This window comes from Ipomoea nil, unplaced genomic scaffold (genome assembly GCF_001879475.1).
Source record: "Ipomoea nil cultivar Tokyo-kokei standard unplaced genomic scaffold, Asagao_1.1 scaffold2537, whole genome shotgun sequence".
In the NCBI taxonomy this organism is placed as follows: domain Eukaryota; kingdom Viridiplantae; phylum Streptophyta; class Magnoliopsida; order Solanales; family Convolvulaceae; genus Ipomoea; species Ipomoea nil.
This window is the reverse complement of record NW_017618965.1, coordinates 802,606-858,449: the sequence shown is the minus strand read 5'-3', so window position 1 is coordinate 858,449 and position 55,844 is coordinate 802,606. Positions and strand designations below refer to the sequence as shown.

General features: G+C 36.6%; 3 protein-coding genes and 1 pseudogene across 5 annotated transcripts; 3 read left to right on the top strand and 1 right to left on the bottom strand.

Moving 5' to 3' along the window:
• Positions 1–7,994: 7,994 nt before the first annotated feature.
• On the bottom strand, positions 7,995–18,290 carry LOC109153791 (annotated as a pseudogene). The gene is made up of 7 exons (XR_002049600.1): positions 17,836–18,290; positions 14,768–15,844; positions 12,861–12,958; positions 11,683–11,859; positions 9,759–10,680; positions 8,571–9,589; positions 7,995–8,206 (listed from the first exon to the last, which is right to left on the bottom strand). The product of XR_002049600.1 is annotated as a mediator of RNA polymerase II transcription subunit 14-like (transcript).
• A 539-nt stretch (positions 18,291–18,829) lies between these two features.
• On the top strand, positions 18,830–20,690 carry LOC109153768. Its single transcript, XM_019301633.1, has 2 exons — positions 18,830–19,935; positions 20,387–20,690. The coding sequence occupies exons 1-2, from the start codon at positions 18,830–18,832 to the stop codon at positions 20,688–20,690; spliced, it is 1,410 nt and encodes a 469-aa protein (XP_019157178.1).
• Positions 20,691–24,161: 3,471 nt separating this feature from the next.
• On the top strand, positions 24,162–26,716 carry LOC109153767. The gene is made up of 3 exons (XM_019301632.1): positions 24,162–24,879; positions 25,728–26,186; positions 26,544–26,716. The coding sequence occupies exons 1-3, from the start codon at positions 24,162–24,164 to the stop codon at positions 26,714–26,716; spliced, it is 1,350 nt and encodes a 449-aa protein (XP_019157177.1).
• A 10,950-nt stretch (positions 26,717–37,666) lies between these two features.
• On the top strand, positions 37,667–44,040 carry LOC109153790 (light-inducible protein CPRF2-like). Of its 2 annotated transcripts, none has more exons than XM_019301651.1 (6): positions 37,667–38,434; positions 39,388–39,484; positions 41,053–41,236; positions 42,142–42,202; positions 42,293–42,418; positions 43,481–44,040. In XM_019301651.1, the coding sequence occupies exons 1-6, from the start codon at positions 37,991–37,993 to the stop codon at positions 43,859–43,861; spliced, it is 1,293 nt and encodes a 430-aa protein (XP_019157196.1). In that variant the 5' UTR covers positions 37,667–37,990; the 3' UTR covers positions 43,862–44,040. The 2 variants fall into 2 exon arrangements, with proteins under 2 accessions (XP_019157196.1, XP_019157195.1); XM_019301650.1 differs by having other exon boundaries at positions 42,127–42,202.
• The last annotated feature ends 11,804 nt before the right edge of the window (positions 44,041–55,844 follow it).

Below are 55,844 nucleotides of genomic sequence, written 5' to 3'. Positions count from 1 at the left end.
CTTGTCCCTTAAAATGATTGATCCTGTGAGTTTTCTCATTATGTTAATTGGTGTGTGAATTGTGATAAAATGATGCTGACTCAAAAACTGAAAGATAATATGTACTTTGTATATTTATATCAATAGTATTACAATGAATACCCGCATGGGCACCTCAACTGGTCATAGAGGTGAAAGTTGGAAAGAATGACCGGAGATCGAGTCTCACCAGCAGCAGTGTGAGAACAACCTCTCAAAGTGAGGGGGCTCCTCGTGCACAGTCAGCAAAGTTCTAGCCTTTGTGGCGACCTTGTTAGACAGGGGTGTGGTTTTCTAGCCTTTGTGGTTCATGTTCAGTACATCGTCCTAGATGCTTTGTCGGACAGGGGTGTGGCTGGCCCTTAGAGATAATTATAATTGATCGTTTTAGCTTGGATTGGCTTCCTTATCTTTCTAAACCCAACCAAACAATGAAATCTATATTCAGAGTAATTTCTTTTTCCATCAACCAAACAATGGAATCAATTTTTCCAAAATTTATTTTCCATGGAATTTCAATTCCATTTCTCTTCAAATATTTTCCACGGAACCAAACAGAATTTTATTAAAAGAAAATTTATTTAAAACTATATTATTTTTTGTCTACATCAGACAAACCATATTAATAAAGAGTACAAATAAAACACAAAATAGGAGTACGAGTAATATTACATTTTCTTTTTACAAATTCATCTAGTGCATTTCTTTAAAAACAATTAATTCCATTTAATATAGGGAAGGGTCAAATAAGCTTATGTACTAACATTGATTGTTCATCTAGCACTATGAATTAAAATATGGTTCATTTAGACTATTATACTCCCTTCCAAAAAAGACTATTATACTCCCAATTATTTTTTATCTAGCATTTTTAACAAGTTTCTAACAAGTAACCCATCCAATTTACTTACATAGAAAAATAAAATAAAAACAAAATGCTGATATATTATTTTTTTCATCTAACTTGCTATTTTAATCACTTTTTTTTTTACAGAAAAGTTTATTTTTGTTTACGTATTTACGGATTATGTTGATTTCTTCTATGAATTTTCTAGAAAACAGTGAATCTATTTTCCATCGGCTGTGAAATAAGTATGTTACCGCTTTTGTGGGTTTTTAACCCATTTATTGGCATTGGCATTGGTTTTTATTTTGGTTTTGGATGTTGAGTTTATGAGATTCTTCGGTACATACTTGAGATTGAGGAGCTTGAAAAAGAGCTGGTTAATACACTAAGGGACAATGATGATCTGTATATTGCTTTTCATTTGAGGTATAATAACTAACATGACTTTTGATTTAGTGTTTGAGATGTAACTTAATTAACCGACTTCCATTGAGTGTAGATACGAAAAGGGCATGCTTGCATTTACTGGCTGCAAGCCTGCAGCCACAATCTGACTGAAGTAGAAGCTAATAAGGAACTTTGCATTGTGAGATATAATGTGCAGCACTCGAAAGAGAAAGAGATAAACAACGAAGAAAGGAGACTGTCATATGTCCTCGAGGGAAGCGGCCATGTTTCTGAAGGCAATACCCCTCCACGACAAAAATATACATTTTGCAGGGCAAATTTATGGTAACAACAGCATGGATGCATTCCGCTTAGATTACCTCTACGTGTTTTCATTCAACACTCGCAACAGCAGCAGGAGTTGGAATCTTTCAAGTCATATCAGAAATCAACATAATCAAGAAATACGTAAAAAAAAATTTAAATTTTTCTGCAGAAAAACAAAGTGACAAAAATAACAAGTTAGATGAAAAAATAACATGTCAACATTTTATTTTTATTTTATTTTTCCATGTAAGCAAATTAGATGGGTTACTTGTAGGGGTGGAAATAGGTCGAGCCGAGCCGAGTTTTAGAAAATTAGGTCTGGGCCTGTTACGAAAATTTAAGGCCTGAGCCTGTATGTAAGCTTTTTGTTAAGCTCAAGCCTGAGCCTACAATTAGCCTGGCCTCGCATAAAGCCTTTTTTAAAAGCATGTTTAATATGTAGGCCGGCCATTAAAAAAGCTTCAAAGTAAGTTCTTCTTTGAACCTATTTAAAACTTATATATTAAGTCTTTTTAAAAACTTTAATAAGTATTTCTAAATGATTTAAGAAATATACCTAGCTAATACAAAATTAATATATAACTATATAAGTATATCGTCATAACGCAAACATAATAGTATTAAAACATATATAAAATAAAATAAAACAAGTGACAACTTCAACATGCTTGGTAACTTGTTTAGGAATGAATTCAATTGTATTACTGATTGACATCCTATATAATCTCATAAATAGTTAACAATCAACTCACATAATTAAGTTGTGACACTTCATTAAATATTTAATAGTAAGAACCATTAAACACTAAGAATACTTATAATAGGATTAACAACAATGTTTATATTTGAATCAGAATTTAGAATGCGATTTTGGGGGTGGAGGGTTAGGATTTGATAATTATATATACTTGGAATTATATTCTAAATATAAAAATATATTAAGTATAAAATAGAATATATACTAACTTAATATTACAAATAAATTATATATGTGTGTATAAATAAGCTAGGTTTGTAGGCCTGAAGGCCGAGCTTCGTATAAATAGGTCTGGCTTGTTTAGTTTAATAGGTTTCAAAATGGGTCCAAGCTTGACCTATTTACTAAACAAGTCAGGCCTATGTAGGCCTTAAATAAGCCGGGCCTTAAGCCCCTATGAAGGGGCCTGGCCTATTCCAACCCCTAGCAGACGTTATGCCATGGAACCGTGTTCACCATTCATGGTGAACACGGTTCTAACGGTGTTAGTACACCGTTATCTTTTTTTTTTTTTTTAATTAATTGCGTGACTTTTCTTCTTTATTTTCACATTTTGCGGTTTCACTTTAATTTGAGGTGAACAAAGATTTCGGACATTCATAAATTATGAATTCATGCCTGCACATTCACTTTGGAACCATGCCTACACATTCCCGTCCGAAATCACGGACATTCATAAATTATGAATCCATGGCTGCACATTCACTTTGGAACCATGCCTACACATTCACTTTGGAACCATGAGATTATGAATTTTCTGTTATAAGATTATGAATTTTCTGTTATGAGATTATGAATTTTTAGTTATGAGATTATGAATTTTCTGTTATGCGATTATGAATTTTCTGTTATGAGATTATGAATTTTCATTACATTCATAATTTCGGACATTCATAAATTATGAATTCATGCCTGCACATTCACTTTGGAACCATGCCTACATATTCCCGTCCGAAATCACGGACATTCATAAATTATGAATCCATGCCTGCACATTCACTTTGGAACCATGCCTACACATTCACTTTGGAACCATGAGATTATGCATTTTCTGTTATAAGATTATGAATTTTCTGTTATGAGATTATGAATTTTCTGTTATGAGATTATGAATTTTCATAAAATTCATAATCTCATAACAGAAAATTCATAATTTGATCAAACGCGCGCCGTTAACTCCACATCCGCGAAATTTTTTTTTTTGACCTAAAAACAACGTCGTTTTGCCTTGTGTTCACCATTCTCAGTGAACACGATTCCATGGCATAATTTGCGAACCCCTAGTTACTTGTTAGTACATAGACTTATCTGACCCTTCTGCCTTTAATATAAAAACTTTTATTGATGGGCCGGGGCAAATACGCTGGTGTGCATAATTTTTTTTTATTCATTTTATGGGGTCCACTTTTGAGTGGTATTCGGTTGCACTTTTATATATATATATATATATATATATATATATATATATATATATATATATATATATATATATATATATATATATTTTTTTTTTTAATTTCTAACATAAACCTAATAAAAACCCACACAAATAGAAATTCTCTAACAGGGGTTTGGTTGGAGGGAATTTAAATTCCCTTCCCACTTAATTCCCACCTAATTCCAAATGTCATAAAATTCCTTAGTTTGGTTGGAAGGAATTGAATTGCAATTCCCCCATTTTCATGGAATTAAAATCCCATGTCCCTCCTCTGGGATTTTAATTCCAGGGATTTTATGAAGAAAAAAAGCTTGTGATGAGACAAAATTACCCTTCTTTTTAATGTAAAATTAATACCACAACAACAATGGGCATTTTGGATTTTATATGTACCACTTATTCCCTTTCAATTCCCATGTATACCAAACATTGGAATTGAAATTTCCAGTAATTCTATTCCTGTAAACCAAACACTAGAATTTAAATTCTCACTTTATTCTCAATAATTCATCTCCCATTGAATTGCAATTCCTTTCCCACGTAATTCCCCCCTCCAACCAAACGCCCATGTAAGAGTCATATCTCGGTATTTTAGTGGCAACCAAGGCAATAAGTCCACTCTTTCGTACCAGCATAATTGCATTGTTCATTGGTTTATTGCTTAGTCATTTAATTTGAAACTAATATTTTGTCACCTATAATTCATAAACCTTTACAGGGTCTTTGGTTGGAGAGAATTAGAATTCAATTCATTTAATCTTTACCTAATTCCGAAAACAACTAAATTTCTTAGTTTGGTTGAAGAAAATTGTAATTCCACAGAATTGAAATTCCCTCATTTTCATTGAATTAAAATTTAAAATCCCATGTAGGAAAAATTAACAAGTCGATTTTATCACAAAAAGAAATTTATATATATAAAAATACACACACCACACACACACACACACACACACACACACACACACACACACACACACACACACACACACACACACACACACATATATATATATATATATATATATATATATATATATATATATACTATTTTTTACGCGCTTTGCGCGAATGGGATAATGCCCAATGATTATTTTTAAATAAGTATTTCAAAATATATCAATGCAATATTATATATGAGATGTTTATGCATAGGTAAATAAATGTTCAATTTGTTTATTTAAATCGGTAATTTAAAGTATATAAATTCAAGATAATATATGAAAGATTGATTATAATTGTCGCTAAAATAAATGTTTGCAACTTTGTAATAATGGTAGTCTAAATACTTAGTCTTAAATCGATAGTCTAAATAAATACGTACTACTTTTGGTTTAAATTTCTCTAATTATTCTTAATTCTCTTTTGGGTAGCATTGTCATTGTTTTCATCTTCAGTGCATGTTTTTTTTTTTTATTGGTAGTGTGTTATGTGCAATTAGGTTACTGGTGACTGCATAGAGGGATTCATCATGCAATGAGATTATGGTGTAAGAAGCTTTAGATTTGCCTTGCTATGTATATGACTGCGATTTTAGTTAGAATATGAACTCTTTATCTTACAAATACCTATTGATATTTAATACGGGTAGTTTTTCCCCTACATGTTTCATGTGTTATGAAATATGTATCATAGGTTATCATGTGAAAGTATTGAACAAAATATTAATATTTATTATATTTGTATAAAATAATTGGTAAATAAATGTATATAACATGTTTTGTATTATAACTTTGATTTAATTAGAAGATAATGTAAAAAGAAGACAATGGATAATGTAGTGAATATAATAAATTAATAAATTTGAAGGTAAGGAATCTTTTAATTGTAGAAAATAAAGATAATATAACTAATGAAATTATATTTCTTTTAAATTTGTTAATAATGAATAATTTTTTTAAAATAAAGCATTATAGACATCTAATTCTAAATTAATTACATGTATATGTATTTTTTTTTGTTGTAACTACTTATTTATTTAATTTAATAAAAGTAATAAAGTGTCGTACATACTTTTCATCAACAATAATGAAATCAATGATTTAAAAAAAAAAAAAAAATCATTCCTTGTTGAGACAAATTGTTTTGAGAGTTTGTCAATGACAATTGCTATAATTGCTGTCAATAGAGGATGATCATAAATAATTCAAAATATGTGATTACAATAAATATTGTTATAATGATATAGTAAAAATTAACTTACAAATTTCTTTAGAAATTTTCATGCATTTGATAAAATTCTGATGTGTAAACTTGTTCAATTGAAGCTAGTAGGATGTTAACATTTTCAATTATTTGGAAAATGGTCCTACCGTTTTAGAGTCCATGTGTAATTGTATTTATGATCAACAACTTTGTAGTTAGGCCGCGCAGATCTGACAATGATGTAAGAACAATTTTGTCCAATAAAAGTTTATTCTAACGAAATTTAGGGTTATTTAAGAGAAGAAAATAATAGAATAGAGGGTAAATAAGGAAAATCATTAAAGAATACTAAAATCAAAATAATATGAACCATTCATTTTAAGAAACAACTACTACCGATATGTATTATTTTATATTTTTCGAAATATATATATACCAATATATATAAATCAGATCACAAGGAATTTATAATCTTCTAGATTATAATTCCAACCAGCAACTATATACAAATATATAGAACAGGGATTTCTTGTTTGAAACATAATCCCACTACATGATAACGAAGGATCAAGGATGAGCCTCCAAGCACAGGGACAGAAGGATATGTGTGTAGGTGGTTAGTAAGAGTCGAGCGAAACACACTTTCCTTAAAACTTTATTTGCCCCCTCCCAAAAGTGTCAGGAGCGTTGCGACATAGGTTTCCTATGATAAAACGTACTACGGTTCTAAGTTAGAAGCACTCTAACATAGAACCCGGCAAACGAGAGCGTGGACAAAACACAGATGGCATGAAAAGAGTAGGAGCAAAGTTTTTGAGAGAAGAAAACTGATTTTTATTGTGTTGTTTGTTGTGTCTCAAACCTGCTGTCCTACAGCGAACTTATATAGGAGATTGAATGTTAAATAGAATTGAACTGGCATTAACACTGATATTAAATCAGTTAAAAAACAGTTGTAACTGCTGACCATTAATTGTGCCAGAGGAAACCCAGAAACAAAATGGCAAACGGCGAATCCGCAATTCATGCTGTTACCCAGCCCAACGGCCTCCCACATACACGAGTCAAGGCTGTCAAGGCTTTTCAAGCTCATTTCAATTTGTATTCCCCTTGCGCGCGAAAGATAGCCTCTATGCTATACAATTCAATAAGCTTTAGAAAGACTCTTATATAAATAGTGGTACAAACCCACTTCCTAAATCAATGTGGGACAAAAGCTACTTCTTTTTCCCTTCATTTTTCCAACTCAAATGAGTCTACTTTAATAATCAATTTCTCATTCACCCATTATCCACTTTGAGTGTACAATATATCAATCTCTTCGTATCACTACGAAGAACCCGGATTCACTTTGACCCAACCCAAATCAGAAGTGGACCCATTAACAATTGTACCACAAAATAGCCACTTAAAATGCCATTTCTATGCTATTTTTCCAACATCCCATGCCCCCCTCCCCCTCCCCGGGATTTTAATTCCATGGATTTTAGGACGGAAAAAAAAAAAAAAAAAAAAAAAAAAAGAAGAAGAAAATCCTGAGACAAAATTACTCTCCATTTTTTAACCTAAAATTGATATCTGACCTTCCTTTCTAGATGATAGCGTGATTCTTCTTCGACTAGTGTCAATACAGAACGCCATTCCTAAGTAATAATTATTTTATGCCAACCTCAATCAAGTATGTTTTCTCAAAACTCTTAAGTATTTAAATTTGATGTGTATATATAGTTATTTGCCTAAAATTTGAAGAACAAAATTTTCATTCTGTGCACCGATGAGTGGTATTTGAATTTAATATGTTACATTTTTTGGTGTTTGAATATGCAAATGTGTCCAAGAAATACTTGTCATTTAAGATTAATAATAATAATAATAATAACAACAACAATGGGCATTTTGGACTTTACACTACTTATTCCCCCCTCAATTCTCATGTATACCAAACATTGGAATTGAAATTTCCAGTAATTTTATTCCTACAAACCAAACACTGGAATTTAAACTCTCACATTATTCTTTTCCCATAGAATGTACAATTACGGAATTATGAATGTACAATTATGGAAGTATGAATGTACAGTTATGGAATTATGAACACAGAGCTCTGACATTATGAACTTACAATTATGAACATAGGAGCAGGTGCTACAATACCAGTAACCCCAGACACAGGAGCAGCTCGTGCAGGTCGTGTTGCACCAGCAAGAGCATGCAAAGGTCCGGCTGTGAGGCGGATGCAATCTAAGAGTGATGAAACCTCAGCTCCATCTATGAAATCTTCGAGAAACTGTCGGTTGAAGAATTACAACAAATTAATTCATTAGGGAAATGGGCGCAATGAAGTATTTAAAAACAACAATACAATGAAAAAGGAATCACTTGACAGAAGTCATCATTGACCAAGAAGCCAATATCATTTAGCTAAAAACAGATTCTTAAAGTAAGGTTTACTCCTATCATTACTGAAATAAATTCCCGGTGAAAAGATAAGACTTATTTTCTAAGTTTACAGCTGTTTCACAATGTAATAAACAGAAGACTGCAAGTTACAGCTAAAGAAAGGACTCAAGTACACTGTTAGTCTTTAGTGAAATCAATGATGAGCAATAGGTTATGGAATATCTTATCCATTTTAAGGATGGAAAACAAACCTTGGTATGTGGCCAAAGTTGGTCAGGTGAAACATGCATTGTGCAGCCTTCTTTACCCGATTCCCATTCAACAACAAAACGAGCAAGAACCCCTTGACCAAAACTAAACCACAGACTCATAAGTCCAACAGCCTCAATTCTAAATGCTCTCCTCATTTGGTCTGAAATCCTATCAACCGAGTCACCAGCACTTTTTAGTCCAGATTGTACTTTACCATCCACATTTGGACTGCTTTCTTCCAACTTTTCATCTGTCCTTGCACCAAGTAACTTCCGCATTCCAAGTGCAAATGCACGAGCATTAGAGAGCCTTTGGATATCAGCCACTAATTTACGGATACTATCAGCCTCAACAGAATGGTAGCTCAAAACAACACCCTCTGAATCATAACGGATATGAGAATCTGCATCAGATGTATTTGCAATTCGAACACCAGAACCCCATGGAGTACTACTGCCACCTTTTTGAAGCTCCCACAGGTCCTGAAAGTGTTGGTCAATGATTTTGACATCCCAATACATGCTTCCAGGCCTCCCAAGCCGCAAGCATATATGTTGCCATGTGTCATCTCTAGCAAAAGGAAGTCGGAACCACAGTTTTGAGGATGCACTTCTAAGACCCACCTCTTCAACATACGGGATTTCAAGTGCATCCATCTGACTAGTAAGTCGGGCATGCTTGATACAAAGTGAGCAATGCCTGATAACGTGAAGAAGGGCAGAAACATATACAGTAGAAGGTGCATTGCCTTTATGAGTTTCATTTAAGAGATCAGCATAACTGTAGCCATCAGTTTTACCAGATATCTCCAAAGAAACTAGCATTTGTGACTGAAGATGATGAGTGCTAGCAGACTCCACAACCTTTCTTCTCTTGTAAGATCCTTCACTGGATTCTTTTCCTTGAAGTGATGGAAGTGAATTTAATAAATCTGAAACTGTACGCTTTCTAGGCATTTTATTTTGTCTAGAAGCTGCATCATGACTTGAATTTGCACATGTAGCAGAAGTGACTTGGGCTGAAACAGCAGGAAGGAAACTTAAGAGTGATTACAAAACACAACAAACAAATAAATATTCATATTCATATTCATATACAAACCAACTTTATCAGAAAAATGAGAAATGGACAAGGTGCAGACATTTATAAGTTATAACAAGTTATATTTGCAAGAAGAAATATCTTACATAGGGGACTTGTAACTAATGAGTTAGATCCAGAAGCCCTAAGGCTTGCAGATACTGTGCCCCCTGGAGAGCTCTTTGGGGCATTAGATGTTCCAATTGATGCAGGAGTTGGAAGGCTATTTCGGTTTGGTGGAGATAGAAGTTGAGCTGACCGAGGCAGCTGATCTTCATCCATTGATGTGTAAGATTCAATTCCAACAGAATGTGGTGACCTTAGAGACACCAAATCTTGCTCAGACCTGGAAGCTGTCAATTTCTTCATAGTTTGACTTCTTCCAGGAAATGGGGATAACGAACTGGTGGATCCCGACTGTACTATCCCCTTGTAAATTGAAACATTATTTTGCAATATCTGCACTCCCCCTTCCCATTTAGGAGATGATGTTCCAACTTTTGAACTATGCAAATTTGTAGACCCCGGAACAAAATGTGAAGCAGGAGAACTGGCAAATCTATAAGGGGGATTTGCACCAGTCATAGAAGGAAGAGCTTTCTCTAGTTCAAACACTTCATCAACAATGGATGAGAAATTAGAAGAAACACAAGAAATAGACATAGAACCTTCCAAGCTAAATTTATTAAGATTACTGCTTTCAATTTGTTGGGTAGTATTATCACGTAAAGATGACAACAATTTCCTGTAGTCAAGAAGACTCAAATTCAGTACATCCTCATAAATCTGCATCTGACCAACATCAACACTTTTGGAACGGACAAAGTTGGTTAAATCACCAAATGATTGAGCTTTTCCTGAAGAATCTGACTGAATTTCTAGTAACTTGAAAAGTGGTTTGAAATCCTTGTCAAGTTGCATTAGCAAATAATAACAGCTACCACATTCCGGGAATCTCATAAGCAACAAGTTTGAACCACTGGCAATATTCTTTGGCAGCTTCAATGATGCTAAACCATGTTCAAAAACCTGCAGGAGTATACATTATATACTTAGTCAGCCATCTATCAAGAAGAGAATGACAAGCATTGCTACACTATTGGTAAAAATTACAAGCTCAGTTAAATCGTCTAAGGATAACAACTAACAATGAGGCTAGGTCAGACAGTCAGTGACTGACTGGCCTATGACCTCTAATATTAAAAAGTACTAGTATTTAGTATACACCCAATCAGAGATCAATCAGGAAATTAAGTTGAGTAGAATCACTAGGAAGGATAAATCCTGTCAGACAGAACAAAAAGACCTTTTAATTTCTCTACAATCACCCACAAAATGCATATAGTAGGTATGATAACCATTAAAACACAGTAAGCAGGAGATGATGATTTAACAAAAAGCATATAAATAATAACAATAATTATCCTAATTCAGCATGAAATACCAAGATTTATTGCTACAAAAATTAGAAATGGATTAATGAAACCATTAAAACTTCATTCAGCTTTAGAAAAAGAATTTTCTTAATGCACTTAGTATAACTTCAAAAAGAGTAAATGCATATGGAAATGGTGTCTGACACTTACAAAATAACAACAGCACCCCTTCTGGTCTTAATACATTTAGATAAGGATCCATTTTTCAAACAACTGTAAAAAAAATATTATTAAAACAAAAAAGAAGAAGACTTTTTTCCTGAACAGCATAGCTTGTTTATTACTATATCTGTCAGGTCTAAGATGCACTTGAACAGTAAAAAACCAAGAAATTAATCATCCATGAACCAATCAGAAGAGTCATTCTACATCTACACAAGAAAAATCCCCACTGCTTTGTCCCCATTGACCCAAAGCTGATTAAGGAAGAAATGTTTTGCCAGGAAAGTGAATTAACATGCCACTTGCAATTGGTTCAGTGAATATGAGTTGACTCAATTTGTTTGCAAGTCATTCTAACATTAATTAATTAATTGTTTATGACTTGTTTACAAGTCATTTTTAACATGAATGGTGAAAATTTGTACATATATACCTCAAGGCCTAAGAACCTTCCAACACAAGCAAACAAGTGTAATAAGCTTTTGCTTCTCAGGCTTATAAAAGCATCAGCTGCAGTCATAGTCCCCCCTGGTTTAGGGCATCTTCATGCTCAATTAGTGTTGATGATGATATAATATTCTTGGATGACTGAAGAATGAAGCGTCCAATCCTAAATGCCAAAGGAAAAAACATATGTTAAGTCTCTGAAACACAAAGTAAGAAATCAAGCTTTAGGTGAACCCCTATAGAAAGGTGCAGAACAACTTGCTACATTAAGTTTTGGGTGCAGCCTCATAGTAAAGTGCAGAGGCCAGAGAGACATTTGCTTGCAAGCCATTGCATGCATTGCTACATTTATCTCAAAAATATATTTTAGCTTACACCAATCTTATGCAGTTTGTCAGAAATACATAATTTCTTGCGACTAAACTTGACTAAGACCCAATCCCAATAAACTGGAGTTGGTTATATCAACTACATTTCTCCAACTTCAACATTAATGCTCCTACACTAGCATGACTTTCTAAACAAGAGTTATTCTCATAAGTTTTGCGCATTTTTTTCTACCCCTTTCTTGCCATCTACTACTACAGTAATATTTCTAATGATTGGGGAGTCCATAAGCCTATATAGAGCATGTTGGAACCATCTTAATCTATTCTTTGTCAATTCATCTTAAACCAGTGCCACTTGCACAATTTCCAATATGATCCTTTCTAGCATTTCCCACACATTTATTTTAGCAATCTTAGCATTCTCATGTCTGCTATGGGCCATTGACCCTTTTGTGGGCATTTTGCTTTGAAGTCAAGCACACTCATTTATTGGCCAATATTTCTATCAATCTTCAAGATCTTTATGGTCACATCAAATTCTAGTCAGAATACACCATTCACCAACTAACCATTCTATGATTTGCAAAAATTCTCCCTTTGTTTCTACATTTTCCCTTACCCATTGAAGTAGTAATGTATCATAATAATACAGAATAGGCTCAAACCACATGGTTTGAAGTATCCTTGAACCGAAGAGGCTCATGCCAGCATTCAAGCATAAGAAGGGCAATACTTGTCAAATCACTTAGCATTCACATAATGATTAATTTCACATGACGAGCGACATATTTAAGAATAACATAAATTTGAAAGAATAAAAATTAAATTGGAAAACCTTATATTTATTCCAAGGGTGAAGAACGAAGAGCCATAGGCACGTACAAGCAAGACTACTTGACCTTCATCTTTTCCAAGGTCAAGCTTGTTATCCCTCTGCAAACAAGAAACAGTTAAGCAAAAAAGCATATGAGACAATTAGATTACTAGTAAACTGTCAGACCAAAGAAACTATTGATGTTATGTCAATAGCAAGAGTTCTGTAAATGAAACATCACACTATTCTGTAATTTTTAATTCAAAATGAATTTGAAGCTCAAGTGCTTGAGAATTGTTGTGGAGATTCACTAGAGAAGAGGGGATGCTTTGGGGAAGGTTGATTGTGGCAAAATATGGCAATGATGAAGGTGAACATTAAAGACTTCCCCTCAGGCATATTCAGTTTGAATTTGAAATGTGCGAAGGTTTAAGATTCTGGCACAATACTTGGTGCTCCCACCTACTGCTTAAACTATCTTTCACTAATCTCTACACAATTGCCAATGACAGAAGAAAAACTGAGTTCCCAATTCATTAATTCGAAAGGAGATATGTTCTGGAACATTCAATTTTTATAGATTCAAAGAATTAGAAAATGGGAACTTTTGCTAATGTCACATCCTTTGCAATACATATACTAACAGTGGGGGTTTTGACAAGTCACTTTGGACTTGAACCAAAGATAAGATCTTCTCAGACATCATTCTATCATCATGCTCTGAACTAAACTGCACCAAAGGATTTCCCTAGGAACAAGATTAGGAAAGCTAACTGTTCTACTAAAGTTTCTTTTGTCAAATGGGAAGGCCTCAAAGATGAAGAAACTTTGAACCGTCTGCACATTCATTGTGAATGGACAACAACATTCTAGAACACAATCATATCTTTACAGAAAATTCACTAGGTCATGCCCTCAAGCATCCATGAGTTGCTAAAGGACATTGCTACAAAGAACGAAGAATGAAACAGAAATTTTACAACTTCAATGAAAAGAAAAATACCAAACCATAGATCAGTTACAATAAAAGTACAGAGAATTTTTCTATTAAATGAAAAATGATTTATGAACATTGTAAGAGTTTTGAAAGGTTCCAAATTGTTTCAAAAGTCAAACAAAAAAAAAACTATACAATTGTCCTATGGTATACTTAAATTAACAAAGGAATTAACTTCAAAACACATGAGCAGTTTTCAAGAACTTTTAGCAAATAATTGGAATTCTAAAAATCACAAAGTACTAAGCCTTTACAGGCATGTAATTCAATTTGTATTTTCAACTTTTAAGGCGTCCATAGGGTCATAGACTAGAGACATATTGAAATTAGTCAAATGTAAAATAAGAAAAGACCGAATACCAGCCATAAGATACCAATAGGCTATAGAGTTCACACAATCTTTTCTAAGCTGAACATTTTTTTATTTAAAATAAAATGATGCAGAATGCTTTTTGAAAAAAATAAAAAAAAAATAAAAAAAATAAAAACAAAAAACACACACTAGGGTGTGCAGGAATACAGTCAATACACTGACAATTCTATGTGAAGTAGCTCAAACAACCATGCACTCCTCAAAATATAGAATAAGATGTTATTAGATCTTTAAATGGCCTTCTTGTGCACTGTATCAAGAGGACTTTTCTAGGTCAAACCCTAGAAGTCTAGAACTTTTGCAAAGTTGAAGGAAAACCTAAGCTTCTCACCCTTTTTAATCACAGACAATTGAAGCAGTTCAGATAGTTCTCAAGTCACAACCCAAAGAAGTATACCCCTCCCAACATTTCCCATACTTCCCCAAGAGAGTCCTAATACCCTGGCATATGGTTGACAAGTTCACTTAAATATTCAGTCAAATAATAGTTCAAAGCCTCAAAGGGCAAGACTTAAGCTTGGAGTTTATTCCAATAAAGTATAATATGAAATTACTAACCATTTTGTATTCAGCTTGAGTTTCACCCTGGCAATTAAGTTGAACATCTCCTGGAGCTCGACAGACCTGAGTATTTTTCTCCAGTTCTTTATAAATTTCAAGTAAGCGAGTATATCTGTTACAGCAGATTGCTCTGAGTAGCAACTTCTCAACGTCGATGCAACTTTGATCAAGGAAAAATTCTGCTTCCTTTCCAGTCATCGGATCAATTACAAATGAGGTATGGAGACACTTTATTTGCAGGTCTGGACCTGGTTCAATTTTTATATATGGGCAAGATCCCATGTCAGATGTACTGGAGCTTTTATCTAACTCCAGCCAATACAAAATTTTTAAGCCAGGAGTACGTAAACCAGTGAAATCAGTTTCTCCGTCTTGATTCATTTGCATGGAGCCAGCACTCCCTCCTTGTCCGACAGTACCATCAGATATGAGCTCAAATCGAATTGCATCTTTCCATCTCCCTTGCCTAAGTGTTTGTACCTGCCTTATAACTGTGTCCATAACAAGTGCAACACACAGTTCATGCAGAATAGAGTACAACGTCATGAATGGATGCTCTGCAGTGGTCATTCTCCGTTCAAGATCATCTCCAAGAGCATGTCTACGCGATTCTTCAAGCTTCATCATACCACTTCTCTCACCAACAAGAAGCTCTAGATGCAATATCCTCCACATTGACAAGTGTCCTCTATAACCAAGAGTAACTAGAACCTTAAATTCCCCATCCACACGGAGCAAAACAGTACCATCAGAAACCTTTACTTCTGTAATTTCCTTGGGAAGTGAAACTTCAAGGAGTTTAGACCTAACAAGTGCATCTAGCTTCTTTAGAGCTGATTTTTGCTGATCATCATTTAATGTGCTTTGCATGCCCACATCTTCTATACATTTTGGCAAACGTAGGTAAGATCCAGTAAGAAGAATTTCAATAGCAGAAGGAACATCATAGATGGGAGCACGAGCTTGTTGTAGCCCTTCATGCATGAAAAACAATGAATCTGCAGCTTGAGTGAAACATGTATCATGACTTGATAATGTTGATGCAAGTTGTTGACAGTACTGAATCAAGGGGACCTGCACAATAAACAAAAGGAATTTGAAGAAGAAATTCATTAGAATCCTAAAAGTGGCTAAAACTAAGACCTGCTTATTCAAACGAACCATGAAGTATGAGCCAAAATCAAAATATTTCAACTACAACAAATGAGTTAATAAAAACTGAATTGCCTTTCTACAACTCCTATTCTCAGAAATGTTTCTTTGGTGTGGGAAAGTGGAGTGTAAAATGTATTCAAAAAATAAATAAAAATTACAGATTATATTCCTATTTTCCATTTGTATTATGCATTTTGTGTTACTCTCCAGCCTCCTAAATCATCCAGGAATACAGTATAAAATTCTCAGATCTTGACCAACTGATACACACTTCACTCACATGTTTACAACCCCAACTAATAATAAATCACCTAACAAATTTTCCTGTTCTCATAAGCATTAATTAGATGATCAAGTAGAAGGTGTGTTAAGGCAGAATTAAGTTTATACATCTTGTAGCCAGTACTGCACAAGGTTTATTGCAGATAATTACCCTGAACAATTATCTGCGGTTAAGGGTTCTAAAGTTACTCCCTCTGCTTAATTGGTCTGCTTTTTTTTTTGAAACGCTTAATTGGTCTGCTAAACAACTCGCAGTGAACATAGCCTTTCAAGGCAAAAAAGAAAGGAAGGAAGTGGAAAAAACGCCAAACAGACAAGGAACTCCATCTAGAATTTCAAAAAAAAAAAAAAAAAAAAAACACAAATCTGAAGAACAAAACCCAATAATTCAGTTTGAAATCATTCTTCCTGTACAATAAAAACTACATAGATTTATATAACATTATAACATATAAAAACAAATTTGTAAGGCATCCCAAATTCCTTAACTGGAACTAATTTTTTTCATGCAACTTCAATATCACCATTTCACATACAGAGGTCCAAGCCCTTAAACTTTCTGCCTCAAACAATTCCAAAATTAACTTCCTACATTTTTCACATGCTCTAAATTCTCTGAGAATAGATTTTGCAGACTTATAGTTTTCTAGACATAAAAGTAACAGGTATACGCAATAACTAGAACCCACTAAACAACAATGTTATAAGTTAGGGTCTTATTTATGCAAGTTGGAGGGGCAGAAAATTAAATATAAAGATGTATGCAATACACGCTTTTAAAATTGAATTGGGCTCAATTGATGGACTCATGCATATTATGGATTTATTTCAAATATTTTCTATTTTTGTCCTTTTAGTCATTCCAGTTTCCTTCCAATTTTAGTTGTTCAATCTTTGTTTTTCTACATCTGCTGACATTAGTGTGTTCTAAGCATTTCTCTCTCATCATGTATATGTTATTGCTCTTGCATTTTGTGATGTTTATCCAGAAGAATGATACCCGTTTCAATCCATTGAAGCTTCTTCTTCAGCGTGTTTCTAGATATCTACATGAAACCCAGCTCACCCTATCTTTCTATTATCAATATTCCAAATCAATTCATTCATATTCAATTCCCTCTATTTTCACTGTAATCAAATCATTCAAATACTGATTTGAAAATGAAACCGAAAAGGGAAAAGAAGGGGTAATTGAAAACCAATCTTACGAGAGCAACACCACAACCACCTATCAAAATAACCTGACCTTTCTAAACTCAGTTCACCACCTTTCAATCAATATCCTGCTTCTCCACCACCAATATTCCTTATCAAACCATTTTGTATTCAATTCTCTCCATTTTAACTGTAATCAAACAATTCAAAAGCTGATTTGAAAATGAAAGAGAATGGAAAAGAATAAGCAAATGAAAACCAGTCCTACAAGTACAATTCCACAATTGCCTATCAAAATGACTAAATGACCCAAACTTTCTAAACTCAGTTAACCTCCTTTCAATCAATATCCTAGTTTCACACGCTTCTTCATTGGCAAGTTATTTCTTGAATCTTGACTCTATCTCATAGTCAACAAAACCGCAGAAGATTCGCAAAATACGAGCATCAACGATACCGAGAGTAACACTAACCTGTTGACACCACTTGGCGAGGACATTGAGGCAAAGCATGCGCTGTTGGGTCTTGACGAGGTACTGGAGAATCCCAATCTTCTTGTCTGAATCGGAGAGGTCAGCGGACCTGGACTTCTCCACCAGCTCCTTGAGCGAGACGTACGACTCCTCCGACGCCCGGCTCACCAGCGTGGAGAACTCCACCGTCTTTTGCCCTAATTCCGCCGCCATTATTCAATAATCCCTCCGCTCCCCACAAACCCAATTCTTCCTCGCCGCTCGCTCGATCTAGCTACTCGGTCGAATCACAGAGGTTAGGGCTTCGAGATTCCGCAACCGGAGAAAAGCAGATACTCCGGTGCAGTGTATTGCAGTAGTATTAGCTGAAGAATCTTCGGTTATGGCTGCTGCGTCGAAACTCCCAAGTCTCGAACGAATTTGTCAAAAGAGAGAAAGAGGAGGGAGAGAGGGTTAAATATATACCCGGGTAACTTTACCGGAGTAATGTTTGTTGACATAAGACAAATTGTTAAATTCTAGACAAATAAGGAATACTAAATTAAACAAGTCTTATGAATTATATTTCTAATCTAAATAGGAATAGCAATCCTATTCCTATCTATACTTCATCTCTTTGACCTATAAAAGAAGCTGCTCCATAACTCTTCAAGTTACGCTTTCAACATCTAATTATGAGCACGAGAGTCATTGAGAATAGATACCCAAATCCCCTTGAAAAGTAGTACAAGTGTTTAGGTCACAATAGTTTGATAGGATCTCATATTGTGTAATCCCGTTCCCTAAACTAAGTGTACTCTAAATATTAAGCTTTTAGTGGATTTAGGCAAATTCTCAATTTGAGGAGTGCCTCGCAGATTAAGGTTGCTTGCCCGAAACTGCGTTATAAATTAAGTGTGTCACAACACCTATTTCAACACTACCAAACACAACGCTCATAATTATTTTCAATTGGTATCAGAGCGGGTCTGCTCAAGTTATTAGCAGGATCCAAATGGAATTCCCAAGAGAAGGTCTTTCAGACAATAGACCACCAGCCCTACTTGGCACAAACTTCTCCTATTGGAAGGCTCGAATGCAGATATACATCTTAGCACAAGGTGAAGGTGTCTGGAATGCGATAGAAAATGAATGGAAAACTCCAGTCGATGACAAAGGTAATCCAAAACCTAGAATTGACTGGAGTGAAGAAGAGAAAACTGAATATGACTTCAACTCAAAAGCTATGAATGCCATATATGGAGCAGTAAGCGAAGACACATTCAAACTAATTGCCTCTACCCGCATAGCCAAAACCGCGTGGGGTATATTGTGCAATCATCATGAAGGAAACACATCAGTAAGACAATCTAAACTACAGATGATACAAACGGAATTTGAAAATCTAAAGATGCAAGAAGAAGAAAATATCACCCAATTTAGTGACAGGGTTTTGAGTATCTCCGGAGATGCATTTAACCTAGGCGAACCTATACCCGAACATAGGATCGTCAAAAAGGTACTACGCTCACTGCCTGGAAGATTCCTAATAAAGGTCACTGCCATTCAAGAGAACAGGGATTTGAATACGTACAAGCTTAGCGATCTAATAGGAAATCTTCAAACCTATGAGCTTGAAATGCTGCAAAATCAGAAAAACAATGGCAAAGGAATAGCACTACAATCCAAACAAGAAGAGAACTCAGAAACTGATTCAGAAACTATGGAACAGTCAATTGCACTATTGACAAAGAATTTTAATCGAGTCCTTAAAAAATTCAACAAGTTTAGGAATAAAAATTCCTCAAACAACCAAGGAAATTCCATAGCCAATCAAAAACCATCAAATCCAAAACGAAGAGACAATACAATTACGGAAGGAATACAATGCTATGAATGCAAAGGGTATGGACACATTCAATCAGAATGTGCCACATATTTGAAAAGAAAGAACAAAACATATATAACAACCCTGAGCGATGACTCAGATAGTGAAGATGATGACACCAACACAAATTTTGTGGCGTTCACTGCCAGCCATAAAAGCAACACTAACGATGACATGCAAGAATTACTAGAGGCATACACTCAATTAAATGCCAAGTGGGATAGATTATCAAGGTAAATTTAGAACTCATGGAAGAAAATCATTATTTGAAAGATGAAAAGAGTCGACTGGAAAACCAATTCAAAGAAGCTCAGAACGAACTACTAGACTTCAAAAACAGAGAAGCTAAACTGCTACAAGAAATTAAGGAGCTTACCGAAAGACCCAAGACTCCAAGCACAGAAATGAGTGAGAATCATCAAACTGAGACACAGGAAGTGCACAACAACACTTTCAACACCGAAGAAGAATAAGGTGTTACTATTGCCATAAACTAGGACATATCAAAGCACACTGCTACAAAAGACAGAATGATCTATACTACAGACAAAACAACAGAATATGGTCAACCCACAACAAAAATAATAGCAAGAAAATTTGGGTAAGAAAAGACCAAAATGTCGCATACACCTCCAAAACAAACAAGGAGCAAGATATATGGTATTTTGACAGCGGATGCTCCAGGCATATGACTGGAAATCCAGAAAATTTAGAGAACATACAATATAAAAATGAAGGATATGTTACCTTTGGAGATGGAGGAAAAGGAAAAATCGTTGCAAATGGAACCCTAAATGTACAAGGACTGCCAAAATTGACAAAAGTCTTCTTAGTACAAGGGTTAAAAGCAAACTTGATCAGTATAAGTCAGCTATGTGAAGATGAACTTAAAGTGGAATTCAAGACTCCAGGCACAAACATGAGTGAGAATCATCAAACTGAGACACAGGAAGTGCACAACAACACTTCCGACATCGAAGAAGAATAAGGTGCTACTATTGCCATAAACTAGGACACATCAAAGCACACTGCTACAAAAGACAGAATGATCTATACTACAGACAAAACAACAGAATATGGTCAACCCACAACAAAAATAATAGCAAGAAAATTTGGGTAAGAAAAGACCAAAATGTCGCATACACCTCCAAAACAAACAAGGAGCAAGATATATGGTATTTTGATAGCGGATGCTCCAGGCATATGACTGAAAATCCAGAAAATTTAGAGAACATACAATATAAAAATGAAGGATATGTTACCTTTGGAGATGGAGGAAAAGGAAAAATCGTTGCAAATGGAACCCTAAATGTACAAGGACTGCCAAAATTGACAAAAGTCTTCTTAGTACAGGGTTAAAAGCAAACTTGATCAGTATAAGTCAGCTATGTGAAGATGAACTTAAAGTGGAATTCTCAAAGGACTGTTGCAATGTCCTCAATCAGAATCATGAATGTGTTATGATCGGAAGAAAATCCACAAATAAATGCTACACATGGGACGGTGATCTAACTTGCCTACAGACAACCGTTAATCAAACACAGTTATGGCATCAATGGATGGGGCACATAAATTTTCAAGACATGAAGAAAGGTTTAAAGAAGGGAGCATACCGAGGAGTTCCAACACTCGTCATAGATGAAAACAAGAAATGTGATGCATGCCTTGAAAACAAAATAACACGAACAGTCCACAAGAAAACCTCAGGAATACATACTTCCAAAATTCTAGAATTGCTTCACATGGATCTATTTGGACCAACTCAGACTGAAAGCATAGGAGGAAAGAGATATGTCTATGTAACAGTTGATGATTACTCACGATTTACATGGGTAAACTTTCTCAGAGAAAAATCCGAAGCATTCACAATATTCAAAACTCTCATTATCAAAATCCAGAATGAAAAGGACAGAAGAATAGGGAAGATCATACGTCTAAGAAGTGATCATGGAAGAGAATTTGAGAACTCAAAATTCAAGGAATATTGCACAGAAAATGGGATTCACCATGAATTCTCCGCACCAAAAACACCTCAACAAAATGGAATAGTCGAACGAAAGAATCGAACTATCCAAGAAATGGCAAGGGTTCTCCTAAAACACAAGAGACTTCCTTCAAAGTTTTGGGTAGAAGCAGTCAATACAGCATGCTACTTGATAAATCGAGTATTCATACGGAAAGAAACCAACATGACACCATATCAAATCTGGAAAGGAAAAACACCAAATCTAAAACACACACATGTGTTTGGCAGCAAATGTTATATACTAAAAGATAGAGAACCATTGGGAAAATTTGACATCAAAGGAGATGAAGGGATCTTTCTGGGATACTCCTCAAACAGTAGGGCATATCGAGTCTTTAACCTTAGAACAGACACTGTCATGGAATCTATAAATGTTGTGGTCAATGATACAACATCAGAAGACTCCTTCACCAGTGATGAAGAAACAACTGTTGTTGAAACAACAGTTTCAACACCACAAAACCAGAAATCCAAAACGGAAGCAACAGAAAAGGATGAAATTGAATAACCTGAGAAAATCGAGGAAACCCTCAAAACTGATGAGACAAGAGTACAGAAAAATGATTCAGTAGAGAACATTATAGGTGAACTAAATGAAGGAATCAGAACTAGAGGAAAGAAATGAGACTATCGCAAAATGGAAGAAGGGGACTATGACTACTGCTACACCTCAAAAATTGAACCCAAAAATATCACGGAAGCCTTAAAAGATGAATTTTGGATGGAAACCATGCAAGAGGAATTACAGCAATTTGAAAGACAAAATGTTTGGCAGTTAGTTCCTAAACCGGAAAAAGCCAATATTATAGGGACAAAATGGATTTACAAGAATAAAACAGATGAACAAGGAAACATTATACGAAACAAAGCCCGACTAGTAGCACAAGGATACACTCAAGTTGAAGGAACAGATTTTGAGGAAACATTCGCTCCAGTAGCTAGAATAGAGTCAATCCAACTTCTCATAACAATAGCCTGCATACTCAAGATAAAGTTATTTCAAATGGACGTAAAAACAGTCTTCTTAAACGGAAATTTAAAGGAAGAAGTCTATGTTGCTCAACCAAAAGGATTTGAGGATCCCCACTTTCCACAAACTGTGTTCAAACTCAATAAAGCCCTATACGGCCTAAAACAAGCACCACGTGTCTGGTATGAACGGCTCACTGAATTTCTAATCAAAAGGGTTACAAGAGAGGGAGCGTAGATAAAACCCTATTTGTCAAACACTATGGGCAAAACATTGTCATCGCCCAAATATATGTTGATGACATAGTTTTTGGATCGACACTCGAGTCCTACAAAGACCAGTTCATCACTAACATGGAAGGAGAATTTGAAATGAGCATGGTAGGAGAATTAAGCTACTTCCTTGGTCTACAAATCAGACAACAAGACAATGGAATCTTTATATCACAAAGCAAATATGCCAAGAACTTAGTCAAAAGATTCGGTCTAGAAGAAAGCAAAGTTGTCAGAACACCTGTTCCAACAACAGAAAGGATATCAAGAGATTCAGAAGGAAAACCGGTCGAACAAACCCTATATCGAAGCATGATAGGAGGTTTGTTGTATCTAACCGATAGCAGACCAGATCTAAGCTTTGCAGTAGGAATTTGTGCAAGATACCAAGTCAATCCAACTGAGCAACATTTAAAAGCACTCAAAAGAATCATTAAATACGTGAAAGGGACATCCGACCTAGGAATATGGTATTCATTTGACACCAATCATCATCTCTCAGCTTATTGTGATGTTGATTGGGCAGGTAACATAGATGACAGAAAAAGTACGTCATGAGGATGTTTTTTCCTAGGTACCAACCTAGTATCATGGATCAGCAAGAAACAAAGCTCTATTTCCCTATCAACAGCAGAGGCTGAATATATTGCAGCAGGAAGCTGTTGCACACAATTACTTTGGATGAAACAAATGCTAGAGGACTATGGAATACAACAATCAACCATGACAATCCATTGTGACAACAAAAGCGCAATAGACATTTCAAAAAATCCAGTTCAACACTCAAGAACAAAACACATTGACATCAGGCATCACTTCATAAGGGAATTAGTAGAAGATGAAATCATCAGTCTTACCCACATAAGTACAGAAAAACAGCTAGCAGATATTTTAACTAAAGCACTAGATGGAAATAGATACACAAAGCTAAGGGCCGAAATAGGCCTGTGTATTCTATAACTCACACCAAATAAAAAGGAAACACATGGGCCAAATCCACAAAATAAACCCATCAATCAAAACCGGCCCATGTTTGTTACAATACACCGCCCCATCACAAAAGCCCAAACCCGGATCCACATCTCAAGTAAAAGCCCCATTTCAAAAACAGAGCCATCACTCTTACCCGACTCCACTCGACATCCACCTGAGAAACCCTCACTCATCCTCAACCCTCACACAACAGTAACCATGGTGAGAACCAGAAACCAAAGAATGGGAAAGTTACCTCGAAGAGGAACAACCGAGAGTACTTTAAAATACACCGGCACCGGAGAGTCTTCGAACCCAGTATGTGTCGAAGAAGAGAGTCCCACCAACATCGCGATGAACCCTGTTCCAATAGGCAGAGTACCGTTCGGCGAACCTCAAGAACAGAGCATCAACCCACCAGGTAACTCGAATCTCCCTCTGACAGACCATGAGGAACTTCCCATGCCCATGCCCATTGCGGCTGATTTCGGAGACAATAGGATCGTTGATCCAAACGATTTAGTGGTACAACTCCGGTTTGCCATAAATCGAGGCTGGGAACCTGATATGGGCTCCTACGTTAGCTCCGAAGAAGAGGACAATCCAAGGGAATCAGAATATGAGGGACATGAAGATCCTCAAAATCACGAGGTGAACCGTCCCTTAAGCCCTATAAATGATGAACAAATCACAATTGATGAAACCCCCAATTCAATCCCTCGGGTCAACAAAAACCCTAGAAAGAGGAAGATGACTGACCCATATGAAGGAGTAGATCCAAGGGCCAAAAGGCCAAGTGATTTTCCAGTACGTGCAGGACCTCCTCAAAGACCACCAAACATCCCACCAAAACCTGCAAAATCCAAGAAAACAAGAAACAAAAATACAGAGGATGAACAAACCTGGGTACCAAATGAAGAAATTGAGTCCTCTGGCTGTGAGAGAATAAGAACCCGAGCCCAAAAGAGAACCAACGGCAATTTATATCCTACACCACGGCGCGCGTTGCACTATGCGCCCAAATGCAAAACGACGTCGTTTTAATTTTTTATTTTTTTTTTTGAAATTTTTCGCCCCAGTGAATGGCAGTAGTTTTTTCTTTAAAAAAAAAAAAAAAAAAAAAAAAAAACCGTTGTTCAAGAATGTACATAATGTTATACTAGAATACACATAATTGTATACATGAATGTACACAATCATATAACAAATATACATACTCTTTTTAAAAGATAATACACATAGTCTAACATAATACATAATAAACATAAACTTTTAACATAATACACATCAACTATTAACATAATACACACAAATTTTCTGATTCGGATGTACATAATTGTATAAAAAGAATGTACATAATTGTATAAAAAATGTACATAACTGTATGAACCAATACACATAACTGTATGAACAAATACACATAACTGTGTGAACAAATACACATAATCCCAGCAACTTCCTACCGCGCCTCCCAAAACGACGTCGTTTTGGGAGGCGCGCGGTGCACAGTGCTATGTGCGCCGTGGTGTAGGGTATAACGATTGAGAACCAACCTAGAAGCCAATAAGAAAAGAAAACAGTCACAATCTACCAAGGTGTCTACCAAAGCAAATGGGAAATAAAAGGCAACTGCCAAAGAAAAGGGGAAACAAAAAGTGGTTAGTAGTGATGACATGTCAAACCTACCTAAACCACACAGTACAACCTTTTTAAGCAAAGAATCTGGAAAGCTATGGAAAAGAATTGTGGAGAAAAAGATCATAAACCAAAAACTACTTGTCACAGACAAACTGGACAACTCAGAGCAGATTCAAGAAGTTCTAATCTCAAATCAACTCCTAGGAACAGTCACCAACATAGAACTTTATGATGAGGAAGTCATCCAGGAATTCTACTGTAACCTAACCAAAACCATCATAATACCCAGTAGTCCTATGTATGGGAAAGTATATTTGAGAGGAAAATACTATGAGTTTACACCAGACACAATCAACAGCTACCTAGGAACACCTGAATTTGAACAAGAGATGGAACTAAATAGTGAACAAGTGGCCAAGGAACTTACAGCAGGTAATGTCAGCTTTGAAAAGAACAAAATCAAAGCAGCTTCTCTAACAAGCAAATATGCAATCCTACAGAAGATAGCTCTTGCAAACTGGATGCCCTCACTACATGAATCCACAGTGAAATGGACCTTAGCAGAACTGCTGTACAAGATAGGAAAAGGGGTGAAAATCAACATGGGTACCATTATTCATACACAAGTAACAAACTTAGCAGAAGACACCAAATCCAATACCTCCCTAATCTTTCCAAACCTCATCTTTTCCATCTTGGCAAAACAAGGCCTCAAAACTCAAGGACCAAAGACCATTGTCAAGAACTTCAACACAACAGTCAAACTAAGGAAGTGAAACCACCAAAATGATCTAAAGTCCTCTGCTCCAAAGAAAAATCCACTTGATTCAAAGATACTAATTAATTACTTTGAAGGCAGACTGACAGAATTGGAAGCCTCAGAAAAGCAACTTCTAAGAAAACACGTGAACAACAAGGAAGAAAAAGCAGAAATAATAGAATGACTGGCAATCCTAAAAGCAGAAAATGAAGAAGATCAAGAGCAAAGAACAGAAGAAGATATCCAGGAACATTCCCAAGAAGCAGAAAATGAAGAAGACCAAGAGCAAAATCAAGGAACAGAAGAAGATATCCAAGAACATTCTCAAGAAAAGAGTGTTGAAACACCTGTTTCAACATCAGACTCAGAAGTTTAGAGGATAACTGTTTTTAGCAAAAAAGGGGGAGAAGCAGGCAGATCAGACAGCAGGAATAGCAGACCAGACAGCAGGAATTTTGTTGCAAATAGGACATATCTCTCTATGCTCAAATTTTTTTTGGCTGTCTCTATTTGTATGTACCAGGTGCAAGGCAGACAACAGACAAGACCACCTTATGACTTTTTTTGTAGTTTTGCTACTACTAGCAGACTCAACTAGAAGAATCAACAGGCAAATATTTTTGAAGAACCAGACATATGCACTGAAATGACCTCCTACATTTACTAACAAAAATACTATCTAAAGTCAACATTTCAACAAACAAAGAAGAACCCACAAATTAAGGGGGAGATCCACATATCAAGGGGGAGACACATCCACGTGTCAACTATGGTTAAGAAACAAAAATGGATCAAGGTTTTTGCTAAAATTTGACAAAGGGGGAGAATATTGACATAAGACAAATTTCAAATTCTAGACAAACAAGGAATACTAAGTCAAACAAGTCTTAGGAATTATATTCCTAATCTAAATAGGAATAGCAATCATATTCCTATCTATACTTCATCTCTTGACCCATAAAAGAAGCTGCTCCGCAACTCTTCAAGTTACGCTTTCAACATCTAATTGTGAGCACGAGAGTCATTGAGAATAGATACCCAAATCCCCTTGAAAAGTAGTGCAAGTGTTTAGGTCACAATAGTTTGATAGGATCTCATATTGTGTAATCCCCGTTCCCTAAACTAAGTGTACTCTAAATATTAAGCTTTTAGTGGATTTAGGCAAATTCTCAATTTGAGAAGTGCCTCGCAGATTAGGGTTGCTTGCCCGAAACTGCGTTATAAATTAAGTGTGTCACAACGCCTATTTCAACACTACCAAACACAACGCTCATAATTATTTTCAATGTTCTTGGACAAGCTTTAAAATAAATAAGTCAAATTTCTATATTAGAAGACACTTTTAACCTACTCTCATAAAAAAATGATAAATTTAGTAAATCTCTAACTCCTCTAAGTCACTTGGAAAAAAGAATCATATATTCTTTATATGTAGGGTTTACTTTGATATCTATAATTAAATTCTCATTGATTCCAATTTCTTAAAGTCAAATATTACACCAAAAATAAAAATTATTTTTCAACATTTTAAATTCTCAAAAAAAAAAAAATTTTAATTTTTTTAGACTATTATCATCGTTATAATTTACTGCGATACTAAAGTGACTCATTTAAAAGAAAAAAAAAAATCTATATTGCGGCTGTTTTGCAATTCTGACAATGCAGAATTACAAAATTTGTAATTTTGCTATCATAAATGCAAAGTCCCTTTTTGGGCAGTATATATTTTATTATTATTATTAATTTTGCTATCTGAAATGCAATTTTGACAATGCAGAATTGCAAAATATTTGTTATAAGGTGATGCAATAGTGAGATCATTTTTTAAAGAGGAGATGGAATTGCATTGATAGAGAGTAAATAGTGAATAATTACAAATTTAATGATATGATATTTTGAAAGTCAGAGAAAATTGCAAAAGTGTTGATAGCCTTAGCTACCAAACATCCTCTTAGAGCATCCACATCGGTGGATTATACTTAGATTTGGGAACAGTAGAAAAAACTAGGCAACGATTTTTAATGATGTAGAGTGAAGTTTTTTGGCAAAAATTTCTCCTGCAAATTAAGTGATTTTTGTGGGTCCATATATTAACTGTTGAAGTAAAGCCTTACCTCTGTCTACGCGTGCGGGAAACGAAGCACGCCCAGCGAGGCGCGTACATGATGGGCGCGTTACAAGCGCTGACAATTAGTATTTTTTTTTGTTTTTAATAAAAAAAGAATCGAATTTGTTTATTCTTTTTTTTTCTCTTCTTCCCATATTCTATTTCCTAATCACACTTACAAAAACTCCTCAAAAATCACCAAAAAAAAAAAACATAACTATTACGGATGCTCTTAAGAGAACTTGGTACTTTTTATAATAATTAAGAGATGAAAAAATTATTTTGTAATAATTGAGAGATGAAAAAAGTCATTTTACAAATAATTAAGGAATAAGCAATGATATTATAATTGAGAGACGAATATTATTAATTCTCTGTAACTCAATGACGAAAAGGGTCATTTCCTCATTTGTTAATATGAGTACAAAAATGATAATACATGAATATTAGTATGGTTGAATTGGCTCAAGTTTAATACGGAGTGATTGTTTTAGAAAAATATAAGTTTAAAAGGTTAATTAAACAAAAAATTGTCTGAATACAATTCGAAAGTCAGAAGAAATAAAAATGTTTGAATATAATGTTTTCAATTTAAATTGTGACAAATTTTAGTATCTAATAGTCATTAGTCAATAAAAATTAAGTTAAATTGATTTTATGATGAGTAGTAAATTATTAGTGAAATTCATAGCCTAGACTGCAATGATGTTGAAATGACCAAAATTTTAATTTTGATCCTTTAATTGTAGTAATATTTTTAAATTTAGCCATTATTTTTGAAAATTTTCTAATTGTAATCTGTTATTTTTGAGGAAGTATTTAATTCAACCATCTAGATAAGTTAAAAGGTATATATATATATGTAAGATAAATTTCACTTTTGGTCTTATACGACTATTGCGGCCGGGTATTGTTAATTGAAGTCAACAAGTTTTAAAATTGTTAATTTGAATCAACAACTATTCAATTCTCTCAATTGCAGTCCTTCCAGACAAATTGTCGGTGAAAAGTAACCATAAATTTGTAATGAGTAAAACGATGAGGATAAATTTGTCTTTTGCTTCTTCACACCTCTTTCTTTTTTCATTTTCTTGCTCTAAGTAGGATATTTTCAACATAGCACTCCCCACTAGTGGTGGTGGTGGTGATGGTCTTGAAGCCTACGAGTGCATTTGGGTGTGCGAGGTCTATGAGCAGATCCCCACTAGTGTCACCTACAATACAAGATAACAAATAAAGAAGTTTGGGAAAACCATCCAATTGTCGAATGCTCCAGCGTCGTGCGGCAAAGATAGATGTCGACCCCGGCAGAGCAACTTCAGCTCTTCTAGTAGACTATAGTTCAAATAAAGATAGTTATTGTTTAGAAGCTGAGGGTGGAGAGGATGGAGAAGTGAAAAAAGGTTTGATTCTGATTGTCATTTCTTGATCTTTTGATTGGCCATTTACATGAAACTAAGCTGAAAACTGTGGGTTGGTCTTGTTTTTTGATTTCTGGTGTGTTCATCTTAATTTGGGACTATCTTGACTAGGTTTCAAAATTTCCTAAGTTTCTTTCGCTTTTTAATGTAGTTAAATGCATTGATTGAAGAAACAACATATTATAATTGTTATCATGTCTTGATAATGAAGATTGGGTCATGCCCTAGATTTGATTCATGCTGAATTTTGTATTGTGATTTTTTGTCTTGTGTTAGGAAATTCTGTACATTACGAGTATGAATTATGTACGTTGTCGTTTCGATTAAGGGTCCATAATACTATGTGAAATCTGGTACATGATATAAATTGCTCCTTGCCCCCCTTCTCTCCTTGTTAGGCACTTATTTGATGTTATTTTTAGTGCTTTAATATATTTTTATAAGTGTTTTGATTAATTAATTTTGTGCTTAAATTGGTTGAGTTTAGTTTTTTTTTATTTTTGTCAACCCTTTAATGGTAAAGATTTTGTGAATCTAACCAAATTTTATTGTGTATATATATATATATATATATATATATATATATATATATATATATATATATATATATATATATATATATATATATATATATATGTTTATACACGTTTGAAGAGGCATGCATGCTTGATACTATATATCAATGTGCAATTAAGATAGGTAGACATAAATACTAATATGTGACATATTTTTGCATGTGGGACACATAGGCACGAAAATAAGTCACTTAAATCAGATAAAGTAACATATTTACAGATGAAAATTGAGCTCTTAATTTAAATAGAGTTTAGAAACTTAGCTCAATTCAATCATGCCCATCTCGTGTCTCAATTTCGAAAATCTTGATTCACACAGTGGCTTTGTGAGAATGTCAGCTATTTGATTTTCCGTCGGAATGTATTCTATTGTCAGATCCTTCTTTTCAACATGATCTCGAATAAAATGATGTCTCACATCAATGTGTTTTGTTCTTGAATGTAACACGGGATTGTGTGTTATAGCTATAGCACTTGTATTGTTTTGAATATTAATTGTATACTTGAGGTTATTGCTCATATTAAAATTGTTTTCAGTTATGCAATTTGTTTGGAATATATGAGTTTATTATTTAATTTTATGCATATCTGTTCTAAGCATAATATTTTATTTTAGATTATGCGATTTATTATGCCTTTAGGAAGCATAGTTTGAGAATGGATTTAGTTCCTTAAGTTTGAACTTTATGCATAAAATTAATTGCGGTAGTGCCTGAATTTAAGCACGTTTAGTCCGTTAATTTAGTTCATCGGTATAAAGCCTTATCCATAGGTGAATCTACAATTTTATAGATCTCCCAAACGATTTTACTTCAAACATGAGAACACATGACTTAGGGAAGTTTCTTGGGGAGGAATACTAGTTCTATGGCCCTGGCTTAAAAGCCTTGTTGCTACTAGTCCCCTTGCGACGCTACTCTGTCTAAGGAGTTGGTATTTAACCGAGCTTCGTCTCGACCAACTTTCCTGGGAGTATACCTAATAATTGTCTATTATGTGTTGGTTTAATTAGTTTGTTAGGCTTTAAATTCTCCTTTTGCCAAGTGATTACAATTTCTAGATTAATTAAAGAGTAGCCACATCATTTTTAATTTACTAAAAATTGTCTAAAGTTCAAATCACATAAAGATGACAAGGATAAATATCTAGTGATCTTATAATTTTAATTAGTTGGGGAGTAGCCACAGCATCCTTAATCAGTTAAAATTATATATTGAGATCTTAGGGTCACATAAAGTTTTAGACATATCAATTGTGATTAATTGTATGTAATATGATGGAATTTAGCCCACAGGCAATTTCGTTACATTTGTATGATTAATTAGGATGAAATACTGAACTATGATCATAATTTAGCCCACAGGCAATTATGTATCGGAATGTAGTTTAGTAGTTTTATCAGTGATGATAGGAATAAAGATTCATCTCTATCATGAAGCTTAATTTTATGATGCAAACTATAGGTCATATATCTTAATTTGCCCACAGGGATTAAGATAAGGAACATGATCTCTTAAGTTTTTTTTTTTTTTTTGTCATAGGTTGTAATGAATCTAATTGAATTAAAACTTCAGCCCACAGGCAAGTTTTATGTCACTTGATTCTTCAACCCATTTGATAATTGTATGGTTGAAATGAATCTAATTGAATTAAAACTTTAGCCCATAGGTAAGTTTTATGTCACTTGATTCTTCAACTCATTTGCTAATTGTTTCATCATAAAATTTCAGTTGTATCTAATTGAGTAGAACTTTAGCCCACAAGCAAGTTTTATGTCACTAGATTCTTCTGACTATTTAGTAATTGAGATAAAATACTATCATAAGTGTTTAATTGAATTTAATAGAATTAAAACTTTAGCCCACAGGCAAGTTTTATGTAAATAAATTCATCAACCCATTAGATAATAAATTTATCTCAATTTCTTAGAATTTATAAATTTAGTTCAATTATAATTCTAAGTTTCATGGTTTGCATTGGCAAAACATGTATTTAGTCCCTTTCCAAAATTTAGATACACCTTTTATTAATTATTTTTCACGAAGCTTACTTGGTTATTTGGACTGACTATAGTAAGTTGCGTGGTATGATATACCTCTTTTGGATTTCAATAATAAAATATATCTTCTGAGCCGAATTCCAACTTGGTTTTGGAAGGCGTATTTTATTATTTTAATATGTCAAACTATGGTGGAGAATCATGTCCTCATTAATTATTTATTTAGTTGGACTATAATTTGAACCAAATATTGATTATTTAGTATGCCCAACTAATTGTGGAGAATTATATCTTCATTATTTAGTTGGTCAAATCAATTATGAGTGTTATATCATTAATTTGGCTAAAGAATATCTTAATCAGTGGGAGTGATCATTTAGGAAAGATCATTAAGATACTCCACTAAAGCTGGTGGATTTAGTTGTTTTTATACATTCCAAATTGGATTGTGCATCTAGCAATAAGTCCAAAAGTTTCCACAAGTATTAATTTAGTCTTTTGTTCTTATAATTCATAAGTTCATTTCATTGAACGTTTGGTTGTACAACATATTTATGAAAATGTTGTAACAATATTAATGAATTTATTAGAACGAAAACACTTAACTTGTGGTGCACTGCCAATTAATAAATTCTTTAGCAATTAACAGAGTCTTTAGTTTCTTCAAAATTGATCCTGGGTCATTTTTGGTTTGTAAGGCTCAAAACAATTTTGTAAGACATAATAAGACTCGTAATGTTCAATTAATTTCGATGTGAACTTGAGATTATTTGGGAAGTTGGTGTATGTTTAAGATTCCAAATTTATGGACTTAGATTTTTTGGTTTGTTGTCTAAGTTATTGGAATGTTTCTATGACTTGACTATCTTTTGGCTATCTTAATGAGTGGGAGTGACAGACGTGTCAACTCCAAGCTCTTAGCCGTTAGAGGTAGTATTTATGTTAACTTAAGTCATAGAATATAGTTAGCATTATGCTAACATTAAGAGATCTCTACTTAAGGCATGCTTCTAAGATTTGGAGATCATAAAATGAAGTTGGATGGTTTCTTCATTCAGTTGTGCACATAATATATTTTGAGAAACATCCATTAAGGGACTAAGAATAAACGTAGGGTTTGTTCATAAAGAACCTAAGTTAGGGAATTTAAATACATGTGATCATAGAAGATATTACTCGCTTGATTAGTAGAGGACGTATTACTATGTTTCATGTATTTTGTTCTTTAATGAGGATTGTGCCAACACTTGCACCAAGTGGGAGAATTAAGTGTTTTCCCTGTATACAATATATAATATATTGTATTATTGGGTGGTTGTGGTGCAAGTAGGAGATTGAGTCAATTAGTGACTTAATCTGTTAAGGCAACTCAGGATATTCAGTTTAGGATTAACTGAATATCTGCCTACATTGATGGCATGTAGGCTTCTAAGCATAATGAGTCCTCCCACAGCTCCCGTGTTCAGAATACACGCACCATCAGGTATTCCGGAGAGAAGTGGTAGACAAAACACTAACGTTTATCCTGCATGTTTCCATGACAACACTAACAACTATGGCTAGGGTGCAGGTTTCCATGACAACACTAACGACTATGGCTAGGGATATTCAGACGATCCTGAAGCTTCCGCTACTACGAGTCAGGTTACTCGTTACTTCAGTTTGTGTTAGTAAATATTATTGTCTAACATAAATGACTTTTTTTTTTTTTCAACGTGGAGGGGGGACGGAAGAGCAGCTTATTGCCCTCTCATGCTAACCTTCTATTAACTAGCATTTCCCATTTGGTCATTGTGTATGGCATTTAGGACACAAGTAGGGAGTTTCTCTTGGCTCGTTCGAACCGTCCTCAGACCAAAGTGTAACTTTAGCGAGGAAATCATCTACCATATTATGTTCTCGGTAATAATGTGTAAGTTTGATCTCACTCAATGCGCTCAACCACCTTTAGTGTTAACGATAGTTTTAATGATTTACCCCATGATGCTCTTCTTGTTGAGTAAGACATTGCCAGCTTCCCTTGAGTCACTACGACTTCAATCCTTCGGTACCCAATATTCTAAGCCCATCTAATCCCAAGCATTAAAGCCTAAAATTTTACTTCCAGGATGCTATTAGTAGTTATGTTAGTAGAGAACCCCGCTAAACACTTACCATCTTTGTCTCTAAGGTAACCCTACAACCAGCTCTATTATATTCTCTCTGCGGCAAACACACCGTAGACATTAAGAGCCACCTTGTCGTCCTTGGGAGGCTCACATTTAACCAAATTATCCGTAGTTGTATTGAGGTTGCCTCTGAGTTCATGCGTACATTTGAATCTTTGAAAGCATCAAGCACTTGCATTTTTATTCAATTTTCTTTTAGAATGTTATCAGGATTTGATTAGTCATCAAATTGCGATATTGATAAACTTGTTTCTATCTATACTCAAACACATCAGTTAGACAAACTTTCTACATTTTTAATTAAAATTTTCTACAATCGAAACCATGAACAATCTCAATCACTTTTTTCTAAATTCACACTAAAACATGAATTAATCAAATGATCACACAAAAAATAACCATAATCAGAAACGAACAAAAGTTAATGTCCAGTTGTTATATCATAGACCGCAGTGCATGTGCACCGCGGTAAAAAACGACGTCGTTTCTTTAAGTAAAAAAACGGTCCGCTGTTATAGTTAACAGAGTCCGCTTGTTTGGTGTATTAAACACCAACTGACAGTACAGTATATCTAAACCGACATTGCAATTATATCAAAATGATACTGTAGTTATAGTGAAATGAAACTGCAGTGTATATAAAATGAAACTGAATAACATTTCACATATTTGAGTGTATATTGTACAATGAAGTTGTAATTATATCAAAATGATCATGTAGTTGTGTTGAATTGAAACTACAGTGTATACAAAATGACACTGAATAAAAGGGTTACTTTTTGCGAAAGGGTGCGAAACGGCGGAACACAAATACCGTTTCTTTTCATTTAACAAAAGGACGCGTGGTGATATAATTTGCCGTTAATGTCCTTACCAATTGGGAAGAGACGATCGGTGGGGCCCAAATAATTTTAATTGTGAGCCAACCAATGTTTGTTGGCTAAAATTGAAGTTATCCAGTAATGGGTCCACGCTGATCCACGTAGGTCTATCCAATGGAATGGAGGAGCGGGCCCCACCAGACGCAAAGTATATTCTTTTCTTCTTCTTATCCACCAACGACCCAACGTCATAGCAACGTGGCACCAGCGGGGCACTGATTCATCCCTTGCACACAACTACATTACAAACAATACATTTTCTTTGGTTTTCTAAGTTTTTTTAGTGTCAAATTTTATTTGAATTTTTTAAATAATATTTGTTATGTTTTGTCTCATATTATACCGTTTTACATTTAAAGAATAACAAAAATATAATATATATTTTTTGAATTAACAAAAATATATAGATTTTTTTTTTTCACTTTTGTTCCATTGACATTTATACTTCTTGTGGTCCTTTATTAGTCTAGATTGTACATAACTGACTGGTTCAAATCAAGAAAGTTAATATTTAAACTTGTGATTTTGTGATTAAAAAATTGTATCTTTAATCATTTTGACTAAGATTACTCGCTATTTTAATACACGAATATTACATACTTATCACATTTGATCTTCTCAATCAATTTTTACGCCAATATTGTCTAATCTAATCTAATTTTTATAAATACCAATGCAATATCTTTATATTTAATTTTGTCATCTACATGTTACTTTAATTTAAATAACTTGAATGTTTGTCTATATATATATATATATATATATATATATATATATATATATATATATATATATATATATATATATATATATATATATAGAATCGCACTCACATGCGAATGCTTTGTCCAGGCGCGAAATAGGAATGGATTTTGTCCGTCCAGGCGTCCACGTATCTAAATTTAATGGATGAGAAACACTAATATTTTAAAAAAAGCGTGGGCATAAATAATTGAACATCAAAGTGCAAGTAAAATGTATTACAAGTTTATGTAAAATGTATTATAGGTACAAGTAAAAATTTAAACGGAACATCAATACTAAGTGCACCTATAGTTATAAGTAGTTGCACATATAATTCTAAGTAGTTGCACATATAATTATAAGTAGTTACACTTAGGTGCATGAATGTTTGCATGTGGTTTTTAGTGGTATTACTACCCGCTGAACTCAGATCAATGAATGTTAACAAGACAAAATTACATGCACTTATAGGTGAAAGTAGTTGCACCTATAGTTATAAATAGTTGCACCTATAGTTATAAGTAGGTGCACCCAGGTGCATGAATGTTTGCGGAAAGTGAATGTTAACAACGCAAAATTACATGCACTTATAGGTGAAAGTAGGTGCATTTGTAAGTGATTTTACTTGCACTTCGATGTTTAATTATTTACGAAAAAGTCACTGTATTTTTTTTTAATCTATTATATCTGGACACGTGTCACGCGCGGATTCGTTCGCATATTCTCTCATGGGCACTTATTCGCACTTGAGTGTATTCATATATATATATATATATATATATATATATATATATATATATATTAACTAGAGATCAACTATGCATTCATGAAGAAGTTGTAGTGTATGCACCTATGCATGTGTGGAGTAGTACCATGCATTCGTGTAGAAATTGCGGTGCATTCCTTTAATCCATACATTTTCACGTAAGAGCGGCCGGTCCGCACCTAAACCAAACTAGTATTCCTTATGCGCGATGCGCAAAAAATAAGTGCTCAATATTAATATTTTATATTAAAATTTTAAATTTATTTAGATTTTAGATATTTAACTTATTGTAAATAATAATAATAATAATGTAAAATATTTCTATAAATTTAATATTTATATTTTAAAAAATAAATAACATATAACCCTAATATATAATGTGTATATTATTATTATTATTATTATTATTATTGAAACTAAAAAAATATATGGTGGATGAATGTGCATGGTTGCAATAGTGGAAAAGATAACGAAAATTATAACGGTAGTTGTATATTTGTCCAAAATATTATATAGTACAACATTTATAATATAATGTATCATAAAACTTAACGGAAAAACAGAACATAAATGAAACCTTCATCAACACTTATTATGTTTATATATATATATATATATATATATATATATATATATATATATATATTGTAATGGCAGTTGTGTTAGCATTTCATTCCAAATGTCCAAATGGATGATTTGGAGCATTGATTCTTTCTTCAATTTCTTCCGACAATCATGGGAATTGAAATTTTATTAAATTAATCCCATCATCAACCGACTAACTAGGGCTCTTTGTCGCTGCTATCAACTGTGTTAGGACTTAGGAGTTAGGAGTAGAGCTGTTGAAATATTTATGGGAGATTAGGGTGGTGAATCCACTATTGCCATTGTGCGTCACTGTCAAAGGACCGGACGGAGCAGATATAAGCTGACAAATCCTGGGATTCGGAAAAATCATCTTCAGTTCTGCGTAGTAGGGAAAATTGGAAATGGATAAGGTTCTCACAGTGGGCGAGAATGTCGACAAGTTCATGCCGCCGCCGCTGCCGCTGCCGCCGGACAAGATGATGATGAGCCGTAGCCCCTCCGAGTATGCCTTCCAGCGCTTCCTCCAGGAAGCCACCGCCTCCGTTGATCACACTTTGTCTTCTTCACCTCCTGCTTCTTGTTCTTCTACTTCTGCTCCTGCTGCCTCTGGTCGGCAGCGGTTGCCACAGAACGACGTCGTCGAGATTTCGGATCGGAATCTCGGAGCTGATCGGGATGTGAACTTCGGTCACGAGAGCTCCGGGGCAGAGTCGGCGACGGAAACCGCGAAGACGACGTCGTTGGGTGCGGGACCTGCCGCTAACGTTCCCATTGGTTCAGAGGACTATCAGACATTCCTCAAAAGTCGTCTCTATTTAGCCTGCGCCGCCGTAGCTTTCTCGCGTGTAAGTGTCTCAAAGCAATTTTTTTTTTTTTTTTTTTTTTTTTTTTTTTTTTTTTTTTTTTCACTTTTTTCTTTTGAGATCCCGAAATTTCTCCTTATTTGGCGCATGAAATAAAAAAAAAAAAAATCTAATGAAATTCAGATTTTTATGAACTTCATTATTCTTGCTTTGCTACTCCTTGAGTTTTTGAGAAATCATGATTTGATGTTGAATGTGTCTCAACGAATCCAATATATGGCTCACTGAACTGTTTAAGGGTGCCATAGGGAGAGCGGTTGGTTAGTTCACTGCTGCTTCCATCGGTTCCATCGGATCCTTACCCGCACCAACCTTAGCATTGTCAAATGGGTGCTTGGAAAGCTTGTAACAATCTTGGATCATTGGATTGTTACTCTAGCAAATAAGAGAAATAGGGTTAAGAGAAATTCAGAGAAGAGAGGGAAGAAATGGAGAGAAAAGGAACAAGTTTATGCATCATAACTGCCATATATGATATATCCGTATATCCCTTGGAGGCTAACCCAACTACTTATATATGCAATTAGTTGGGAAGTTACAACATATTTTCAATAAAATAAAAGCTAACAAATCTGCCAGCTTCGGTACTTCTTCAGCTGAGCTAAATGTCATTTTTGTAATTCAACTGAACTTCCCTAGGCTCTTAAACAGATGATGGTTCATTTCAAATGGCATCTTCTATTCAAATTTCAAAACGACAATGTTTTCTTCCCTTTATTCCAAAATGGTGTCATACACCTTTTATTGAGTCCACTTTAGCCGCCACTTTATTTATTCAGTTCATCTTTATCTTCTTGTTGAGCTCCTGACATGGCCGAAGTGGTGAGTCACTTTAACCGCTCTTCCAAATGCAGCCTAAGTCTCAGATCAAATGGAAAAGTACCGGTCTTTGGAAAACTCTGTTTATTTGTTTTCTATCTTATTCTATGTATCAGGGAAATTGCATGGATCCTCAAGATTCAGCCACCATGTTGCCTGACAAAGGATTAGAGGCATCCATTTCCAACCCAGGATCTGTGGTCCCTCCTAAAGGTTAGTGGTGCTTCTATAGATGTTGTATATATTAATTGCCATGTATCTGTCATAATTGCTGGAAATTGAGTAGATTGTTGCACAGGATGTTACGGTTACTTGCTTTATGTTTAAATTTCTGCTATTATCAAAGTATAAGGAATACTTTGTTCATAGTTTTCCTTTTGACAGCAGTAGCGCCTTAATATTTCCCTCTATGAGCTTATGTTCTCTGGGTTGTTTTGAGAGCAAAACATTTGTTTATTTATTTATTTTTTCCTTTGGTTCTGCAAAATATTTACAGAAAACTGAGAGGAATAGAGTTAAAAAATTCAGAGAAACAGGGAATGTTGAAGACATAAACATAAAATAGGGAGGAATATAGGAAGTTGTAGGTCAAGGTTGGTGTTACAATCATCATTCTTTTTGCAGAGAATTCTTTTGGCTATAAAGTCCATTATCTATGCCCCCATCCTGTCAAAAATGCATGGCTGTCGGTGGTTACAAAGTCCAATTCCAGTGCCTAACTCTGCAACAGAAAGGCGTCTTAGTTACAAAGTCTAGAAACAAGCCAATAGTAGAAAATTTTAATTGGTTCTAGTGTTCTACAAATTTAGAATCAATTTAAAGGTTTACTAGTTTTAAACAAAATTATGCCACTTCCATATGGCCTAGCATGAAACAAATTTGCTCAACTAGTTTTGCTTAGTAGTAGCACCTTGTATTTCCCTCTATGAACTTATGTTCTCTAGGTTGTCTTGAGAGCTAAACATTTTTAAAAAATAAGTTTTTAGTTTCATTTTTAAAATTTTGTTTATTTTTTTTCTTTTGGTTCTGCAAAATATCTTAGAGAAAAATGTGAAGCAGTGCCCATGAACGAATTGGGGCATAATGCATTTGGGTCAAACCAATACCAAAAGGTTAAATCTAATCAATTAGTTAGTTGAATCCATAATATTATAAACCCATATCTTTTTCTCTAATGATATTAGACTTTTTGCAGGCATCAAGACTCATCTAGCCCTTTCAATATTCCATTTTGTGTTGACCTCTTTGTATTTCTTTAATGATATTGAAAGGCTTGCAATTAATGAAATGCTGCAATAAATAAATTTCTGCATTAGAAATAATTGGACTCTTTTCTACCGGACTTAGCCTTGTCAATTTTAATTGCCCTTCTTTAAGCATGTCATTCCTGTCTAGAAAGGCTCTTGAAGATATGTTTTACTAGGTAGAGGCACAGAAATGTAAGCTTACTGTTTATTGGTTGATAATAATTGATTTAAGGACTTATTCTGCTGGGTTAATTGACCTTTTGTGAAACATATCTTCTCTATGGTGATCTGTTTTTTACCAACCAGCTGAAATCTATTATCATGTCTTCACAAAAAAGAATGAAATTTGTCATTCAGTTTTAGTTCTGGTCCTAATTTCATAGTCTTTCAGCATTTTATTCACATCAGTTTTAGCAAACAGTATATATCATTAAGTAGCTTGTGGTTGAAACATATCCTATTGCCAGAGCCAAAGAGGGTTTCCTGCTTTGATAAATTATTATGGAAATTATTCAGCGTACTTTTACCATGTAGGATCTGGGAATGATTTTCCCAAGGGGGATGCTGAAGGGCCTGCTGGAACATCTACCTTACCTGCAGTGCAGAAGAAATCTAGTGCCAGGGCACAGTCAGCAAGTGGCTCAGAACCGTCTGATGATGATGAAGCTGAAGGGGAAGCAGAAACAACTCACCGAACTGATGCAAAACGTGTAAGGAGGTTAGAATTTTTATCACACTTGTAGATACTCAATTTATTTGTTAAGACAAGCAACAGAAGGAATATAGATGATTAAGCAGTCATATTCAATCTATAGAGAATGAGCACACATCTGATTAATGGTTAGGAGACAAATTTTGGAATGGATATATCTTGGTGCTCAGACCATTTCATGCATGATGCAGTTGTTAATCTTTATCAATAAACTGTATACTTCTACTTTTGTTGTGAGCTTTCTCATAAAAGATATTAAGTTATCTAGTCTGATTGATCAATTACATGAGTTACCTTCTGTAAATATGCATTTGGTATGTCAAAATTAAACCATATTTTATTATTAATATAAATATAAATGTAAATATGCTTTCTGTAGAAGAAAAGACTATTGTATTGACAGTGATGCATCTTAGTCTCATTGTTCTGAACTGCGGTCCCTACAATGGGCCTTTGCTGCAAGTGAACAATGACCTTTGCTGCAAGTTTAGAACAATGGCCTTTGCTGCAAGGTCTCAAAGAGGATAGCATTTTCCCATCTCAGATAAGAGTATAAATAGCAGCTGTATCTGGATGCTGCAAGTTCCATTTTCGATTTACTTCCAACAGATTAATGGAGGTCACAAAATGAAAAGCAAAATTTGATATGGGATGGTTTATTTGTTGATGATTTTTAATTTATTGCACTTAGATTCCAGGAAGAAAAATAATCTGCTGTTATGCATTACAGTATGAGATGTTTAAATCTGTGTACCTTCACTTAATCAGCAAGCTTTTGTATCCAATTAGGTGGCGTTGTTGATATCATCATTTTAAATTCTAAAGGTTAAGGTTGTTATTGATGTGCTAGTTCATCAGAATCTTGCTCCAATTTATGAATATTTTATATTAACCAGGATGCTATCTAATAGAGAATCAGCTAGACGTTCTAGAAGAAGAAAGCAGGTCCATCTGACGGACTTGGAGACACAGGTATATTCTCTTTCGTAATTTGTGTTGCTTTTACTTAGTTGATGCTCTTTGACTAGTTTAACTGAAGTGTTTACTCATTGTTTTCCCTAGGTTTCTCAATTGAAAGTTGAAAACTCCTCTTTATTGAAGCGTTGGACTGAAGTAAGCCAAAAACATAACGACGCAGCAGTTGACAATAGAATCTTGAAAGCGGATGTTGAGACACTAAGAGCAAAGGTAATAACATGTTCAGTGTGTGAATATTGAAAGTTTGGTGTTTGTTTGTAATTCTCCTAACTTCCTCCTAATAGCTCTAGCTCTCTTTCTTATGAGTGATATTTTCCATTTTTATTTTGTTGACCTTCATTGCTGCTAAATGCATAATTATATTTATTTAGTTAGAGCATTAGTATTTGTATTTTGAAATTTTAAAATCCTTGCATGCTCATTTTGTTTAACTCCTGGAACAAATTTCCTTCTTGAATCACACCCCACCTTAGTTATGTTGGACACACTGATGAAAGTTAGGATTACTACCATTCTCAAACTATACCATCGATCATGCCTCACCTTAGTTTGCTTCTTGAACACCTTAGTTTGGTTCTTGAACTACTCATGATGTGCCATGTTTCCATTTCTTAATTAGAGTAGGGAAGTTATCTCTAGATAATGTCGTTGAAGTTTGTTATGCAAGAGGTAAATCTAGCAGTTTTGTGTTGGGGCTCACGATAGTACCCGTGGACTAACATTGACTTTAAGTGGAAAATGCAGCTTCCGAAGATCTAAGGGTGTGGCCTATTGTGTTCTAATAGATCTTGTCCTTGTGTGTGAGTGCACATACTAGATAAACCAAAGTGGTAGACCAAGAAACGAGGAAATTTTGACCTCTGCTTTACTCTTCATCTGCGTTTAGAATGTAGACCAATAATGTTTTTTATGCAGTAACCTTATTTAGTATGAAAAGGAGGTACTTATCTTTAATTCTCATTTCTCCGGTCGCTGATTATTTCTACCATCTCAGAACTAAATATCACTGTTGCAAAAATTGACCTAGGCGGCCGCCTAGGCGCCCCTAGGCCGAAGGGATGTTACCCTTAGGCGGACCCCGATTAGGCCCTGAGTCGGCTAACTAGGTGCCCAAGTCGGCCAACTCGGCCAAGTGTTTGTTTTTGGTGTGCTGTTTTTCTTATTATTATTGCTCATCAACCTAGGTGCTTTAGGTGCTAGGAGTCCCCAGGTGACCAACTAGTGCCTAGCGCTTTCTGCAACATTGCTAAATATATAGTCTTCTTCTTGCAGGTGAAGATGGCTGAGGAAACAGTTAAAAGAATTACTGGGATGCATTCACTATTCCAAACTATGCCCGAGATACCCACATTGAGCATACCATCCTTCGTTGATAGCCATTCCGACACATCAGCCGATGCTACTGTACCGCTGCAAGAAGATGCTGATAACCACTACTACCAATCCCTTTGCCATGATTCTAGTATCCAGAATGGCTTGCTGGACATCCCTCCGGTTGATAACGCACGACAGGATTCTGCTGCAACAGCAGGGGTGAACAATATCGGAGGGATGGCTTCAATGCTGAGAGTGGCCAGCTTGGAAAACCTGCAGAATCGCATCCGCAGAGAAGCAGGAGGTTCATGTAGAACTCAGTGCAGGATAAGCAAATGATGTGCATAAAGGGACCTAATATAAATCTAAACTTTGTGCTAAATCCACCAAAAAACTATTTTGTGCCATGGTTCATGCTAGAAAATGGTTTTGTTTTCAGTGATGGAATGATTCATTTTGCGTGAATTCACTTGGATAATGTTCCTATTCAATAAATTGAATGTTCACATCTTACGAGTCATTACATCATGTCAGTTCATAGTTGGACTTGATATGAAATTACAATTGTACTAAAGGATAGTGATTTTTTAAAATTTAAGAAACGAGTCCTTGGGCTATCTATATGTCTAAAATATTCTCACTTTTAATAGTGGATATTACCTATACATCAACAAATTTACAATTTATTTTTTTTTTAAAATTATTTTGTCTACATTGTAATATTCTCTCATTTTTAAAAATAGTCTTACTTTCATATCATAATAATAAATTAATATATTTTTTCAATATATGAATTATGTTCAAATGCGGCTGCAGTCGTGCGGACATGCTAGAGTTATTGGATGAGATTAGATCAAAAAGATGAAAAGAAATGATATGAGAAAAAATGTGGGGGTAATTTTGTAATTTGATAATGTATGTTTTGTGGTCCATTAAGTGCTATTGAGTAGTACTTATGATGCTCCGTGTGCTCTGTGTGCATTACTTGATGCTCTGTGGTGCACCACCAGGTGGTTGAAATCAAAAGGAAAAAATGCGGTGATATTTTTGTAATTTTGTGCGTAATGTATATTTCGGTGGTGCACTAAATACTGATGTGTAATGCATTTATGAGTGATCTGTGATCACTTATGAGTGATTTGTGGTGCACTGCAAAAAAGAAAAAAAAAAAACAAGGTGGGTTCAATAGACCCGTTGACTGGTGCAATACTAAATGCATCACAAATCACTCAAAAGCGCAACACAGAGCACTCATTAGTGCACAACATACTAGCACTTAGTGCACCACAAAATTACACTTGGTATACTTCGGTAGTGTACTAAGTATTGGTGTGTGGTGCACTTATGAGTGAATTGTGGTATGCCACCAAAAAGGAAAAAAACGCGGTGGGTTCAATAGATCCATTGGATGGTAGAATATTAAGTGCACCACATACAAGTCTGGCTCTATCATTTTATAAGTCCGGGCCGGGGCGTAACAACAAAAATGGGCAATATATGAAATTAATGGGTCGTTATATCATGGACCGTGGTGCATAATCTGCGCAGTGTTAACGGAGTGATACTACAGTGTATCTAAACCGACACGGCCTCACGTATTATTTTTATATTATCAAATGAAACTGCAGTTATATTAAAATGATACTGTAGTTGTGGTGAAATGAAACTGCAGTATATATAAAATGAAACTGAATAACATTTCACATATTTGAGTGTATATTGTACAATGAAGCTGTAATTATATCGAAATGGTCATGTAGTTGTGTTTTAATGAAACTATAGTGTATATAAAATAAAATTAAATAACATTTTCACATATTTGAGTGTATAAATATTGAATGAAACTGTAGTTATATCGAAATGAAACTGTAGTTGTGTTGAACTGAAACTGTAGTGTATACAAAAAGAAACTGAAGAACAGAGATACTTTTTTGATGCGCGATGCATAATCGATTATGCACCGCGGTGCACGATATAATTTGCCGAAATTAATATATATTTTCATAACTAAAATATAAATTAAATAAAAAAAATACTAATATCAAATAACTTGAAATAAGATTTACAAATTTTTAACATTTTTGCGTACACAATAATATTAATGAAAACAACTATAGACTCTTTACTAAATGTAAAATAATTAATAACTACAGCTATCGGTGCCTTCATAAATAAAGAATTATAGTTTATAAAAATTAATAAATAATTTAAAACCAAATAAACTTATCGATAATCACATTGTTATTATAGTAAATAATAAAGTAATTATTAATAAAAATTTATAAAATAAAACTTACAAATAAGAGCATAACATGACATCTTAATTTTTGGGAGGAATAAATAAAACACATTAAAACATGATAAATGATATTCATAACTAAATATGAAACATAATTAATTGGATAAAATGGTTCAAATGAAAAACACACTGGGGGTGTTTGGTAAATAGCTGATAGCTGTTATTGATTAGCTTAATATGTTTGACTAGTTGATATCATTAACTGATTGTAGAAAAGTGTTTGGTAAATTAGATGTTAGCTGATTACATGCAAAATGACTTTCTCAAAAAGCTAATCCAAAAAGCTACTTTGAGCAGCTTTTTGAATTTTAGTATTTTTGGAGCAATAAGTTATTACAAAAAGCTAATTAATCAAATACTCATATGCCAAACACCTTGTGCTCAGATGGCATGTGTTGCTTTTCACAGCCTCGACGGCCGCCCGGCAGGCCAACACTACCGGATAATTGTTATTGTCTAGCTAATGAAAAAAAGGGGTAAAGATATTAAAAAGAGAGAGAATAATGAGGTGTTATTTCTCTAGGGTTTTGGCCCCTTCAAGATGCCCATCCCTTCAAGATGCCGATCTCTTCAATATGCCCATTCGTTACATGATGATCCCAGGGGGATATTTATACATAGATGTAGGGTTTATACATGGTAAGTAGGGCTGGCGTTCAACCAAGCCTAAGAGGGGGTAGGGCTGACGTAAGGGCTGATGTAGCCGTCAACTTACTACCTTTCCCGTCTGAGTTAACTAAGGAAACTACCTAATGAGCAAAGATTGCTTCCGTAGAATCCGCTGGTACGCGTCTCTGGGTGTGTACCCGGTCAAGAATGATCCCGACTGCGCAGGGGCGTCCTCCTGGGTCCTTGCCTCTAGGTAATGGCATCCTGTCCGTAAAGCCTGGTCGCCCGGCCGGGTCCCGGTAAGGCATACGACCAGGGACAGACTGCCCGTGTGGCCTGGTCGCCTGTCCAAACCCCATAGGTATTCAGCCGGGGACACGCCGACTGCCGTAACTGGTCGCCCAACCGTATTACATCCGAGAGCCTGCCCGAGGACGCGCCGGCTGGCGGACTGGCCGCTAAGGAGGTGAGTCGCTGCCACCGTGGCTGGGGGGGTCCTTGGCGATCCTCCCCCTATCAAGTAGTGAGCCATCGCTTGGTCTGGCTGCCTTGTCTGACCTCTCATCCAGGCGGCTAATTTGGGGTATTTATCACTAGTCCCTCACTTTTTTTGGTTTTAGCTGAACCGTTAACCTGAAAAAGTAAAGAAAAGAACACAAGTTCCCCAAAGCGGGTTCCCGGCTGGTCCTGCTCCGACTGGTCCCGCTGTCCCCAACTGGTTCTAGGGAGCGGTACAGTCGCTGTAGGCGTAATCATGACTATTCCCATTAATTCCGTCGGTTAAGCTTTCAAAACGTGTCTCTTCGTAACCGTCACCTCAAATGTAACTTCAGCGAGCCCCCCGTCCGTCCAATATGAGACACGTGTCACGATCTCGTTGCCCGTCCAACCTTATAAATACCCTTCTTCCTCCATACGTCGTCCTCTTCACGCTCCCTAGTGTCTCCCCGGCCTTACACGTTCTTTTCTCAGGCTCAACCTTCGGCGGCCGGCACCCTCAGTCTTCGCCCTTCCGTTCTCCGGCCGTCGTCTTCTTTCAGGTTAGCCTTCCATTCCCTTCTTTTCTGGTACTTCTTCAAGTCCCTTTGCCATGTCGGCGTCTTCTTCTTCTTCTTCTTCTTCTTCTTCTTCTTCTTCTTCTTCTTCTTCTTCTTCGTTGTCTTCCTCATTTGCTTCCGATGAAAGCACTCGTCAAGGCTAGACCGTCAACCCTCCAGCTACTACTTTCGCTCCGGCAGGAGTCGGGGGATGATCTTCAGTGGCCGTGGTCAACCCTCCAATCGACCGGGAATCGGGTGCATTCGAGGACCTGGGCTGGCCGGCTGGTCGACGGTCCTCTCTACGGGAGGTGGATTTCTTACACGCCTGCTGGTTGTTGGGCACGGCATCGGTGACTCGCAGCCCGGGTGATCAGCTGATAAGTGATCCCCCCGGCGGCGGGTATGTGGGTGTCCACTATCAGTTTGTCCGCTGCGGCTTCCGTGTACCCCTCTCGCCCTTCTTGGTCCTCCTTCTCCAATATTATGGGATAGTGCCTGGTCAGTTGACGCCCAACTCCTACTGCCTGCTGACGACTTTCCTCACTTACAGCCATGGCCTTAGGGTAGAGGCTACCCTGCCCCTATTCCAGCAGCTTTTCCGGCTTACGCCGGTAGGCCAAGTTTCCCCGGGCATTGTGCAAATTCGCACCCAGGACGGCCGCAAGTTCCTGGACAAGTTGATTTCCTCCCACAAGGGTTGGAAAGAGGTGTTCTTCTTCGTCCGTCCGGCTGACTATCTTCCGGCCTTCGATTATCCTCTTTCATGGCAGTCGTCTTACTTTCGCCTTGACGGGCGGCCAACTTGCCTCGACAACCTGGTCGGTCTGGTCCAATGGATTACCGGGGGCGAGATGGTCTCTGCTCGACGCTGGTCACGGCTGGCGGCCATGTCGAAGGCCGGTATTTTGCCAGACGACGCTCCTCTGATAGGTTTGTCCCCTTTGACTCATGGTGTACAACGTTTTTACTCGGCGGGGCGCCCAACCTAACTTTTGCATCCCGATTTTTGCAGGGAACAACGACACGGACCAGTCGTCCGAGGAAGAGGAGGAATAAGGAGAGGAGGTCCAGGTTGTCGACCCAGTGGCCGTCGCAGCACCCCAGGATGCCATGGCTGATCGTCGCTCCATCTTGCGGGCCTCCGCCCGGGCCAGGCTAACAGCCGCCGAGAAGGGCAAGACCCCGGCCGGTCAGGCAGATCTCGTCCAACCGTTGGCTGTGCGAAGCCCGGGAACCTTAGTGATAGGGGGTTCCCTCTTTCGCCGCAGCTCGGTCCGCCGTAGATACCAGGCGGAGGAGGTCTACCACCCTGGTTACCAGTGCTGCATCTCCCACTCCCCGGGCTGGTGTCAAACGGCCCGGCGAGACCCACGTAGAGGCCCCGGCCGCGAAGAGGATCCTAGTTGGCCCCGAGGCCAATGAGACAGAGGGCATCCACAAGGGGCACTATCCAGTCGGCGAGTGGCTTGACAAGGTGATCTTCCCCAAGGACCTTGAGTCCGTTGAAGGGGGAGATCCCGACTTGCTGCTGGATGGCATCGCCCACCGCAGCTACCAGGTATACTTATCTTCCTCGACCTCTCCTGCCCGCCTTCTTTTCAAACTTATGTTTTAACGACTTATCCTCATGGCAGACCCTGATGTGCCAGCTCGACCTTCGCCGTCGCCAGAAGGTTATGATGACCGAGCTGAAGGATCTGCATGCCATCCGGGATACCCATTGTAACACCCCTATTTTTTAAAAACTTTTAATGTTTATGAAATAAAGGCGAATCTAACATTAAAACCCAAACGAAGCATAACTAATCATAAAAGTCGGGGTGCTATGCCACATCTAAGCTTGGGAGCTTAGATGCACAAGCTAAACTAACTAAATAGGGCATAAACCACAATTAATATCCAAATACAAATCAAGGCACGCAGGCCATCTAACTATGGCTAGAACTAACTAAGCTAAATCCACGAGTCCATCTAGCACGCTCCAAAGCTACAAGTCAGTACCTGAAAAACCTACGGTGTAACAAACGTCAGCGAATAATGCTGGTAACCCACTCCCACGCGTTAAGTACAATATAGGTAGATATAAGAAAACCATTTTGAGACTGGAATACATATATAATCCTAAGAGACTCTAGCTTTAAAACCAAGATCAAGACTCAAGACACGACAACAGACTTGACACTATAAAACAACATAAAAATACTAGCATGCTTCCTAAGAACACAAGACAAGACAATAACAAGGCTCAACAGTAATAAGCAATGATAACAATAAAACACAACAATCAATCAATAGCAATAACAACTTGTCCATGATCCAACCTTATACCAAGTTCCAACCTTTACTCCTCTCCATCCTTATATCAGTTCCAACCTGTACCTCCAGGCCACCCTTATATCGCCTCCCTTATCCATCCGGAGCACTTCATTCTCCCCACCTGACATACCACCAACAATATGATAGCTCCGCAGTACTATTCGCATGATCCGTGCCTATAGCACGATAATCAAGGGGTCAGCGCATATAGCTCTGACATGGCACCGCAGTGCTTATAAAGTTGATCTATGCCTTTAGCAAACTAATCAAGGTGGTATGTGCCTATAGCACAATAACCGAATGGTCTGTGCCTTTAGCACAATAACCGAATGGTCTGTGCCTTTAGCACAATAACCGGACACTCGTTGTGCCAAACCGCCAACAAATCTTTTCCACCAATCACAACTCTTTTCTCATCATGGACAATCAATCACCACAATCAATGTTCAAAGACAACAACAGTCATCAACACACAACAACAACAGTGGCCACCGCTCAATAACAACAACAACCAAGGCATAACAACAACAATAACCAATACACATCAACACATAGTCAGGGGGTAGACAAAGGGAAGGACACAACAATCACATAGACTTTCATTAACAATCGACAACAACACAACCACAAGACACACAAGGGATCATACAAATCTCATCCTAGGCCAATAGGGATACCAATTCAAACCACATGCAATACCCAAGACTCATGACTCCTAAAACGGTACCCGAAACACCAAACGAGACTCATAAACATTAAACGGGGCACAACGGGACACGGGGAAACAACAAACGGGGTAAAACAAAACCCCGCCCCGCCCGTACCAGCGGGCGGAATGGCGGGTGGTCAACCACCCACCGTCCACCCGCCGGGGGGCGACCTTGTACCAGCGGGTACATCGGCGGGTGGTCGTCCACCCGCCGCCCACCCGCTGGTACGGGGGACGGTAGCCGGCGGGTGGTCAGGTGGGGGTTCGTCCCCCCACTGACCCCCCACTGGTACGATGGTAACAAGGCATTTTTTTCTTTCGGGAATTCATCAATTAAACCCAAAATCAAGTCCAAATACATCCCAACACATAACAGCAACAATAGGGATTTGAACACCAAGAATTAAGCCAAGAAACAACATAATTAAATCCTAAATACATGCTCCTAACACATCAAGACTCAATAATCAATTCCTAATCATGCAAGAACATCAAGAATCCCAAGAATAACAAGACTCTATCCAATAAACCCTAATGCCAAGTTCTAGACATGCCTAAACACAAGATCATGCATATAATCAATCACAAATATCAAGATCATTAAGATTATCAAATAAACACAACATAAACCCTAAGCAAAGCTCTATCAAGACTCAATCACGAGGACCTGAGAATCAAATTGAACCTTCACTAAATAATCGAGCTAATAGAATAATTAAACCCTAAAAAATTCAAACCCTATATCTCTCCTAACACCAAACATATCCTAACCACTAAGCCAAACATCACTTTAATAACTTTAAGTATCATTAAGTAACAATAGACATCCTATGATTAGTAAAATGGTTAATAACTAACAAAACCACTCTAAATCCCTTCTCCCATATTCAAACCTGGCCAAGCTAATCATGCATCACTACCTTACCATTGAACCGATGATTCTTCTTATGAAGAAAGCTCAACCTATTTCTTAAATAGTTATTTTAACATGAGTTCATTACTTTTACTTACCTTCAACATCAACACGCAAACACAAGCTCTGCCACCCTCCTTAATCCCGTCTGCGCGCCGTCGTCGTGCTACTGCCGGAGGGGAGATTGCTTGCGCTAACACCGCGCTGCTTCGCCGGGACGACGGGGTTGACACTATCGCCGGCTCCGATTCTGCCGTCCCCGTTTAACGTTGGAAGAGAGGACGTCGCCCCAAGCTCCGTTCCGCCGATGCGAATGATGGAGATGGAGGTCGCCGGAGGGTTGCCTCTTGTCGTTTTTGTTATCAAGAAGAGGGGAAGGCGGTTTGGTTGTGTGAGGGTGAATGGAGCTTCCTCCTTCCTATCGTATGCATGCATGCGTAACTATATGTGTATGTATGTATATTTCTTATGTATTAGGGATATATGGGGGGGGGGGGAATGTATGACCTATATATATATATATATATATATATATATATATATATATATATATATATATATATACTCCTTATAATAATAGTAATAGGATTACTATTATGGGTTGGGCTAGAAAGGGGTTCTGGGCCAAGTATGGAATATATATATAGCCCAGCCCATAATAGTAATCCTATTACTATTATTATAAGGAGTATATATATATATATATATATATATATATATATATATATATATATATATATATATATATATATATATATATATATATATATATATATATATATATATATATATACTCCTTATAATAATAGTAATATGATTACTATTATGGGTTGGGCTAGAAAGGGGTTCTGGGCCAAGTATGGAATATATATATAGCCCAGCCCATAATAGTAATCCTATTACTATTATTATAAGGAGTATATATATATAAGGGGTTCTGGGCCAAGTATGGAATATATATATATAGCCCAGCCCATAATAGTAATCCTATTACTATTATTATAAGGAGTATATATATATATATATATATATATATAGATTTGGGCTCAAGATTTGGGCATTTATAGTTTATAAAATAATCAGCTAAGGTCCATAGTAACATACTTAGGCTTAGGGTCTTTAATATAGACAAGGGTCCACGGTCCTTCGTGGGCCACATTAATTAATTAAGGGATCCCGACCAGATTAATTCCTTTTTAACTACTTTTTGACGGGATCAATTACATAATTAATCTGGGTTTGAAGATCGTAACACGGGGTGTTACACCCATGCTGCCCAGGTAGATGATCTGAACCTGAAGCTTGGCTAAGCTGCTTCCGCCCCGGAGGCTGAGCAGAGGAAAAATGACCAACTGGCGGCCGATCTAGACAATGCCCGGGAGACTGCCCTTGTAACACCCCGTGTTACGATCCCTAAAACCAATTAAATCATTTAATTAATCACCTAAGAGAAAGAATTAAATCACAACAATTAATTAGGGAGGCCCACCATAGTCCATGGGCCCTTATCCCTAAACCCAATCCTTAGTCCTAAAAGGAATAGTGTTAGCAGACCTATAGTAATTAGACCCTAAGTAAGACTCTTAGATATATAAATAGGGAACATAAGGAGGCACCTAGAACTCCCACCACAATAATCTCTCACCACACCAAGAAGTTCCAAGAATTCCCCTAGGAGAAATCAAGAAAGAAGAAAGCTTCAAGAAAGACCCTTCATAGCCAAGGAATTAATTAAGGCTAAAAGGTAACCCATGTCTCAACAAAACCTATTTTCATAGCTATGATTCCCCTCCTAGGATTTCCCCATATTATTGTGTATTGATGATTTGTGATATTATTATTGATGATTGGTGTGATAATTCCATGGGTGATCTTGATGATGAGAGGTTCTTGATAATTATGGTGTTCTTGATGATTACATGACGTTCTTGATGATTATATGGTGTTCTTGATGTTCTTAATGATTATATGAGATTCTTGATATTTATATGATATTCCTACCGAATCTTGATTTTGGAAGATGAATTGTGTTCTTGTTGATTTAAAAATAATTAGAACCCTAGGTTATATCGTGGAATTCGTATGGTATTATTCTTGGTATATTGGGTGGGAATTCGCATGATTGGGTGTTGATTATGTTTAGGAAAGCATGATAGGTTATGTGCCATATGTTTCTTGATTTTGATCCGTTAATTGTCTACGTGTGTTATCAATTGCGTTTGAAAGTGTCTAAGCATGGTTTCGGGTTCCACAAAGGTTCCCGGGGCGTTTTTGGTGAAAAAGAGTCAGTGGGGGGTAGGTGGGGGTAGGGGACCCGCCACCTACCCGCGGCCTATTTGGGCAACGCCGGCAGCGGGCAGCCGGCGGGCGGGCAGCTGCCCGGAACAATGCCGCCGGCGGGTGACCCCTCACCCACCGGCTGCCCGCTGGTTTGTACCCCACCGTGGGATTTTGGCTTCCCCGTTTGATGTTCCCCCGACCCCCGTGGTGTCCAAACGGACTCCGTCTATCGTGCCTATGTCTAGTTTGATATTTCGGGTACCGTTCGTAGGTTGTATGAGTCTTATATATTGCATGCTAGTGAATTGGTATCCCGTTGACCTAGGTGAAGGAAGTATGAACCCCATAGGATTATTCTTAGTATGTGAAGGATCACGCATAGGTTTTGTTATACGTTTTTCCCCCTTCCCAATGTGTTAATGTGGGTTGCATGTGCTTGCTATGTGTTATGTGTGCATGATACCCCAATTCGGTTGCGATCGGATTGGTTATTCCTGAGCTGCGGTTCAGAAGCTGGCTGCGGTCAGATTTACACTCTTGGGCTGCGGTCCACCGTTTGGTTGCGATCAAATGTTTCTACATGAGCTGCGGTTCATATTTCCTGGCTGCGGTCAGATGACATACTCTTGGGCTGCGGTCCACTGTTTGGTTGCGATCAAACTATGATGAGCTGCGGTTCATCGGTCGGTTGCGATCGACCCCTCCGTGTTGCGATACGGGGCAGGGTGCTGCGGGGCCGTGTCAGAGCTATATGCGCTGACCCTCATGTATGGGCATGCGATTGGTCCTGTGGCGCCAACAAAGTGTGCTATGTGATGAGATACGGATGAGTTGTTGTTATGAGTACCTTGGGGATGTGACTATGGGGTTTACACTGGGAATCGTATATGTTGGATTATGATTATTAATTGTTCTTATCTTACCTGCCTTGCCTGTTGTAAACTATATATGCTTGGTATAACTGATGTCTGTGCTTAGCCCTATCTGTTGAGTCGATCCCCGTTTTAAAAGCTAGAGTCTCGTAGGATATATCTTCATGCTTCAAATTGGTTTTCGTATATCTATATATATGTCTATATGTACTGTATTTCAACGCGTTGGAGTGGGTTACCAGCATCTCTCGCTGAACAGATATATTTGGCTTTCAGGCACAGACGAATAGATCACTGGAGCGCGTTAGAAGCTTGAGGCGTAGCTTAGATAATTTTCCCTTTTTGGCCTGCGTGCCATAATTTAGTATTGATACTGATTGAGGTTTAGAATTCAGCCTGTGTACCCGAGTTCTCTAGCTCGGGTGTGGCATAGCACCCCGTACTCTTTGTATCGTAATTTGGGATTTAATGAGATTCTGTCTTTATTATATAAGTTTTAAAAGTCTTGAAAATCTGGGGTGTTACAGCCCTGGCCACCTTTAGGTAGTCTCCTGAGTTCCGAAGGGAAGTGGCGGAGTCGGCAAGGGCCAACGCCAAGGGGATCGCCATGGAGTGGCTGGCTTCTGTGGCCGGCCAGACATATCTTGTTGATGCGGGGACCGAGGACTATCAGGCTAGGATGGCGAATATCCAGAAGGAGATATACGCCGTCCCTGGACAGCGTTACGCGAACTTCAATCCCTATCCTTACGGGCTCCCGGCGGAGTTGTACGAAGACCATTCAAACCCTGCTACCCCCGCACATGAACAGGGGAAGGCCATCCTGGACCATCAGGCGGTCGGAGGAGGAGGCGGCCACCCAGGCTTAGCCGATGATCCCAATGCTCTGGCAGGTGACATTGGGCCGGCACTACTTAACCTGGAAGAGGAGGAAGAGGTCGAGGCGGCTCAGCAATTAGAACGTCATCGCCGCGGGTCGCCGTCTACCCAAGAGAACATCCCAACTGACCAACTGAGGGGGTGAACTTAGAGAAGACTAGCCGTCCACTTTCTCTTCCTTTTTAATCTTTTTTTGAATGTAATCCGCCCTTCGGGCTTTTGAATGTGAAACTTGCCCACTGGGCTTTTTGTTTATCGACTGCTTTCTTTATTTTCCTGCCGGTTGGCTTCGTGAGTGCGGCCGACTGCCCGTGTTATCCGGGCGGGCTTTAGAGCCGTCAAGCCCATCAAAGGGCGAGGCTGACCGCCTACCAGCCCTGAAGAATCATCTGAAAATTCGCTAAG

Bases quoted from the DNA above. Each gene is read 5' to 3' on its own strand.
- LOC109153768 (XM_019301633.1), top strand. From the start codon at position 18,830: ATGGAATTCCCAAGAGAAGGTCTTTCAGACAATAGACCACCAGCCCTA. The intron at 19,936-20,386 runs GTAAATTTAGAA...CGGATGCTCCAG, and splicing joins AAGTGGGATAGATTATCAAG to GCATATGACTGGAAATCCAG.
- LOC109153767 (XM_019301632.1), top strand. From the start codon at position 24,162: ATGGTGAGAACCAGAAACCAAAGAATGGGAAAGTTACCTCGAAGAGGA. The intron at 24,880-25,727 runs GTGAGAGAATAA...TACTTGTCACAG, and splicing joins AGAAATTGAGTCCTCTGGCT to ACAAACTGGACAACTCAGAG. The intron at 26,187-26,543 runs GTACCATTATTC...TCCTAAAAGCAG, and splicing joins AGGGGTGAAAATCAACATGG to AAAATGAAGAAGATCAAGAG.
- LOC109153790 (XM_019301650.1), top strand. From the start codon at position 37,991: ATGGATAAGGTTCTCACAGTGGGCGAGAATGTCGACAAGTTCATGCCG. The intron at 39,485-41,052 runs GTTAGTGGTGCT...TTTACCATGTAG, and splicing joins ATCTGTGGTCCCTCCTAAAG to GATCTGGGAATGATTTTCCC. The intron at 41,237-42,126 runs GTTAGAATTTTT...TATATTAACCAG, and splicing joins GATGCAAAACGTGTAAGGAG to GATGCTATCTAATAGAGAAT.